Raw genomic sequence first — 72,089 nt, forward strand, 5'->3', positions numbered from 1 at the left:
TACACTTAGGAGGTTATTTATCATATTATTCTATTCATTAACACTTAGAAACTATTCCAAAACACTCTATAATTTTCTCAAGAGCTTTTGGGGTAAGAAGGCTAGGGAAAATCTTGAAGATTGCTTTGGGGCATGTTTTGGTGGTTTCTTTCCATTAATTCTTTGGTATAAGGCATGATTCTCTTCCCTCATTGTAATATCAACTAAAGACATGGCTTATATGATTGATTTCATGATTTTACTATTTCATGATTATGGTTTTCAACTATTATTTGGGGGTTTTGATACTAAATGCTTGGTTATGGTTTCCTATGGTTTTAATTATGCTTTTATATATATTAACGGTGGATTTGGACAATTGGATTGCATGGTAATGGTTTACTGATCTTTGTAATTGGTTTTAGTTATACTATGCCCCCAATGTGTTTGATAAAATGCTTATAAAGATATGTTCATTGAATTGACTTCTTTTAATGGAACTCTTGCATGTTTTAACTTAGTAAAGGAATTATGCTTGTTTAAATAGTTTGAAAAGGCTAAAGGCTAAATGGTTATGCTTATATATAGAAGGGCACTTGAAAGTCCCCTTAACATAAATGGTTTGGTTATGAATATTACTTATAAGTAAAGGGTGGTATGACGAAACCATTAATGTTGGCCTTAGTTAATAAAACTAATAAATAGATTGGTTGGTCATTTGCAAACGGTTTTAATTAGGCATTAATGGCAGGATGTGTAGCAAAGCCATAGAAGGTGGCGGTCCCGGGGGGACCAAAACTGGAGACTCATAGTTGCTGATATGATGATTGGTCTTAGTGGATTGTGTGCATGATGTCATAATATTGGGGGATGTACTAGTCATCCCATAGGATACTTTCCTAGTCGTACGGCTACATGCACTGGGGACCTTTCAGTAGGGGGAGCTAAACCCATATAGCCCATGGGTGGTTTTGGACGGCCAATCTACACAACCCAGGTAAAGGTTTTAAATACATACCAAACCCAGATCCCATTTCTCGATACTTATATATGAATGGTTATATGCATTATGACTGATTTTACTTGGTTTTGTAACTTGTATTATTTTATCCTTATCCTGAGATTCATGCTAGAAGTCACTCACTAACCCGTCTACTAGCGGTTGTATACCCACGCTATGTAGGAACCGATCATTCAACTCTTCCTACATAGTGATTGACTCGGAGATAATATTTGGACTGAAGTGGTAAGCTTCCATCTGTTCAGAAGGAATAATTTTATGTTATAGATATTGTTAGATGTTTTGATTTTATTTTAGATATTGGTTTTGGCCATAGTTAGGGGCATGTCTCGACCAGATTTATTAACTCTTTTGGATAGAGGCTTTGTGGTACTTTTGGAGGTTAGAATGGGTGGGATCAGTATTGTTGTCGGCCTTGGCATTGGAATAGGCTGGTGGGCTAACACCACATCACAGGATTTCTCATTGTTCCATCACATTACATTCTAGGATTGATTATTATATTATGTTTTGGCATTCTTTTTTGTTAAGGCCTAGTTTATGGTTTATGGTTTGGCTGGTATAGTTGATCGGTGGGTATGGTGTGGGTGGACTCGATTGGGTCGGTCATGGTTGTGACCCCATCCTAGAGTTTCCATGAGAGCATTTATGCTATCTTGAAATATATGCTCAAAATTCAGCCCATCTAAGGCTGATTTAGGTGGTCGAGTTGGGTAATAGGGGCGGTCCCCGATCTTGGTTGGACTTAGGATGCCCATTACGATAAGGCTCGGGGTTGGGTCGTGTCAAGTTGGTATCAGAGCCTAGGTTCATAGTCAATTGGGAAGTCCATAAAGTCATGTCAAGTAGAGTCTCTTTTAGGGGTGTCAAGCATACCACGCTCATAAGAGAGTAGGTTGCAAGACATTTAGGAATGTTTCACTTTTTTGGTATTCTATCTTTAAGCTTGAGTTCTCAATATTGGAATCTTCTGTAATCCTTGTTTGCTCATTTTTCAGATCATGCCTCCTAGATCTGGAACATAAGGAAACTCCTCTGTCCCATCTGGGGATAATACTAAAGGTGTGCGTCCTACATTTGGAGTACATCTTCGATCTTATGGTATTATTCCTGATGGTGCTAAAGTTTCTCCTATTCCGGCTAGTTCTCCTTAGGTCCCTCAGGGCAACATGATGAATGCAAAATTTCATCAATCTATTTATGTTATTGCCCAACTGGTTACTGCTCAGGCTGAACGGGGTATGGCTGGTGCTTTATCGGCTGAGCCCATAAGGGTTGGTCAATTTATGAAGATGGGTCCTCCTACTTACCAGAGTAAAGGTAGAGGAGGATCCACGGGGCTTCTTAGATTAGATGGAAAAAATCTTTCAGGTAATGCAGGCTACTAATGTAGAGGGGGTTAACCTTGAAACTTATTTGCTCAAGGATGTTGCTTATCAGTGGTATGAGGAGTATGATAGGGATAGATGTGATATGGAAGAAAAAAGATTGTGGGAGGCCTTTTTTAATGCCTTCTTGGATCGGTTCTTTTCTCAAGAGTCGAAGAAAGCTAAGATGGAGGAGTTTGTGAACCTCAGGCAGGAGATGATGTCAGTAAAGAAATATGCTTTAAATTTCCATCAGATATCAAGGTATTCTCCTGACTTGGTGGCTGATATGAGGTCAAGAATAAGAAAGTTTACTTCATATGCAGCAGGTCGAGAAAGAGAAGGGGAGGTAGGCAGAATTTAGTGATAGGCAACGAAAAAGAAGTAGGTTTTTTTATCAGGGAGGTGCTCAATCTCAAAGTGGTAGAGATGGTGGCAAGTGGCAGAAAAATAAGTGGGGGAGTTCTAGCTCCTTTTCTGCTAGTGCTCCTTACCAGTCGGGAGATAAACGTCATCAAGGTGGTGATAATTCTCGAGCACAGGTTGCTCAATCTCAGGCGAGCAGAGGTCAGTCAGTTTCTTCGTGTCCCTTTTTGATATTATGGTCGTCCCCATTGGGGTTGTTATGAATGAGGGAGGGACAAATGCTTCAAGTGTGTCTAGGTAGGCCATCGGCTCAAGAATTGCCGGATTAATAAGGTTAATACGGGGGAAAAGCTTTGTCTTCTGCTCCTACACCTAGTGGTATGGTATCTTCTTCTTTTACTGCTCCTGGTTCTAGTATTGGTTGTAATAGATTATATGTTTTGGCATTTTGATGGGAATCCGAGGCATCACCTGATGCCATTACTGGTACATTATAGCTTTTCTCTCATGACGTATATTATTTTTTTGATCTGAGGTCCACTCTTTCTTATGTAACTCCATATGTGGATGTATCTTTTGGTTTTGATCCAGAATTTATTTTGGATCCTTTTTCTATTTCTATCCTAATAGGTGACTCGATTATTGCTAAGAGAGTCTATAGGGGTGTGGTATCCGTTGGTGGCACGCAGACCTTGCTGGATCTGTTTGAGTTAGATAGGGTAGATTTTGATGTCATTCTGGGTATGAACTGGTTACACTCTTGTTATGCATCCTTAGATTATTGGACCCATAGGTTTATCTTTAGGTTTCCTAGTGAACCAGTTATAGAATGGAAAGCTGTTTCTTTATCTCCTAGGGGGAGGTTTATTTCTTATCTTAGAGCTCAGAGGTTAATCTCCAAGGGTTATCTTTATCACTTGGTTTGGGTTTAAGATCTAGCTTAGAAGGTCCTTCTTTATCTTCGATCCTTGTGGTTAATGAGTTTTTAAAGGTCTTTTCAGATGATCTTCCTGGTGGTCCTCCGAATAGCGAAATAGAGTTTGGTATTGATTTTTTTCTGGACACTCGTCCAACTATCTTGATAAAAATCAAGAGTGACATTGGTAGGCAAAAGGTAGTGGTGTTTGAGATCAGTGTTGATGGTACTTTACAGTACCAAGGAAGATTGTATATTCCTGATGTCGATGGGTTGAGGCAAAGGGTTTTGGCTGAGGTACATGAGTCATGATATGTTATTCATCCCGCATCGACTAAGATGTATCATGATCTCAAGAAGTTTTATTCATGGATTGCAATGAAGAGAAATATGGCAGATTTTATGGCCAAGTGTATGGTGTGTCAATAGGTTAAGGTTGATAATATGAGGCCAGAAGGGTTGTATCAAGAAATTGATTTGCCCAAATAAAAGTGGGAAATGATTAATATGGACTTCATCATCGGTCTTCCTCAATCTCAAAATTAGTATAATTTGATTTGGGTCATCGTGGATAGGATGACTAAGTCTGCTCACTTCTTGCCAGTGTGGACTACCTTTTAGGCAGAGGATTATGCGAAGCTATATCATCATTAGATTGTGAAGCTACATGGAGTGCCTGTTTTAATTATTTCTAATCGTGCAGTGGTTTTTCCAGAAAGGGTTGGAGACTAAGGTTAGTTTGAGTACTATTTTCATCCGCAATCGAATAGGCAAGTGGAGAGAACCATTCATACATTGGAAAATATGCTTTAGGCCTGTGTAATTGACTATGGTGGAAATTGGGTTGATCATCTAACTTTGATGGAGTTTGCTTACAACAATGGCCATCATTTGGTTATTGGTATGGTTGTTTTTTAAGCATTGTATAGTAGGAGGTGTAGATCTCCTATTAGTTGGTTTGAGCTTGGAAAGGCGGACATGTTTGGCCCAGATTTGGTTTATCAAGAGATGGAAAAGGTCAAGGTGATTCGGGATAGGCTTAAAGCTCTCCAAAGTCGCCAAAAGTCCTATGTGGATGTTAGGCATAGTGACTTGGAGTTTGAGGTCGGGGATAGGTTATTCCTCAAGATGTCTCCCATGAAGGGAGTGGTACGGTTTGGTAAAAAGGGGAAACTCAGTTCTTGGTATGTTGGTCCTTATGTGATTTTGCGGAGGGTTGGTAATGTTTCTTATGAGTTGAAGTTTCCATCTAGCTTAAGTTTGGTTCATTCGGTCTTTCATGTTTCTACGTTGAGGAAGTGCATTGGTGATCCTTCTTTGGTTGTTCCTTTGAAAGGATTGGGTATTTCAGATTCTCCGCCATATAAAGAGGTCTCGATTGAAATATTAGATAAGTAAGTTCCTCGGTTGAGGACTAAGGATTTGGTGTTGGCTAAGGTTCTCTGGTGGAACCATAAGGTGGAAGAAGCTACTTGGGAAGCGGAAGAGGATATGAAGTCCAAGTATCCGCATTTATTTTCTTCTCCTGGGATTCATGCAGAAGGTATGTGTCTTCAACACATCGTTATTTTCTAAGTTTGTTAAAGGAAAGAGTAACATCTTTGCCTATTTGTTTTCAAACTTTGTTAAAACATGTTTTTAATGCAAAAGACTCAGTGTGGGGTTACCCCTACCTTGTCCATCATTTGGGGATGAATGTTCCTGGTGGGGGAAACTAACACATACTGGGTTTTGATCCTTAGAAAATTTCTTAGAATTTTTATTCTCCACACCCAATACGACTCATGGGTATGAGTCGTATATTGGGGTACTAGTGGTATGGTCCTATCGTACGCTGACCAATGTTAGTTAGTGGATGGTTTTGGACACTGGAATGGGTACAACTTAGGGGTATGAGTCTAAAGGCTTGGTACGAGTTATACTAAGGACTCATATGGTGGGGCAGTGTTTGATCCTCATGGTATTTCATTCTACCAGTGATACGGATCGTATGTTGTGGTTACGACTTGGTTAGATAATTTGTTTACTGGACAGTTTTTGATCCAAAGGTTGAGGCTTAGATACGAGTGGTGGGTAGCGATCGTATTGGGAGGATACGACTTGTATGGGTCAATTATATTTTTGTGACGGGATTTTTGTGCAACTTAAGTGGTGATATTCTTAACATTTCCCTACTTTCCCTAATTAGGACCCATGACTTCTAATACACTTAGGAGGTTATTTACCCTATTATTATATTCATTAACACTTTGAAACTATCTCAAAACACTCTATAATTCTCCCAAGAGCTTTTGGGGAAAGAAGGCTAGGGTTATATCTTGTGGACTGCTTTGGGGCTTGTCTTGGTGATTTCTTTCCATCAATTCTTTGGTATAACGCATGATTATCTTCCCTCATTGTAATTCCAACTAAAGGCATGGTTTATATGATTGATTTCATGGTTTTACTATTTCATGATTATGGTTTTCAATTATTATTTGGAGGTTTTGATATTAAATGCTTGATTATGATTTCCTATGGTGTTAATTATGCTTTTATATGCATTAATGGTGGATTTGGACGATTGGATTGCATGGTAATGGTTTGATGATCCTTGGAATTGGTTTTGGCTATATTATGCCCCCGATGTGTTTGATAAAATACTTACAAAGATATGTTTATTGCATTGACTTCTTTTAATGGAACTCTTGCATGTTTTAAACTTGGTAAAGAAATTATGCATAGTTTAAATGGTTTGAAAAGGCTAAAGGCTAAATGTTTATGCTTGTAGGGAACATAGAAGTCTCCCAAGTAGTTTAATATGGTATATAGAAGGGCACTTGAAAGTTTCCTTAACCTAAATGTTTGGGTATGCATATTACTTGAAAGTAAGGAGTGGTATGACGGTACCACTAATATTGGCATTGGTTAATAAAAATGGTAAATGGATTGGTTGGTCATTTGGAAATGGTTTTAATTGGACATTAATGGCAGGATGTATAGCAAATACATTGAAGGAGGCAGTCCCGGGGGGACAAAAACTAAAAACTCATATTTGTCGATATGAGTATTAGTCTTAGTGGACCGTGTGCATGATGTCACACTATTGGGGGATGTACTATTCATCCCATGGGATACTTCCCTAGTCATGCAGCTACACGTACTGGGGCCCTTTCAGCAGGGGGAGCTGAACCCATATAGCCCGTTGGTGGATTAGGACGACTAAGCTACACAGCCTAGGTAAAGGTTTTAAATGCATGCTAAACCTGGATCCCCATTCCCAACATTTATATTTGTATGGTTGTATGCATTATGGATGGTTTTATTTGGTTTTATAACTGGCATTATTTAATCCTTATTTGAGATTCGAGCTAGTTGTTACTCGCTAACTTGTCTACTGGTGGTTTTATACCCATACTATACAGGAATCAGCCCTTCGACTCCTCCTATATAGTGATTAACTTGGGGACAGCAATTGGACTGAAGTAGTGAGCTTCCATCCTTTTGGAAGGCATCATTTTATGTTATGGATATTATTAGACGTTTTGACTTTATTTTAGATATTGGTTTTGGCCATAGTTTTGGGTATGTCCCAATCGGATTTATTTACTCTTTTGGAAAGAGGCTTTGTGGTACTTCTGGGGGTTGGAATGGTTGGGATTAGTATTGGTGTCTGTCTTGGCATTGGAATAGGATTGTGGGCTGACACCACATCACAGGATTTCTAACTGTTCAATCATATTATTCTTTTTGGTTAAGGCCTGGTTTATGGCCAATGGTTTGGTCAATATAGTTAGGCGGTTGGTGTGGTGCGAGTTGACTCGATTGGGTCGGTCATGGTTATGACCCTATCCCAGAATTTTCATGACAACATTTATGCTATCTTTTTATATGCTCAAAATTTAGTCCATCTAAGGCTTGATATAGGTGGTTGGGTTGGGTAATAGGGGGTGGTCCCCGGTCCTGGTTGGACTTGGGATACCCATTACGACAAGTCCTTGGGTCAGGTTGGGTCATTTTTTTTCAAGCAACTATTGGCGTATTTGATGCTCGTTTTACTTGTTCTCAGGAAACAAGCTCAAAAGCAAAAATAACTTGGAAAATAAATGTTGGATGGCAACGACGGGTTAACCGACGAACCGTCAGCACTTGCGATGGACTGTCAGGTTGGCCATCACCATTTGGGGCAAAAATAAGAATATCTGAAAGATGGACGACGGTCTTAGCGTCTGACCGTCAGACCCACAATGGATCGCCACTTTAACCGTCACAAGTTAGACAAAATAAGGAAATCTTAGTGACTAGGGATGGAAGGTATGACGGACCATCAGGTCCTCGATGGTCCATTGCACTGACCATCAACCATAGCAGCAAAATAGCATGAAATTTGATATGCACCGACTGGCTGACGAACCATCACAAGTTTGACCGTTAGTCAGGCGAACCATCGGTGATGACGCCGCAGACTGTATTTGAATCCTAAATCTCAACTTTCGTAGAGCCTATAAATACCCAGCTTAGGGTTAAAATAGGCATTTTTTTTTTACTTTTTGCAGAAATTGTAACATAAAAACTATGAGAAACAAATTGAGAGCACGAAATTTACACTATTACCTTCTTCTAAATTAGGATTTGGGAAACATCTTTCAATTTGTATGTTAATTTTGAATCATTTATGAACAATATCTAGTTCATCTTTTCCTTAATTATGTGTGGCTAAAGCTCCCATAATTAGGGTTATGGGAGCCTAGGTGTAATTTAATAATAGAATTATGGGATTGATGAATTAATGAAAATAAATTCAATTACATGACATTCTTTTCCGTTTTATGATTCCTCTTGGTTACAAACTTGATTAGTGTGCCCATAAACATAACTTGATTGAACAAAGAAGTTAATGCTAGGAAAAGAGAACAGTCACAAGATAATTAGTCTTTACCATCTAATTTTATAATTGATGCCTTAGCCGGATCAATCTCTTGGGCAATTGTTTACATAACAAATATATCACTTTAAGTATGAAAGAATTGAACTGAATCCATCTTTGAAGGTTGAAAAACAATTAGATGGGAATAATTATGCAAGTTTCCTTGTAATTATAATTGTTGATGCATGAATTTATAAGAACCACTGTCCTTCGTACTGAAAAACTTTGGTAATCATAACCTGAGTTTCTTAATTCTTATTTGTTTGCACGTTACCATAGAATTTTTGGTCACTAATACACTACAACTATTGAAGTGATACTTTTAACAACAAACCCTTTTTATTATCGGAAGCTTATGACTAAAAGTCCAGTAATAATCATGACTTAGTTAACACCTTACTCCTTATAGGATTCGACCCCAACCTTAGTTAGGTTATATATTTAACAACAATCAATTACACTCTTTTAGGAGAGTTATAATTTGGGTGTATCAAATTTTGGCATCGTTGTTGGGGAATATGATTGTCAATGAAGTTTATGTGCGTTAATGGACTCTTAGTCAAGTTTCCTAATTTTACTTCTATTTATTATTTTTGGTAATTGCAGGCTATTTGTTGTGCATTCCACGAACGCGAAGGTCAGTCGAGCCATTATTATCATGTAATCCAGAACCTCAAAGAACTTTGAGAAGGAACATGGCTTACCAATAAAAGGTTGAAAGGCTAGCCGTTTTGGCTAATGCACAGGTAAACCAATAAAATGCCAACCTACATGGGCATGTGCCTAATGTAGATAATGAGGACCTGGGTGATGATAAATTGGGTAACCCTGTGTACAGGCAATGTGCTAATAATATCGCATAGGTAAATTGGAATCAGCAAGCAAGAGGGGGAGGGTATCAACAGCCTATGGTGTAGTTTGATCTAGATGATGATAATGACACTGATTTGGATGGAGCTGGAACTACATGAGCAATCATTACACAACTTTTAGCTCCTGGGTAAAATTTAACATCACTAGTACAATGATCTAACTACTTAACTTGAAAGGGTTATTTGGTGGATTACCTAGGGGCGATCCTAATGTGCATTTGGTGAACTTCATAAATATTTTCAAGTTATTTGACAATCTTAGAATTGGACAAAATGCCATTCATCTGAGGCTATTTCTATTGTTTGTGTTTGGGAAGGCAACTCTGTGACTGAATGAGCTGTCACCAGATTTAATAACAAACTGGAGTCAACTAAAAGGAGCTTTCCTAGAAAGGTTTTTTTCATCTTCCAGAATGTTACAGTTGAGGTATGAGATCAGAAATTTTAGGTAACTGCCTAATGAGGCTCTTCATGAAACATGGATGACGTTTAAAATAACTGATGCAGTGTCTGAATCATAAGTTGACTGATGAATAGTTGATGGAGACATTTTATAGGGATTTAAACTCAAACATAAAGACAACTATGGACAATGCTACAAGAGGAGCTTTCGTGGATTGCACATTTGCTAAAGCTACAGATATGTTGGAACAGCAGATAAAGACAAGTAAATCTTGGCATACCAGGGATATTGAGGTAGCAAGCAATACTTATTCGATTTGAATATCAGCGGAACAACGCGAAAGAGAAGAAGAACGTGATCAAGATATGTCTCATATGAAGACCCAGATGGATTTGCTTAAAAAAACATTTGCTTTTAGGGAAGGTGGAAAAGTCTAAGGTTTTGGGGTCACATAGCAGGGGAACTGATTCTAATTTATAGGAGGAGGCAAATTATCTAAATAACCAGAAGGTTTCTGGGCCAGTGGCCTATGAAACCATGGTCAGAAATATCTGCATCTTGTTCTGTTCGAGCAACCAAATCACAAGAGTCGAACTTTTCTGTAGATGAGAAATTTACATTGTCAATTTTGGACACAATCATGAGAAAGCAATTGAAATAGTGGCACACCGAGGGTCGCAAAAACTATTGTAATTTACATGGGGTAAAACCAAATACTCTCTCCGCCCCAATTTATATTCCGTCAAACTTCTTTATTTTAACTGTGAATTCGGGCATAAAGACTTCATATACAATGTTGCTCATGTCCGATCAGATTAGTTAAAGTAATACAATAACATGAAGAAAGATCTAAAAGCAAGTGTAATCAAATTAAGTGAGCTGGTTAAGCTTGATTCACATCACGACTTCAATAATCTCTTAAACGAAATATAATACTAATTAGGGGTGTCAATGAACCCAAATTGGGTTGATCTTCTCAACCCGCTCAAAACTTAATTGGTTGGGTTCAAGATAATTTGCTATTGGGTAGATCTCAACCCGTTAAATCCCAACTCATTTTCAAATTGGGTTCAAATGAACCCAATCAATCTCTATTTCAACTCGTTTAATAAAAAAATTATTTTCTTAATGAAAGTAAGGAAAAAAGTGACAATATGTCCTCCCATTCTCAAAATCACCCACCCACCTTGCCCTAACCCCACCACAAGCCAACTTACCCCACCCCCTTAAATACATTATTTTTATTTCTTAAAAAAAAAAATTATAAATTTGCTATCTTATCCCCACCCACCTCATCCCCATTTCCCCCTTCCTACCCCAAACCCCACTCCCATCCTAAAAAATTAAAAATCTTTTAACTTTTAAAAGTAAATAAATAATTTTTTTTTTAACAAACAAATTAATCTTACCCCAACCTCATCTCTCCCTATTCTCCACACCCCCCCCCCCCCCCCCCCCCCCCCCCCCCCCCCCCAACCCACACACCCCTACACCCCGCCTGCTCCCAAATTTTTTTTAAGAAAAAAATAATTATTTTAAAATAAAAATTAAACTCAACCCCCATCTTAAAACCCACCCCTCTTACCCCCGACCACTTACCCCACACCCCTCCCTAAAAATAAATTTTTCTTTAAAAAAAAAAAATTAAAAAATATTCTTACCCCACTCCCTATCCCTACCCATCCACCCAACTTTTCAAACTCATTCAACTTTATTTTCTTTACAAGGGATAAATATTAATATGTAACATTTTTTATATTAAGCGGGTTAAATTGGGCGGTCAAAACCCAACTCGATTTCTACCCATTTCAACCCAAAGTGAATTTGGACAGATCATGACACAACCTAATACCCAGTTTCGCCCATTTAACACCTTCAATCTCAATCCAACCCACCCATTTGACACCCCTAATACTAATCCATATTTGCGTCAACAAAAGATATCAAAGTCCAGAGTGTAGCTAACATAAATCTGTTCCTCGTCTAGATTACAAAACCAAAATTTGCCTAGAGAAGTCATTTGTTAGTCTTTAACTACAATTTAGGGAATCCGAGGGCATTTATTAATACATTACAAAAGGCAAAGTGCATAAACGAAATTGTGCCTTGTAGACATCACTCTAGGATTGAGGATGAATTTCAGGTGACTTGCCCAAATTTGCAATCAGTGAGGAGAATACTAATAATCAGATGAAGAAACAAAACAAATTACCAATCAATTGTACAAATACACGTCATTAATACCATATGCAAACATCAACAACTTAATGCAATTTGCTGCGTACACAATATAAATTTACCACTTATTTCGCTTAACCCCCACTCGCTAATTCCAATCGTTTGGAGAGAAGCTATGGCATTGAATACTGTCTTGCAAAAAATGGCACAACGGATGTGTTTTGGCCTATGTTATAGTCACACAAAAGCTAAAAGGATAAAAATTACAATTCTACGCTACAAAAGTAATTTAAAGACAAATTACATGCAGCAAATAAGTAGTAATATCATTGTGAGTTTCAATGGAACCTCAGCTATGCCACAATCAGTTGAAAAATTACATCGAGACCAACTTCAAACAGAAAGAACAGACCTAAATGTAGAGGAATGCCTTAGTAAAATCACAACTTAAGTTGATGGTTTAAAGGGAAAAACTATGATGGTACAACCAGACTGCAACACAGCCGCTTTTTAAGTCAATTTGTGAATGGTTTTCATATCAATGACTTCCTTGAGAGTTCCCTTCTCAAGATGATCCCACCACTTGAACAAGAAGTTGTCAACAATAAGTCTGAACCAAGGGGATAGCTTCAACCCCTCCTCACCAGCATCTGCTTTCCTTAAAAGTTCTTTCAGTTGTTCTCTGTTCACATACTTAACCTCGGCAACTTCATCCGGATTCGGTTTCATATTAACTTCACGGATCGTGAATAGAAGATAATCAACTGCAACAGTAGACTAGGATCAACTTCCAGTTATAACTCTGTCTACACAATTACAAATGTCAAATGCACAAGCAAAGAGTTGACGTTAAAACACCCTCAATGCTGTGAGTGAGATCAAAAGCAAGTGGCAAGTGTTTGTTAGCATCGAAATTGAGGCACCTACTAAACCAGTAAACAGGATAGAATGGTAAAGATAAAAATAAGAATTGAGTTATTACGTTCATGCTCTCCCCACTTCCCATCAGATGGAGCTTTATAAAGTATACGACCCAATGGGGTGAACTGGTCAACTGGGACATCTTCAGCCGGAATGCCCAATTCATCAAGAAGCTTCCTTTGTGCAGCATTTATTACTCCTGGCAGTTGATGATACAGGGTGAGTTGAAGAAGAAAACATGGTTAAAATTAACATTTCAGTGTAGCAGAAAATATACCAAGAGCATTCTCCTCAATAAGCTCAGACTCTCGGTAGAGTGGATGGCTGCAACAAGTGTTGGTCCATACCAAAGGAAAGGTCACCTTTGTTGCTGATCGTTGCTGTACATAGAATAAAACAACATATAGAGGTCGTTTGGATGGGCTGAAAAGCTGGTCAAACCAGTTTAAAAGCTTTTTTTTGACTTGGTGTTTGGCAAACAACAAAAAATGCTTAAAAATAAGTGTTTTTAAGCTAAAATAAGTCAAAAGCTATAAGTTGGTCTACCCCCAATTTATTACTTTTGGCTTAAAAATTATTTAAGTTTGACCAAGTAATTTGTTAAGATTAGTGCCTCAAAAGCTGGAGATTAGTTGTACTAGCTGTTGTAATTCAAAATACAACTTTAAAGTTGGATTAAGTTTAGGTAAATAAGGTTACAATCATGCAGAATCTGATTTTATAACAGCTGTTGATCTTTAGGCTATAATTGTTAGAGATACTGATAGCTTATTTTACTCCTTTTATTCAGCATTTTCAGTTATGATATTATGTATAAATATGGCAGTGATCAATGAAAAATAACTAAGATTTCTGCTCTTTTTCTTCTTAGTTCAAGTTCTGTTTTATTTTTTATACAGGTTAAGTTCTGTTTTTTTCTTCCCTACAGATTGGTATCAAGAGCTTTGCCATCGTGAGGGACCTATGTGAAGAAGAGAGTGAATAAGAACACAAGTTCTTTCTACATAACCTTTCTTTAAACTGTTATCTTAAATAGTTTATAGAAAATGAATTCTGAAACAAGCTTTCTAACTCCACCTGTCATCAATGGTGAGAATTATCAAGCTTGAGCAATTAGAATGACGGTTCATCTTGAAGCACTGGCTCCTCTTGGAGCTAATCCAAGAGTGAATCAAATGAACCACAAGGAGATAAAGACAAGGAAAGCCAAAGCATGCCATTTCTCTGCAGCATCTCCTACAATCCTTACCAGAATAATGCAAATGAAGTTCGCTGCAGAAATTTGGGAATATCTCGAAAAGGAATATCAAGAAAATGAAAGAGTGCAGAATATGCAAGTGATGAATCTGATTCGGGAATTTGAAAGGAAGAGAATGAAAGAATTAGAAACTAAAAAAGATTATGCAGATCAGCTACTCCACTTAGCCAACAAGGTAAGATTGTTTGGTAAGGATTTTACTGATGAAAGAACTGTTCAAAAAATTCTTGTCACACTTCCTGAGAAATATGAAGCCACAATCTCTTCTTTAGAGAATTCTAAGGATTTGTGTCAAGCATTACCTTGGCAGAATTTGTTAAAGCTTTGCAGGCATTGGACCAAAGGAGAATAATGAGGAAAGAAGGTTCTGTTGAAGGTGCTTTTCAAGCTACATCACAACATCACAGAACGAGTCATACAAAGGAAAGAAAAAGAACCAGAGGCAAATGCAAGGCAAAAGTTACAACAATCAGGGAGGAAGTAATCCACCCTACCCTCATTGAAAAACGACAAACCACTCCCAGCAGAAATGTTGGTGGAGACCAAATGTCAAGTGCAACAAATGTGGTCAACTGGGCCATGTGAAGAGGGTATGCAAGTCACAAACGCAACAAGAAGAAGCCAAGGCTGCTGTAAATCAATATGAAGAAGAGCAATTGTTTGTAGCAACTTGTTTTGCTAGCAAAAGCACTTCTGAAAATTGGTTGATTGATAGCGGACGTACAAATCATATGACCAGCGATCAAGAGCTCTTTAAAGATCTAGATAGATCTATTATTTCCAAAGTCAAAATTCGAAATGGAGAATATCTTGATGCAAAAGGCAAGGGAACAGTTGCAAAACTTTTAACTGATGTTTTCTTTGTTCCTGATCTTGATCAAAACCTTTTTAAGCGTTGGACAGCTACTTGAAAATGGTTTCAAAGTGTTGTTTGAAGAAAAAACATGTGTCATCAAGGATTCTGATAATAAGGAGATGTCCAAGGTCAAGATAAGAGGAAGGAGCTTTTCCTTGAATCTATTGGACGAGGAACAAGCAACAGTTGTCCGATTGAAAAATGATTCAAAGTTATGGCACAAAAGACTCGGACATTATATACTCTTCATGAAAGAAAATCAACTCGCAAAAGGTCTCCCGAGCCTTGAGAAATATTTGTCTGCTTGTGAAGCTTGTCAGTATGGGACGCAAACAAGGCTTCCTTTTCAGAATTCATCATAGAGGGCAAAGAATAAGCTACAATTTATTCATACGGATGTAGGCGAACCTCAGAAAATACCATCTTTAAATGGTAGTAAGTACTAAATTGCCTTTATTGATGATTGTTCCAGCTATTATTGGATTTATTTTTTGAATTTGAAATCTGAGATCGTTGATGTATTCTGGAAATTTAAGGCTTTTGTGGAAAATCAGAGTGGTTGCAGAATTAGGTGATAAGAACAGATAATGGAACCGAATATACTTCAAAAAAGTTTAACAACTTTTGTAATGAAGCAGGAATCGAGCATCAGCTAACGGCACCCTATACTCCTCAACAAAACAGAGCAGTGGAAAGGAAAAATAGGATGCTAATGGAGATGACAAGGTGTTTGCTCCATGAGAAAGGGCTGCCAAAGAAATTTTGGGCTGAAGCTGCCAATACCGCAGTATTTCCGCTAAACAAACAGCCAACTAAGGCTTTGCAAAAAAAGACACCATTTGAAGCCTGGTTTGGTTACAAACCTTTGCTAACAAATCTGAAAATATTTGGTTGTCTTTGTTTTTCTTATGTACCTCAGGTGAAAAGAGATAAACTGGATAAGAAGGCTGAACCTGGAATCTTTGTAGGATACAGTAATCTATCAAAAGCTAATAGGATTTATCAGCCTCAAAATGACAAACTGATTGTTTGCAAGGACGTCAAGTTCGTCGAGAATGACACCTGGAGCTGGCAAGATGATGAAAAGCAAAAGAATCTAGAATTTCTAGATGATGATGTTGATGATGTACCTGATAGAGGCACAAGAACACTTTTTGATATTTATCAAAGGTGTAATGTTGCAGTTCTAGAACCGGCAGGATTTATAGAGGTTGCGAAAGATGATGAATGGAGATATGCAATGCAGGAGGAGCTCAAAATGATAGAAAAGAACAACACGTGGGAGCTGGTTGACAGACCATCACACAAGAAGGCTATTGGAGTCAAGTGGGTTTATAGAACTAAGCTCAATCCTGATGGTTCTATAAACAAGTACAAGGCTAGGCTAGTTGCAAAAGGGTATGTGCAAATGTTTGGAGTAGATTTTTTTGAAACTTTTGCTCCAGTCTCCCGTTTGGATACGATAAGAATGTTGTTAGCGTTAGCAGCTCTAAAAGGATGGAATCCACCAGCTTGATGTGACATTAGCTTTTCTAAATGGCTACCTTGAAGAAGAAATCTTTGTAGAACAACCTGAAGGTTTTTCTATCAAAGGCAAAGAAGACAAAATGTACTCGCTAAAGAAGGCATTATATGGTTTGAAACAAGCTCCTAGAGCTCGGTATAGCAGAATTGATGCTCATCTTCTTAGCTTAGGCTTTCAAAAAAGCCTCAGAGAGTGTACGCTCTATATTAGAAAAGAAGACTCTGATTTAACCATTGTCTCTTTGTATGTAGATGACTTGCTAGTTACAGGTAGCAATTTGGACTTGATCATTCTGTTCAAGACTGAAATGATGAAAGTTTTTGAGATGATAGACCTTGGTGAAATGTTCTATTTCCTTGGAATGGAAGTTCAGCAAAAGAGAAACGAGATCTTCATATGCCAGCAGAAATATGCCAAAGAAATTCTCAAAAAGTTCAAAATGGAAGATTGCAAGTCTACTGCAACTCCTATGAATCAAAATGAGAAGTTTTGCAAAGAAGATGGAGCCGAAAAGGTTGATGAAGGACTTTATATGAGTCTGATAGGTTGCCAATGTACTTGACTGCAACAAGGCCGGATATTGTTTATGGTGTGAGTTTTACCTTCAAGATATATGCATTGTGCTAGCGAAATCCATTCTCAAGCAGCTAAACGTGTAATTAGATATATCAAAGGTACTATTAATTTTGGCATAATGTTTAAAGAGACATCAGATTTTTAGTTTCGTGGATTTTCTAACAGTGATTGGGCTGGTTGCTCAGATGATATGAGAAGCACCACAGGTTACTGTTTTAGTTTAACATTCTCTTGGTGTTCAAAGAAGCAAGATGTTGTGGCTCAATCTACAACCGAAGCAGAATACATTGCAGCTGCTTTAGCTGTGAATCAAGCCCTTTGGATTCGGAAGTTGCTGGCAGATTTGTACATGGAACAAAAGACGAGTACTGAAATCCTTGTGGATAATGAAGCTGCAATTTCAATTACAAATAATCCTGTCTCTCATGGAAAAAACATTTCAAGATCAAGTTTTATTTCTTAAGGGGGTGCAAAAGAATGGAGACATAAACATGGTGCACTGCAGAACAGATTTCCAAAATGCCAATATTTTAACTAAGTCTGTACCCAGAGCAAGATTCAAGTTTCTAAGAGAAAGACTTGGTGGTACTGCTCTTGAGTCAAGGAGGAGTGTCAAGATTAGTGTCTCAAAAGCTGGAGATTAGTTGTACTAGCTCTTGTAATTAAAAATACAGCTTTAAAGTTGGATTAAGTTTAGGTAAATAACGCTGCAATCATGCAGAATCTGATTTTATAACAGTTGCTAATCTTTAGGCTATAATTTTTAGAGATAATGATAGCTTATTTTACTTTTTTTATTTAGCATTTTCAGTTATGATATTAAGTATAAATGTGGCAGTTATCAATGAAAAATAACTAAGCTTTCTGCTTTTTCTCTTCTTAGTTCATGTTCTGTTTTATTTCTTATATAGATCAAGTTCTGTTTTTTTCTTTCCTACATAATTTACTTTACTATCCCTTGCATGTTCTTGTAACTCCTAAAATATTCCATAACGTTGGCGTGATTCGGTTTGAGCAACGGATCCTGACGTGATACATCTTCATATGAGCTAATCCATAATGAGTATTAGATTGAAGCTCTCTTAAAGAAGACCGCCCTAACTTATTCTTGCGTTTCTTGCTTTCTTCCGTGGCTGCTTCTTCTCCTCCATAACAAGCACTTCTCTGCCACAGTTTATATTTTTTTCTCTTTGGAATGTTATGATTGATTAGTTCATTTCGTCATTCAAATTTTATTATTCAAAGATTATATTAATTAGAAAAAAAGTGTTGCAGATTATTTGAAAAGGTGGGTGGGGGGGTGGGGGGGGGGGGCTCAGGGGTGGAGGCAGAGCATGTTGCTCTTCCATCACGATGGATGTCACTTTGATTTAAATTTCCCCATGACAAAAAGACTGCCAAGGGAATTCTTTTCATCTTTGTTGTAATTAGTAACTTTACATTGCCGTGGAAACCAGTTTTTTTGCTATTTTCCAGTTTCATACAATGTTTTTAATAAACAATCTGAAATTATTAAAAATCATTTTATCTAATTAATTTGGAATATAAAATGAATTAAGATATAAATTAACTTTGTATTTTAATCAATTTGAATTAAAATTTCTGCAATGATCAATTTTATAAACTCACAGTTTTAAGGGTATTTATGCCATTTTAACTGAGAAATTGCTTATCAGCATTTTTTACCAAACACATCGGCTACTTATTTTCAGTTTCAGCCCTTCCATCCAAACACGTACGCAAATCTATAGAATAAGCGCCAGCACATCAAAAGTGCTTTTCATGCTTCTTGCTTAAAACCTACTTTGTTTTAAGCTAATCCAAACAGGCTCATAAAGTGTGTTAATCTTCATAGAGTTAAAAATAGTATCCAGCCTAAGAGGCTAAGATACATCTAAAATAAAACAGTTCAACAGATTATTATCTATCTAGTCAATTAATTTGATAGGCCACATAAATACTAAGATGGAATCATACTGGACAACTCCCACCGTTTAACTCTACAGAAAAAAAACCATTTGACAAGTTACATTTACCAGGCAATCACAAACAAATTGTCAAATCTAAAGGCAAAATTCATTGGGATTACTTTTGCGAGCCACATCTATATATGGATGGATACAGTATCTCATAATACTAAGCAATACCCACCCCTTTAGTCTAAGCATTCTGCTTCTAATAGCCATTTGATATTTAACTCATCAACTTCAAAAATTGAAAGAAAAAGAATCAAAAGGAGGACTTCACACCTATTACACTGCTTTGGACTTTATCAGTGCCACATACCTGAAGAAGCAATTCATATTTCGAGTTAAATAGAAATACGCTGAAAGCTCTATGCAGCAAATTTTCAGCTTCAATCTTTTCCATTAAATGACCTGCAATAATGGATTATTAGTTTAATATGAGACAATCATTTGGTGACAAGCGGAGAATAATATTCTTGTCAAATGCATCTAGCCAACAAAAAGTATTAGCAAACAGATAAAAAAGAAAAGGCAGTCTCAGTTTATCAGATACATCAAGAGATCATATACAAAAAGAGAGAAATTAGAAGATTGTGGTTCAGCTCCACCATAAAAGACATAAAAGTTTACATCACATGAAAACATGCCAAATATCAATTGTCTGATTCAGTTAAGGTACAATATCATCAGTATGTTTTATAACCAACAATATCATCATATATAAGGGCTTCATACAAGATTCTTATCCAATAGAAGAGTTACTGCTAGTTACTGTTTAGCTTACAGATTTTCGGAAAGATAAAACTACATTGTTACCGGACATCTTTCATTCTCTTGAATACAACAACAACATGAAATAGTGAAGGAACAAGAAACAATAGGTATTAACACACCAAATAACAACATAAACAAGACACTCACCAAGTACTACGACAAGCAACAACACTCTCTGAAACAAGACTAGCACTATAACTACTAGCACAGATAACAAAACAAAGACGTATTACCTACTAGTAAAGATGCATTCCTTCCTACTAATTTCCTACCCTAATACGCATCCTCCACACCTTCTTATCTAGGGTCATGTCCTCGGTATGCTGAAGTTGCTACATGTCCCGCATTCACGCAAAATTTGGGGAAGGGACACACCCCAAAGTAATGATGGCAGCCTATCCTAATACAAGCATTGGTAGCAGATTTCATAACTCAAAGCTACAGGTCACGCAAGTCATTATTAAATTAAACCATATAAACATTGTATACTTGTGTCTCATGGTACCCGAGAAGTGAACTAAATACAAAGACGTACTTTACGGGCATAATTCTAACATGCAAATGGATAGTCACCAAGAGAGTCACCAACAGTCAATTAATGGATGTATGATGCTATTACAGAGTCACAGGATATTAATAATTGTTAGAATATGAGTAGGAACAAGAATAGTTTATAGAATTCTACTTGGAAAATGATTGTAATGTAGTGTCCTTGGAAAAATATTGGAATGTAGTATCTATAAATAGGGTGTCAATGTAATGAGTTACAACAATTCAATAATATTCTTCACATAATTATCACATGGTATCAGAGACTCTACGATCTTGGTAGAGAATCAAAGAGCTTCCGATGCCGGCGGGCGGCTATAACCCATATATGCCGCCCGTCCGACCAATGATCATGTTAGCAAAAGTTAGGCCACCACACTTTTTTTTCCTACTTTCTCATATCTTATTTGTGTAGTTTCGTGCGTCTTTTCGGTGACTCCTCTGATCTGATTTGCGTATGGTCATGTCATCTTTCCGACCCTACCCATATAATTTCTCTTTCTTAGTAGGGTCCTGCCTTCATTGCAACCCTACCCATGTAATTTCTCTTTTTAAGTAGGGTCGTGCCGTCATTCTGACCCTACCCATACATTTTCAGTTTTCTAATAGGGAGGAGATTGTGACCACTATTCAACTGTCAAATCTAATAATGCGGCGCGTGAGCATGTTTAGACCAATTTTTCGGTGACTTTCCTATTCAAGATTTACTCATCTCTTTTATACCAATTTTTGACAATTTTCCAGCGATAAATTGACTTTCCGGTGACATCTACTACTTTTCTGATCACTTTTTCAGTTTGTTCCTTTTCATGTGTGATCGCCCAGATGTCCCAAGCAGTCCTTACCAGTTTTCTTGCAGTATCTTCACCAAGTCCCTCACCGATTCTAGTATTACTTACATTTATAACAAGCTCGGTACATACGACTTGTATGCACCAACTTGAGAGGGAGTGTTAGAATATGAGTAGGAACAAGAACAGTTTGTAGAATTCTTTTTGAAAAATAATTGTAATGTAGTGTCCTACTTGGAAAAGGATTGGAATGTAGTATCTATAAATAGGGTGTTAATGTAATGAGTTATAACAATTCAATAATATTCTTCACGTACTTCTCACAATAATGAGAGTCAGAAGTCTAATCAAAGCTTAGAGAAGAGAGAAAAGTACACCTTTAAGATGAAAAGGAAAATTTCAGTTGCATAAGCTAATTATTTTAGTACCTCCATCTCAAGGCAACAAGGTGTGATGTTTAGGTGAAAATAGTTGCTTTCACACCTTGAGGGTGTTTGGATAAGCTTACACTGGTCAAACTACCTTTTAAGCATACTTGTGGCTTATTTTGGTGTTTGGTAAACATTGAATGTACATTTAAAACCAAAACAAGCCAAAAGTCAAATCTTCAACTTAAAAGCTCTTTTGAGTTTGGCAGAGTATTTTACTTCATTATTCCTTACACTTTCAGAGTGGAGTTGGGGCTTTTGGTTTAGCATTTAGTATTTTGGGGATTATAAGAAGATGTAAGGGAAAACAAAGTAAAATTTGGTCAAACCCAAGATCTTTTAAGCTGAAATGCCATAAGTTGGGTAGCTTTTGGCTTGTTTTGCCTTAAAAGCACTTTTTTTGTTTACACCAAAATAAGCCAAGAAGTGCAAAAAAACTGGTTTAATCAACTCTTAATTTGCTCACACATCATTTTTCCCCTTTCATTTCCAAGTCACCAAGGGTTCTATGAAACTAAATCGAATTTGCGTACTCCTCCATTATGTCTTTTCTAGATACTGAAATACATATAGCAAAAAGCACTTCCGAAGTTTCCATTTCCTCCAGCACACACATGAACAAAACCAGAACTTTGTGGAACATGCTTGAAATTAAGAAAGATAAATACCTAAACTCACTGTTTTTGTTAATTCCAGATCAACAAAAAACTGAATCCACTACACCAACTTCTCCAAGGCCAAATAATCCCTCCAGCATTAAAGAACAAAATAATTTTAAATGACACTAGTTAGAATCCTATTAATATTTGTTAGAATCCTACGAATATTCTATAGCATAAGTAAAAATATAGAAGGCAGCTTGGTTTGCTCCTATTATAATTAGGTATTAAATTAGATATTGATTTGTATTGATTAGGTAGCTTCCTTTCCTTTTAGGACATGTAAACTTAGCTATTTAAACTCCAATAGCTTTAGGGGATAATCAAGCTGAGTTCTCTCTTATTTCTCTTCCATTTCACATGATATCAAGGCCAGCAACACGGGAAGGAAGAGAAATTTTAAACTCTTTTTTTTTTCCAACTATTTTTCTTGGTTGTCTAGATCTCTATTTTTAGAGGTGTTGTGAAATCAAACCAACACCACCACGAGACTCGGACCACCGGTGCAAGCAAAATCCTCCAACACCACTAGCCATCTCACGCACCAATCGGAGCTGTCAAATTCCAATAGACAGATCAGATTTTTTTTTAAGATTCCTATAGACAGAACTGTCCAGTCCATTTTTTCCTAGATTCCAGCCAATTGTTTGCTTCAAGATTCCGATGATTGCAGATTTTTTTTCCAGAATCAGATTTCAGCCAACTTTTTGATTTCGGATTACTGTGATTGCAGTTATTTTTTCAGATTCGGATTCCAGTCAACTTTTTGCTTCCAGATTCCTGCATATGCAGATTTTTCCAGAATCGGTTAACATCTACCATCTACATTATGTCCCTCAGTTCATATATTTTCAATAAACCTGTGGTTTTCAGCCACCCAAACCACACCATCACCACTGAAACCTTGATAGGTAGTGTGAACTACTTATCTTGGTCTTCCTCTGTTCAGCTACGGTACAAGGGACAAGGGGTTCAGGATCGCTTGGATAAACATGCTATGGATATTGATGAAAAAGATGAGGGCGAATGGGACAAGATTGATGCTCAATTGTGTAGTCCATTATGGAAATCTATTGATTCGGAGTTGATGTCGTTGTTCCAACCATTCCAAACTTGCTTCTTGGTTTGGTAAAAGGCTCGTGGGCTATACACAAATGACATCTCTCTTTTTTTATAATGTTATTTCTCGTTTGACTAATCTTAAAAACCAATTCTTGGACAAGTTCAGGCGGTTGTGGAAGAGTTCACTGAGATGATGCCCGCTACTACCAAGTGTTGAAAAACAATTGGAGCAACACGCAAAGATGTTTTTAGTTGTTACACTTGTTGGACTTCCATCTGATCTTGACTCGGTGCGAGATCAATTTTTTGGCGAGCCCCATTGTTCCTGCTATGGATGGCTATTCACTCGATTGTTGTGATTGATTGCACCACATATGTCGTCTAGTCACCCCGTGACATCCGCAGAGTCTTCTGTTCTAGCATCTCAAAATGGAAATCAACATGGAAGCTGCTCGGGGAAACCTCGACCAAGGTGTAGCTATTGTAACAAAATGGGTCATACCTGTGATGTCTGCTACTCTCTCCATGATAGACCAAAGAATGCTCATGTTGCTCAGATTGAACCTATCAGTAATCCAACCAATCAACTTTGACTTTTTTCAGTATCAAGCGAGTAAGCAGACATTTCCATCAATAACTTCCGTTGCTCAGACTGGCAATTCTGTTGCTTGTATCTCACAGTCCACCACACTTAGCCCTTGGATCATGGACTCGGGCTCTTCTGACCACATTACTGGTAACAAATCTTTATTAACTAATATTACTTACTCTCGATCCTTCCCGCTGTTAAGTTAGCTAATAATTCTCAGATTAGGACAATCGGAGTTGGTCAATCCAATCCCTTACTTCCATCGACTCTAAATAATGTTCTTTTTGTCCCTAGTCCTTTTAGCCTTATGTCAATCAGTCCTTTGGCTAAGTCTTTGGTTATGTCTTTGAATTGTTTCGGCTCACTCTTTAGTGACTTCTTTGTTATGCAGGACCTCAGTATAGGAAGGATGATTGGCGAAGGGAGTAAGTTTGAAGGCTTTATAACCTTAATTGCCACAAGTCCACTACAGTTTGTTCGGTCTCCAACTCTCCAAATTCAAGCGACATACGATTGGGACATCCTAGTTTATCCTAACTTCATAAGATGGTACCTAACTTGTCTAAGTTAGATTGTGAGTCGTGTCAATTAGGGAAGCACACCCGAGCTACTTTTCCACACAGTCCTAATAATCGACCGGTCTCTTTTTCATTTAGTTCATTCTGATATTTAAGGTCCTTGCAGAGTTAGTTTTACATTGGGTTTTAAGTATTTTGTTACTTTTATTGATGACTACTCATGGTGTACTTGGATTTTCTTAATGAAAGATCGTTCTAAATTATTTTTCATATTTCAAACTTTTTCTGCTGAAATACAAAATCAGCTTGGTGTTTCTATTCGCACTTTTTGTAGTGATGATGCACGTGAATATTATTGTCATCATTTCAACAATTTATGTCTTCCCATGGCATTCTTTATCACACATGTTGTCCTCTTTTTTTAAGAGGGTAACTTGTATTTCTATATCCAAAAAAACAAAACCTCAGCACCATAAGCAGGTGCTAAGAAGAAAGGTTTCAACCACAAAATAGGATAATGGGGGATCCTATGTACAACTATAACTTACAGATTGTCAAAGAATCTACAAAAGCTACTATCTCCCCTATTACATCCTGTTTACACCAAAAATAAAAAGGATTGAGGCAATTCATCTTAATTTCGTAGATGGGACCGCTTTTGTTCTCAAAATGTTAAGGTTCTTCTCTGTCCATACTGTCCATGTCCACCAAATACATGATGGAATGCTCTGCCACCGATCTTCCTTTGCCCTCTTCTTCCAATACTCTTCCAATTCTTCAGAAGTTCCAGAGTTGTTCTTGGCATTACCAATCACCCCCAACATATCAAAGAGCATTTGCCACAAATTTGCAGTTATCTCACAATGCAGGAAGAGATGCTCATTGTTTTCAACTTCCTGCCCACACAACAGACATTTTGAGCAAATCTGAAGGCCTCTCTTTTGTAGTCATGTTGCCTTGTTCAACTTTTAACAATCCATAAAAGCATGCCACCTAGTGATGGTGCTACCAGGGATCAGTTCATTATTCATTTGGAACCACTGTAAACAAGCTCTTCAACTACCAAAACACAAAGCATGCTATTTTGGTAGGAATTTTAATTTACAGGTGAATTTCCATGGCCATACCTCTGACACACAATTTCTCCTGTTCATTTTGCAATAGACTGATTTAACTGAGAAGGCACCTTTACTGAAAAGGCTCCATGCTGGTTTGTCCGGAACATCAACAATGCCTTCAAAAGAGTTCAAACAATGCAACAATTTAATAGCTCTATCCACTTTCCAATCATTCAAAGCCCTTCTGATGTTCAACTCCCATCCATTCTCCTTCTAAATTTGTTTTACAAATTTGTCTTACAGTTGCTTGTTTTAAAAACTCAAAATATATAAATCTGGGGGTTTCAAGTTGTTCTGATCAATCCAGCAATCATCCTAAAAGGAAGCTTTAAACCCACCACCCACCTTAATTCTAATATTGGTCCGAAAATTAGACCACATATTTCTTATGGTCTTCCACAAACTGCATCCATATGTACCTTTCACTTCTTCACTACCCCTTAGGAATAGGAAAGCAAGCCATCATATAATTGGGAAGGACATCCAAAACAGAGTTTATCAATGTCAACCTGCCGCCAAGGGACAAATATTGTTTTTTCCAACTAGCCAACCTTCTATGACATCTCTCCAACACTTCGCTCCAAATATATTAAGCTTTGTTCTTTGGACCATGAGGCATTCCAAGATACTTTGTGGGCAGAGTTCCCACTTGGCATCCTAGATTTGCAGCAAGTAGACCCACTTCATCAGAATGATTAACTTAAAAAATAAAGTTTTTGCTCCAATTCACATGTAATCCAGATAAAGCCTCAAAGATAGCCAGGATGGCCCTAAGATGTCTAATTTGGTTCACTTCTGCCTCGCTTTTAAGGAGTCATCGGCGTACAACAAGTGAGTGATCTCCATGTTGCTTCTATTACTATGTACCCCAAAACCTTTTATCCAGCCGTTAGCATTAGCCTTTCTAATCATATGATTTAGCCCTTTCATTGCTAAGACAAACACGAATAGTGACATTGGATCACCCTGTCTTGAGCACATTTGATAATGGGAAAAAACTTCAGGAGTGCCATTAATTAAAAAGGGAGAACTTGACACGAGATGCAGAAATCAATTCATTTGATCCACTAATCACCAAACCCCCATATCTTTCAGTATTTTCAGAAGAAAATCCCAATTGACATGGTCATATGCCTTTTCTATGTCAAGTTTACACAAAATTTCAGGAGTCTTCTGTTTCATTTTTTAGTCCACTAATTCATTAGCCAGAAATGCAGCATCTAATATTTGTCTCTCCTTCAAGAATGCCATTTGATGTTCATCTACCAACTTATCCATAATAGTCTTCAATCTTTCTGTGATCAACTTAGAGATAATTTTATAAACACCCCAATTAAGCTTATTGGCATCTTTCAATTTTTCTGCACCATGCTTCTTAGAGATTAATGTTATAAATGTAGCATTAAAAGATTTCTCAAAAACTTATTCCAATGAAAATTATTGATGGAGCTCACCAAGTCTTCTTTCAAAACTTCCCACCAAGACTTGTAAAAAGCCATTGTGAAACCATTTGGGTAGGGGGCCTTATTTAGGCACATGGAGAAAGAACCTGGTAAACATCAGTTTTTGTGAAAGGTGTTTGCAGCCAATCTTATTCTTCATTTGTGATCTTCGGACAGTCCGTGTATTCGAATGTAGGTCTCCATGCTTCAGACTCTAAGTGAAGACGTTTGTGAAAATCTTCCATAGCTATTTTGATATCTTCTGGTTCTACAATTTCTTCTCCCCATACCACCAGCCTATTAATAATATTATATCTCTTATGAGTTGTTGCCATCTTGTGAAAAAAACTAGTATTTTTATCCCCTTCTTGAAGCCAAAGAACTCTAGATTTTTGCCTCCAACTTGCCTTCTCATTCTTGGCTAAATCCTACAGTTCTATTACAACTGTGGCCTTTATCATCATCTCCTCCTCAGTCAATTCTTTGGACTCAAGCACATGAGCTAATTTCGTCAACTCATTTAGCAGATTACTCTTACTATTAACATTCTCGCTAAACTTTTGTCTGCTCCAGACTTTGAGCTTTTTCTTCAGTAACTGAAGTTTAACACTGAGCCTATAGTCAGGGCAACCTTCAACTACAAATTCATTCCTCCAGCTTTCTATCAGATACATGAAACCTTCTACTTCCAACTACCAATTTTCAAATTTAAAATATGACCTCTTATGATCCCAATTGCCATACTCCAAGATGATTGGTGCGTGATCAAATAATACTCTAGGAAAATTCTTTGTCTTATATCTTTAAAGGTTTCACCCCATTCCACTAAGTACAGGAATCTATCCAATCTAGCTACACTTTGATTATTAATACCCCTAAACCATGTAAATCTCCCCCCTTTTAGTGGTGGATCATGTAATTCCATCTCCTCTATCCATTCAAAAAACTCGAACATAATATTAGTGATTCTATTGCACCCCCTTCTCTCAATCATGTATCTGATTGTGTTAAAATCCCCGCAACTGACCCATGGACCATCACAAAAGTTTCTCATAGCAGCAATTTCTTCCCAGCACTCATTCTTATCAATTTTGATATGAGGAGCATACACACCGGTGAGACACAACTGAAAGATTTCTGAACTGCTACAAATCTGTAAGTTAGCGAGTATTGACCTTTCTCAAGAAAAATCCCCTTCCACAATCTACTATCCCACAATATAAAAATTCCCCCACAGCTCCTTTCAGCTTCTAAAAAGCCACACTTCATCCACCTGCACGACCACAATTGTTTAGCAAAAACTTCCACACCTTTTTCTAGCTTTGTTTCTTGAAAGCAATAGACGCCTGCTTTCCACTTTTGCATTAAGACTCTTACTAGTCATTCTTTTAAAACTCAGGTTACGCCCTCTCACATTAAAGGATAGAAGTTTGATTTTTATTGATAAGTCAAACTGAGAGGTCTTCGCGTACTTCTAACTCCTTCCACCTTTTTATTTAGATCTGATTCAAGGTTCTTCAACTCATTTTTGCCCATTCCCCTACTCTTTGGTGTTTTGATCTAGTTACCTTCTCTTTGTTTCTCCAAAGACATGTTTCTTCCATCTAGCTCTATAAGTAACGCTAGAGCTTCCTTCTCACATCCTTCAAATAAAGCACCATACATATTACCTAGCTCTAGGATATTGTTATTAACCCAATTTGATGCCTTCACTTTTGCTTCATGGAACTCCTGTGATAGTAGGACAACTGGTTCCGCATCGTGTATCTCTAAAAGTTGTAAACCATGACCCTTTCCCCGACAATCATCTAAGCTTGTTCCTCCTACATCGTTGGTCTCATTATCTATCTTTTCTACCGCAATTGGAGCTTTTGCATTATGATCAGAAACTGAGTGTCTTCTGCTGTTTGCTTGTGCAATTATCTGTTATTTGAGTCATGTTCAATGTTGTGTATGCCTTCACGATCCTTTATTGAGGACTCCCATTGAAGGCTTCCAAAAACTTAGGGGCCAAATTTTTGATTTCCTGGAGCTCTTTAAAGGAAATATTCTGATCCTTGGAGTTTCGAATTTTCTGCTCGCTCTATAATGTTTCGGTTCAAGCCACCTCTAGGTTTTAAAACTGGTTGACTTGTCCTTTTACATGAAGGGGCTACATGGTCCAAGTTGTTAAAGACTATCCCCCTGCCCTTCATATTATACCTCGATACACTTTGTATAAGAGGATTTTCTGTTTCCTCGTCTATTTCTTTCTCTTCAACTTAGAAACTCACTAGAGCTTCAGTGCAAACTTGGATAGTGTACCGGATTCCTCCATTTTCTATGGTCACCTCCTTCGAAATATTGCTTCCATTTCCTCAGATTTTGATTCTTGCCCATTTAAGGTGGTTCCGAAGCTACGTTTCCTCCTCTGTTTCTACCCAGACGCCACAGAAATATCCAATAGCTCTGAAAGCTTTTTGCGACCATAGATGTAGAGGCAAGACCACCAATCTAGCCCAAATTGAGTTAAGTCTTTATTTTCCTTCTACCGCACCAACGGTTGGACTCCACCATTGGAAATTGATCCGAGCACGCTTCCACAACCATTCACCGTTCATTACTTGTTCCGCCATGGCTTTACAAGCGAATTCAAAAAGGAACAAGTTATTACCCATGTCATAGATGTTCAGACCAAAATTTTGCTTCCAAATTGTAGAAGCCCATTTCCCGATTTCTGAACGAGTTGGTGGCTCGGCAACCTTAAAATTCCCTACCAAACTCCTGTTTAAGACGCCGTTCTAGTTGTTGAAAGTGTCATTAATAGATAGTGCATTCCTCTCATTCTTTATTGTGCAATCTGCAATTTTTCCACGAGCCGACCCGAGGCATTGTCGTAATGGGCATCCCAAGTCCAACCAAGACGAGGGACCACCCCTGATACCCAACCCAACCATCCAAACGCATACCCGGAGTTGGATGAATTCCAAACATATAACAAGATAGCGTATTTGCACAAATCTAGACTCTGGGATAGATCTATAACTGTGACCGACCCAAATGAGTCCAACCATCCGAAACCCAGCCAATAACCATACCAAAACCGAAACAATAACCAATTATGAATCCATAACATAACATAAGAGGATGGAACAATCATAAATCAGTCCAACATTGGAACTAACAATGCCATTAGTTGGAACTAACAATGAGGGGGGAATACATGCCTTAGATTACGAAGACGATGGAGAGAAATCACTCGTACAAGTCCCAAATTGATCCTCTAGATGAATCCCTAGCCTTCCGTTACCCAAGAGCCTTAGAAAGAATTAAAGAGAGTTTCTAAGTGTTTTAGATTAGAATAATAGGGTAAATGATGTCCCAATAGTGATACAATCGTGGGTCCTTAAGAGGTTAAGTGGGGAAATGTCCAAGTTGCCCCCAACTTAAACTGCTTACAATTCCTGTCCGATGGTACGACTACCCATACCAGTCGTACCCTCCAATACGAGTAGTACCCATTATTCGTACCCTAGGCTTCCCCCTGACCCAACACTATCCACCATAAGACTTACCCAACCCAAGTCGTACCCAACCATACGATCAGTACTCCTAAACTGTATCCCTGACAAAATAGAATCAAAGGAAATTTGAACATTGTCTACCATACTAGTCAATGGTACGACTCATACCCTATCTTAAGGCTCATGGTGAGCCACTCGTACTTAGATTCAAGTTAAGTTACTAAGTCTCAGATTAAGTGAAGGAAAAACCAAACCATACGACTCGTACCCACCAAGTCGTACCCATTCCAGAAACCAATCCAACCCACCAACCATAACTGGTTAGCATACGACCAAGAGATTTAATTTTTTGAGTTAAATATTTCCAAGAAACTGTCTTTTTTCTTCCACCTTTTCACTATTTTCCCCTTGAATAAAGAAGTTTCTTTCAGTTTTTGATCCATAGCATTATCTTATTAGTAAACTGAGTTCTTATGATATGGTTTCTACTTCTTTCAGTCCATTCGTACCATTCCCCTGTTGTTCCTGAAAGTCTTGAGATGTCATACGATTTAAAGCCCACAGCAAAATAGATTGTTCCGTCCATCAGACCCTCAAAGATAACCAAAAGAGGAAAGATAAACTAAAGAGATAAGTGTGGTAAAGAAAGGGAGAGAAAAAAAGGAGGTCAGAATTCACCGAAAGTCTAAGTTGTCAAAGAAAAAAATTTTAAAATCTGTCTGAGGTGTCACGCGCCGTTACCTATGAGCGGTGTCGGTGCCTGGGAAGTTCTAGTGGCACGTGTGAACTCGTGGTACTTGTTCGAGATGGGTTTTCTAGGACAGGGTCGCTAGAGGCTGGTGGTGGCTATGGAGGAATAATTATTGAAAGACAAAGAAGAGAAGAGGGAAACCAGTGATCAAAAGAGGTGTTGGTGGGGTTCTGAGTCGAAGTCTGATCTAAAATCACATTGGGATTCGTTCCAGCGAGCAAATCTTTTCATAATATGGGAAAATTGGTTTATCCCAAACACTTCCACACATCTTGTCCTTATACTGCACAACAAAATAGGCTAGCGGGGAGAAAGAACAGGCATATTGTTAGGCAGCACGCACCCTTCTCATACAAGCAAATGTTCCATTGCGTTTTTGGGGAGATGCAACGCTCACCTCTTGTTATCCGATTAAACGTATGCCTTCCTCTGCTATTCAAAATCAGGCTCCACACTCTATTTTGTTTCTCAAGTCAACTCTGTTTTCTTTTCGACCACGCGTCTTTGGAAACACATGCTTTGACCATATCCCCACTCCAAGAAATGACAAACTGGCTCCTCGTGCTTTTAAATGTGTTTTTCTCGGTTATTCGAAGGTACAAAACGGATATCAATGCTTCTCATCTTACCTCCAGCGATACCTTATGTTCGCTGATGTTACTTCCTTTGAAGGTCAACCCAACTTTACACCCTCTCCTGCTGGAGAGTTATGCATTTCTGACGTTTAACCAATTCCATCTTTTGGGAATCATGTCATAGTCTATCCTTCCACATCACGTTCTACAGCTCTATCTTCCACTGTTGCACCTCCACCGCTTTTCACTCATCATCGTCGTTCACATCCAGATTATCACGCCCATCATCAAAATCTGTATGTTAAGGACTTGTCTACACTGTCTTTCCATCGCCACTTGAAAAGGTAATCGCTCTATTTGCAACCCTCATCCAATCTAAGCTATCATCGTTTGTCACCGATCCATTCTGCTTTTGTATCATCAATATCATCTGTGTCTATTCCTACGACTACACAATAAGCTCTTTCTCATCCCTGCTGGCAACAAGCTATGATTGTAGAGATGTTTGTCTTGCACTCTAGTGGTACTTGGGATCTTGTTCCTCTACCTCCAAGCAAGTCTACAGTTGGTTGTCTTTGGATATATACAGTGAAGGTTGGCCCCAATGGATAGATTGATCGCCTAAACGCTCGGCTAGTGGCCAAGGGTTATACATAAATTTTTCATCTTGACTATGGTCATACATTCTCTCCCGTGGCTAAGATTGTTTCAATTCATCTCTTTTTATCCATGATTGTTGTTCGCCACTGGCAGGCGATCGTGTTTTTCACAGGATTTTTCATTACTCATGTTAGTTGTCACCAAAAACCTTCCCCAATTGACAGAACATTCCGCATGGCTTCTCTAGCAATTGGATATTAGAAATGTCTTTCTTCATGGAGACCTTGACTTCTTAGGCATCGAGGTTGCCTAATCCGAATCAGAAATTGCCATTTCACAGAGAAAGTATGCACTTGATATTCTCGATGAGACAGGGACGACAGATTGTAGGCCTATTGTTTCTCCAATGGATTAAAATGTTAAGCTCCTACCAGGTTAAGGGGAGCCTCTTAGCGATCCTGGAAGACATAGAAGGCTAGTAGGAAAGTTGAATTATCTAACAGTGACTCGACCTGATATTACCTTCAAGGTTAGTGTTGTAAGTCAGGTCTTGAATTCTCCTTGTCACTGGAATGCAATTATTTGCATTCTTCGATACATAAAATCTGCTCCGGGGAAAGGAATACTTTACGAAGACCGAGAACATGAGAAAATTATTGAATATTCAGATGTCGATTGGCAGTGTCACCCTCCGACAGACGTTCCACTTCCGAATATAGTGTTCTAGTTGGGGGAAATTTGGCATCTTGAAAAAGTAAGAAACAAAATGTGGTGGCTAGATCTAGTGCCAAAGCAGAAATCGAGCTATGGTGGTGGCAACATGTGAACTCATATGGATCAAGCAACAACTGAAGGAGTTGAAATTTGGAGATACTAAAGAAATGAAACTTGTGTGCGATAATGGAGCTGCACTTCACATTGCATTGAATCCGATACTTCACGGGAGGATCAAACACATGGACATTGATTTTCATTTTGTCAAAGAAAAGTTATTCTTAGGAGACATCGTCACAAGGTTCGTGCGGTAAGTGATCAGCTTGCAGACTTATTCATCAAGTCCCTAGCCGACCTTAGAATGAGTTATTTATGTAACAAGCTAGGTACATATAACTTGTATGCATCAGCTTGAGTGGGGGTGTTGAAACCCTATTAAAATTGTTAGAATCCTATGAATATTCTAGAGCACATGTAAATATAGAAGTAGGATGATTTACTCCTATTATAATTAGGTATTAAATTAGATATTGATTTGTATTGATTAGGTATTTATTTGTATTGATTTCCTTTCCTTTTAGGGCATGTAAACTTAGCTATGTAAGCCCCAATAGCTTGAGGGAATAATCAAGTTGAGTTCTCTCTTATTTCTTTCATTTCACAACACTTAATTTTTTGTTGTCAACTAATCAATATCATCTTAACCAATACATTATGCGCTTTATTATAACTGACTGAATTAACTAACTTATTCAATTGTTAACGTGCACCGAAACAGGTTATAGTTGCGTAGAAAACAAGTTAAACAGCATTAACTATGATATTTTCATTTAATTTTTATAAGTAAACCACCAAGATGCAGAAGCGTTATTAATAAAAATCTGTTCAACGGGACATAACATGCATATCTAGCTCTACCCTTTTTCTTGAAGGACAATAATGAATGGACTTTGGAGAATAAGCAAACATATTATAATTCTATAGGTGACTAATTAGTAACTCCAACAGCCCGTAAGGTTCTTGGTGGATAGTACTCCAGAACAACAATATCTAACCTAAGGGCGTAAGGTTTTAAATAGCTTTTGAAAGGGTGTAATCATTTTTTTAACACATAAAAAAACATGAATATAGGTAGATATGGTAACAACTATAAAACATTTTAGCATGTCGTACCCCATTAGCACTTACTTTCCTCAAGGTAATCAAAAGACTCTTTTCGACCTGGCTAATTTGGAGAACAGTCTACTGAACTACGGAGATGCTTTTAAAGCAGATGCATTACTTACTTCACAAAACAGCTTGAAATAGCTAACCCCCAGTGGAACAGCATGAAGGATTTTGTCATCTTGTAGGGAGATGGGAGCCACTGCTCTAGGTGGGGTAAAGCAAGAACAACAAATATATTCTTCCTTCTTTTTTTCTTTCGGATGGCAGTGGCGGAAAGGAAAAAAAATGTGACTTAGGAAGATAGATCTTACAAAACTATAACAGGAGTAATTCAAAATTAATAATTATATTGAATCGGAGCAAGCTCATCGTAATTACAATGAGAGTGATGTGCTCACTTGAGATCACAATATTCGAAGTTCTAAACTATAACAGGAGTAATTCTAAATTGAATTACATTGAATCGAAACAAGCTCATCGTAATTACAATCAGAGTGGTGTGCTCACTTGAGATCACAATATTAGAAGTTGTATCGGCAAAAAGCAAAGTTTCCAACGTGGTCACCACTCACCAGAGCAAGTGACTATCTAATTTATAATCAGATAGCAAGAAAATTACAAAGAGAAGACGGCCAAAAATTTACTTGATGCTTCTCAATTAACAAGTGCATCACCAGTATCGATCCAAGTAATATTCACTAAGACAATTAATGGAGAAAAACATTGTCCACAAAGAAAAATCAAGAGAAGGTCTCCGAATATACCAACAGACTACCAAATAATATGTATTTCCACAATTAGTTATTTACCTTGAGGACTAGGATCAATTCCTACTAAATACACTTTTTGTGATCAAAAAAATGTATTTCCAGAATAAGCAATTTGAAACACACATTGTAGTATTTGCTATTTATTATTGGAAAGGAGAATAAAGTTGGTTGACCGTAAAGGTGCTATCACCTAGAGAAGAACAAGAATAACAACCTCACACTAGGTAACAAAGAGTAGTATTAGCTATTTATTTTGGGAAGGAGGATGAAGCTAGTTAATCATAAAGGTGCTATCACCTACATGATTAGTACTAGGTAATAAAGAACTGAAAGATAATATATATATATATATTCTCTAATACAATTCTAGAATCTTCACCATCTGACGCCCTTCATATATTGAGTTAAGATAATATTCCATTAATCAAACCACAGAAACATCAAAGCCTCAAAATGAACCATAGCCAGGCAAATACACTAGGAGTGAGTTGGTATGAAGGAAAGTATTTTCCATGGAAAATGTTTTCTTGAAAAACAAGTTGGTTTCTTACTTATTTTCTAGTGTTTGTTAAATAAGGGGAAAAAATATCTCAAGAGCATTTATATGAAATCAATATATATATATATATATATATATATATACGGGGTGGCGAGGGTGGGATAGTCAAGGGATATAGGTTGGAGGCATCAGGTAGGTGGTAGGATACAATAAACATAGAACGTCAATTATAGAATTTGTTTTTCTCTACTTCCATTAAGAAAGCCAAAAATCTCAAGAGCATTTATATGGAATCAATATATATATGTATATATTTATAGAGTGAGAGAGAGAGAGAAATGGGAGGAGGTGGGGGTGGGGTATGGGGCCTCGGGGTAGCGGGGGTGGGATAGTCAAGGGATATAGGTTGGAGGCGTCAGGTGGGCGGTAGTATACAATAAACATAGAACGTCAATTATAGAATCTGATTTTCTCTACTTCCATTAAGAAAGCCATTTTCATTTTAAGGAATGTGTTTTCCTTGAGAAATGTTACCAAAAATTTTGTCCAACCATACATGAGAAAATAAGAAAACATTTTCCAATAATCTTTTCCTCCATACCATACACACGCTAGAAGATATGCAGAAAGAGGCAGCACACTTACAATTATACTTGGTATCATGACCAACAACACAGTCATTCTCATCCACCAAAATACATCTGAAAGAGACAAAACGTGAGAAAGATGTTAAACTGGGGAAAGGGACTGGATAATTGTTGCAACACTACATAAATCCAGAGACAGATGAAGGATAAATTCTAAAAAACTTCTCGAAAGATGTGATAATAGAAGTTCTTTTTTTTCTTGATAAGGTAACTCGTGGTAATAAAAGCTCTAGAAAGCATGTAATTTAGAAACTATCTCAACATTATCTACAACTAGAATTGCATATCCCAAAGTAACACAGGGTCGCTTGGTACTAGGGATAATAGATAACTAATTTCCGTCAACTAATTGTAACGTTATTTTTACCCCATACTGAGAATAGAATAACAATTCTAAGATAACTAATCTCAAATTGAAATTCATTTACAACATTCACACCTATCTAGAAAATATAAAACTTACCTTAACTTTCAGTTAAAAAGAGGAATTTAGAAATGATAGTGATAAAACAAGTAGTATATCCAAAACTACAAATAAGAGAAAGAGAGAACAGACTCGTCTTCAAACATGAGACGGCGTTGGACAGCATCCATATTAGCATCAGCAACAGGATCAGCAGCCATGTTTGTAGTGGAATAACAACAACGGAGAGAGGAGGGAGTTTTAGGTAAAGAGGATGATTTGGTTAGCCGTAGTGAAAACAAGGATACTCCTGAAGGAGATGGAAGAGAAGTTATAGGGGAGGCGATGAGCCTCCGCAGGATTTGAAAACAAGGTGAAACAGTAGTCACCGACATCTCCTTGTTCCCATCAATTTCTTTCGCATTCCTCTTTCCTCTTCTTCTGCGCGACCCCTTATATTTTAGGCCTTTTTTTTTTTTTTGGATTTTCTTCTTCTCAAGAAAATACCAACTCTAACTTAAAAAGTTTTTTTAATCTTGTTTTTATTCGTAATTTGATACAACAACAATAAAATATCAAATATAGTCTCACAATTTGTGGTTTGTGGAGTATATGTTAGTAATTAACTAATGAGGATATATTAACAAATATGTAGAAATGATAAGGATATTTTTAGTTTAAGAAAAATAACTTTATACTTCTGCTTCTGTTTTTTTTAAATAGCAAAAAATTAGACCCCGTTTATTCATAAAATTATAATTTTTTAAAGTTAAAGTTGAAGTTGTAGTTGTGTTTACTCATAAATATAAATTAAAGTTGTTTTTTAAATTTTATGACAGAAATAGGAGCGAAAAAAAAGTGAAAACAAATTTTACTTGTTTTCACTTTTTCAAATACAATTTCAAATTGTATTTGGAATTCTCATGGCCAAATCCATACTGTTTTCACTTTTCAGTGAAATAATTTTAAAAAAAAAAAAGTAAAGAAAAAACATGGCCAAACGGCTAGTTAGCTTCTTCAAATTGTAGAAAAAATGTTCCTACTTCTATTTCAAAACAGTTTTACTTGATGATCAAACACCTCAATTCTTCAAAAAAAAATAAAAAATCTTTCCCTCAAAATTTGGGCGGGTCAAAATTATTTGAGGATGAACCCGAAAATGAATGAACTTTTTGTTCATTTAAGTTAATTATAAGGTGACAATTAATAGACAATGCGTCATTAGTAAAATTGTTATTTGAGATTAAATAGAAAGTCGTTAGGAATAAAGCTATATGTAGATCCTAAAGATAGACGACAGAGCATTCGAGAGACTAACACTTTGTTTGGATGGTGTTTTGTTATGGTTTCATAATAAATGGTACTGTATGATATGGTATTATATTGTATAGCATAATACAATACAATGTTTGGATGGACTGTATTATTCACTATTGTTTAATAACAGTTTTATTGTTTGATTTGACGGTATGATACTATATCATACCTGGTAAGTTTACTAAGATGCCCTTAATTTATAAATGTTAATTTCTTCTTGTTAATTTATCACAAATTATGTCATGTAAATATACATAGTTAAATTCGTGTAAACTCTAATAAAATCAATAAAAAAGTAGATTAACTAAATGTAGTCGGATTCATTTTTTATAGTAACAAATTTCATTTACTTTTGATGTGTTGTAATATGACAACCAACGACAAGTATAAAGTTTGAATACATATTGTATGTTATAGGTACGTTCGTATGAAACCCCCAAAAAGAGTTTCTAGGAAAATAAATTATTTCTTATTTTCCTGTGTTCATCACACAAATAAAAAAACATTTCTAAAAGTATTTGTATATATTTAACACAAAATAATGAGAATGAATAGGATTAGGAGGGGGAATTATGAATTTTTTTTAAGAAAAATATTTTTGGAGTGGGGTAAAGGAGGGGGGGTCGAGGTAAGGGGTGGGTTAAGCAAAAAAAATAAGAAAAATTTTAAAAATCAAATTTTTTTAAAAAATGTGGGGTAGGTTGGAAAGAAGAGGGACCCACTGATAGGAGGTGGGGTGGAGTAAAAAAATCTTTTTGAAAATTTAAAAATAAAAAAAAAAAATTGGTGTTGGTAGGTGGTGGAGTAGGGGTAGGGGTAAGGGTGGGTAAGGTTAGGGTAGGAAAAAGTTGTGAGCTTTTTGAAAAAAAAAAAAAATAGGGTGGGGATTTGGTAGGGTGTGGTTCGGGATAGGGATGGGATAGTAAAAAATTTTAAATCTTTCTAAAACAGAAATTTAGAAAATAATATTTTTTTGAGGAGTAGGGGGGCTGTGGGGTGGGGATAGGAGTAAGAGGTGGAGTTAAATAATATAAGGTAAAGGGTAAAATAGGATTATATAATATTAAATAATGACATAATTGAAAAAAAATAAGCAAACCATAGAATATCACTGAATCGGTGGTTACATAAAGTGGAGGTTTTCATGGTTATCAAACCATTAAATTAAACCATATCATACTATATAATTTTTAAAAACAATCAAAATAAAATGATTCTCTTAGTAACTGTTTCATGCCATAGCATGTAAAGTCACCATACAAACGGTGTGTAAGAGGTGGATTCATGGGTATGTTTAGGTTCTTCCTGATTTCTATAATATGTATATATATTTTCTACTCAAAGAAGAAACATGAAACAGGTTACATTGGGTAACTATCTTTCTAGAAGTTCTTTTATTTTTTAAACTTTAGCATTTCTTTCTCTTTTTATTATCTTACTATGATAGCTTGGGCAAGTTAGTAAAAATAATCATATTTATTATTGGTCTGTGTTTTTATTGATCTCTTTTTATTATTACGGCGACGTAAAAAAGTGCCGGACTGTGTCGCTTTAAAAAGCGTCGAGAAAAGTGACGTTGGTCGTCGCTTTTTTAGTTTAATTTTAGTTTTTATTTATTTTTTACTAAAAGCGACGGCCAACGTTGCAATATACGTCGCTTTTTTTTCACTAATTTTTGTGCCAAGTAATTAAAAAATAATTTATAATTAAAAGCGAAGGACAACGTCATAATTTATTAAAAAGTAATAATTATTATTTTTTAAAAAGAGACGTAGTCCGTTGAGTTTTAAATTTGACTTTTATTTTTATTTATTTTTATTGAAAACGACGGACAACGTCGCTATAATTTTATTTTTATAAAATATCAATTCTAGAAAAGCGACGTTGTCCGTCGCAATTTGTAATTATTTTTAATTTTTCTTTATTTTTTATAAAAAGCGACAGATAGCTTCGCTTTTGTTAAAACTAAATAAAAATTAATTTTTTTAAAAGCGACGTAGTCCGTCGATTTTTAAATTTGATTTTTATTTTTTATTTATTTTTATTAAAAGCGACAGACAACGTCTCTATAATTTTTATTTTTTAAAATATTAATTCTAGAAAAGCGACGTTGTCCTTCGCAATTTATAATTATTTTTAATTTTTTTTATTTTTACAAAAAGCGATGGATAACGTTGTTTTTGTTAAAATAAAATAAAAATTAATTATTTAAAAAGCGACGAATATCATCGATATTTGATATTTTTAATTTAATAATAAATAAATAATGTTTATAAATTTAAAAAATAAATTGAATATATTAATTTTTAAAAAGCGACGGCCAACGTCGAAATTTGCCATCGAAAATTAAGTCAAATTTTTTAGTCCCCGCGTATTAGGGAAACAACATAACCATTTCTTTTCTTTCCTCCCTCTCATCCTTTCTTTCTCTCTCTTACGTCGCTTCTCTCTCTCACTCTCTTCCTTCTTTTCTCTGATCAATGCCCATTCAACGCAGCCATTATTATAATGTCGCAGTTGAAGCTCTCATCGACCAGGTACCTCAAATTCCTAGTTGGACTATTAATACTGTTGATGAAGTAAAGGAGTTTGTTTGTAATTGGTGTTAATTTTTTGTAATTGAAGTGAAAGTTTACATACAGTTCAAGGTAAATTTGATGATTGTTCTTATGGGGTTTTAGCTATGTAAGTAGAATTGGGGTGGGGGTAGGGGGGTTAAAAGGGAATCTGGGGTAGGTTTAAAGGGGAATCTAGTAAATATATGAAGGATGGAAAGAGTCTTTCTACTTCTTCGGAGGTAGTGGTACGGACTGCGTACACTTTACCCTCCCCATACCCTACTATCTACTATCTGAAATATACTAGGTATCTTGTTGTAAATGAAGGATGTAATTTATGTATTTTTTAGTGATCAAGATATTGATGAGTCGGAGCACTAAACATTTTGGAATTGGCAAGTAGAAAAAGAATCAAGATACAAAGATAACTGAAATTTTAGCTGGTAATGGTGTAATTTAGTAAAAGTTTACATACAAATTCAAGTTAAGCTTGATAGGGTTTTAGCTATGTATGTAGACACGGGGGTGGGTAAAAGGAAAATTTGTTTAATTCTGTAAAGGATGAAATGATAATTTGATGGGCCACTTGATAATGAAATTTGTTAAATTCTATGGAGGATGGAATAATAATTTGACGGGTCGTTTCATATACTTACTACTGCTAGTAATAGAGTAGCAAATGGTTTTTGTTCATTCCACTTAGCAAGATTTATATATGTCAGAATCTTGTTAATCTTTATGGAAGATAAAGAGGAAATTCCACAAGATTAAGGTTTATGTGAAGTAGAAATTATGTTACTCCGTTAGACTTCTTGTTCTATCTACTGATTGAAGGGGTTGGCTGGGGGGTGAGGTTGGAGGGGGAATTTGGTAAATCTGTTGAAAGGGGGAAGGTGGAATAATAATTTGATGGACCGTTTGACATACTTGATATTATCAGTGATCGAGTAGAAAATAGTTTTTGTTCAATCCATCCAGCAAGATTGATGCATATTATAATCTTGTAAGTCTTTATGACAGTTAAAAAGGAAATGCCATAAGATCGAGATATAGCTAAACTAGAAATTATGTTACTAATTACTCTGTTAGTCACTCGTTCTTTCTACTGGTTGAAGATGGTGAATTTAAAAGAGAAATTTAGTAAAGTTGTTTAATTTTGTGAAGGATGGAATAATAATTTGATGGACCATTTGAAATACTTGCTATTGTCTTAGTGATAGAGTAGAAAGAGTTTTTTGTTCATTCCACTTAGCAAGATTTGTATATGAGATAATCTTGTAAATATTATGGAAGTTAAAGGGAAATGCCACAAGATTAAGTAACTAGAAATTATGTTATTTTTACTCTATTAGTCTTCTTGTTCTGTCTACAAGATTAAGCAACAGGAAGGCATCAAATTCGTAGTTGTTTTAAAAGATACAGTATGTTCTTTGTTTTCTGTTTAGGATTCTGCATAAATCCCCCTTGCTAAACTACGTACTCAATCTGAATAACCAATCAACTGGTAAACTTATCAAATTTAGCCCGTCACTTTCTATGTGTTCAATGTCACTGTCATATAGTATATAGTATATATTTATGAAATGAAATTGAACATGCACATATGATGGCAAGTGACATTAGTTAGTAGTACTTGTTGTTCTATAATTGTAAAGCATACGCCATAAATAGTAAGTAATACATTAGCTTCCAAAACTGGGAGATTTGGTTTCAAATTTCATTACCATCTACATCCAAGTATTTATTTATTTTTTCTGTTGAATTCTCATTATTTACCATTGGAATATTCAACACAAAATTGCTTATTTTCAGATTTTCCTCACTGCCATCAAGTTAGTTTTGGATTATCACCTGTCTCGCTGGTATGCATTGGCATTTTTAGGTGGGTTCTACTCTTGTTTGTAGTTTATGATAATGCTAGCTCTGAAACTTGATAGGGATGTTCAAAAGCATTGTGCTTGTCATAATGAGATGCATGAATAAACACTACATGAAATCTATTTATTAGATGGATCTATGTTACTCAGACTTTTCAAAATGGTCAACACATGTGTGTCGGATTCGCCAAAGGTAGTGTATTTTTGGAGAATCCGATATGGGTGTGGCCTTAAAAGTGAAGAGTCCGTGCAACTTAGAGATAGATGACTTAATGTCTTCCTCAGCCTTTTGCAATTTCATTCTTACCTTTATTTGAATGTCATTTATTTGATATTTTTAACTAATGCGGTTGTTGTATTGGTGTTTCCCTTGCAGCTATACACATTATAGCTCAACAGCCTCCACATGAAGGACTAGGTACTTTTGCTACTCCTGTTTTTTGGTTTACCGTACTTAGAAAAGCTTCTTGTGAGGGTACATTTGTTTCTTATAGTTTTCTATGCATGACGTACATAGAGATTGTTGTAAAAATAAAATTAAAGGCTTACTGAGTGTAAATGTAAATACCAGGTTCTTTTAATCAGTTGACACCATTGCAGTTGGAGAGCTTGATTACTGAAGGGAATACATCACGATTTTGGCTGGTTGGTTCTCTGCAGTTTCTTTATCTGTATTTTCTACTTAGTGTTGTGGGTCTTGTGCTCCCCTGAAGATTAAATAACATACATGTTTTTATCTATGGTGATTGTGGTGAAATGTGAACTAGTGACTTGAAATGTGAAGTTAATGACTTAAGACTTGAAAATGCTTAAGTGTTATTGTTGCTTGAAATGTGAAGTTAATGACTTGAAAAAGCTTAAGGGTAGTTAGTTGAAATTGTGACTTTATGACTTAAAAATGATTAAGTGTAGCTATTTGAAATATGAAGTTAATGAGTTGAAAATAGTGTAGTTACTTGAAATTGTGAGTTTGTGACTTGAAAATGCTTAAGTGTAGCTACTTGAAATGTGAAGTTAATGACTTGAAAATGCTCAAGTGTAGTTACATGAAATTGTGACCTTGTGGTTTGAAAATGCATAAGTTTAGTTACTTGAAATTGTGTCTTTGTGACTTAAAAATGGTTAATTGTAGCTACTTGAAATATGAAGTTAAAGAGTTGAAAATGCTTAAGTGTAGTTACTTAAAATTGTGACCTTGTGACTTGAAAATGGTTAAGTGTAGCTACTTGAAATGTGAAGTTAATGACTTGAAAATGCTCAAGTGTAGTTACTACAAATTGTGAACTTGTGACTTGAAAATGCTTTAGTGTTGCTACTTGAAATGCGAAATTAATGAGTTGAAAATGTTTAAGTGTAGTTACTTCAAATTGTGAACTTGTGACTAGAAAATGCTTAAGTGTTGCTACTTGAAATGCGAAGATAATGAGTTGAAAATGCTTAAGTGTAGTCACTTGAAATTGTGAATTGTGACTTGAAAATGCTTAAGTGTAGCTACTTGAAATGTGACGTTAATGACTTGAACATGCTCAATTCTAGTTACTACAAATTGTGAACTTGTGACTTGAAAATGGTTAAGTGTAGCTACTTGAAATGTGAAGTTAATGACTTGAAAATTCTCAAGTGTAGTTACTACAAATTGTGAACTTGTGACTTGAAAATGCCTAAGTGTTGCTACTTCAAATGTGAAGTTAATGACTTGAAAAAGCTTAAGTCTAGCTACTTGAAAATGATTTAAGTGTATTCACTTGATATCTGAACTAATGACTTGATTTTTATATGTTTTAATGTAAAGTTGCATATTATTGAATATCTATATTTTTGTAGATGGATCATCGTTTGTGGATGTATGATATGGATTATGGAAATATTGGTGGTTTAAAACCCCCAATATCTTAATGGCGTTAAAGATTTTATCGATCATACGATGTCACTAGATCTATTTCAAAAAATGGAGTGGTTAGGCATCCTTATAGTTCATGTAGGTGCTTGAAGTTTTTTCAACCAGATATAGTTATGACTTATCTCTATCGTAATGGATTTAAGCCAAGATACTTTGTGTGGGTCAATCACGGAGAAAGAGATGGTTTGAATAGTATATTTTATAATTCGTTGCTTATGGATAAATATGACATGCTTGTACATGGTCGACATGCTAGGATTCAACATGCTAGAGTTTAACATAGTGTTCAACACGATAGAGTACAACACGAGGATAGGATTCATGAAATGGTCAATGATACTTTTGGTATTGGGGATGGGATGGAACCCGAACAGAATTTAGAAGAAGATCCTAATGAAGAAGCAGAAGGTTTCTATCAACATTTAGAAAAGGCTAGTCACCCACTATGTGAAGGGAGTTCGCATTCTACTTTATCTGTTGCAGTTAGATTACTGAGTATCAAATTTGATTGGAATGTTGCTCAGACTGCTATGGACTCTATGGTTGGTCTTTTGGGTGAACTAGTAAATCCAGAGTTGAACATATCTCAGAATTTTTATCAAGCAAAGAAATTGGTTTCCAAGTTAGAATTGTCATATAATAGAATCCATTGTTGTATAAATGGTTGTTTGTTGTTCTATAAGAATGATGCTGAATTAGAAAATTATAAGTTTTGTGGACATGCTCGTTATAAGCAGACTCCCAGTGGAAAGATGGTTTCTATTAAGGCAATGCGCTATTTACCTCTTATACCCAGGATAAACAGGTTGTATGCTTCAATAAGTTCTGCCTCACACATGAAATAGCACCATGAAAATAGAAGGCCACCAGGTGTGTTGTCTCATTCATCAGATGGAGAAGCTTGGAAGCACTTCGATAGAACTTATCCTGATTTTGCTAGTGAGCCAAGAAATGTTAGATTGGGGTTGTGTGCAGATGGTTTCACACCATTCTCTAATTCTGGCACACCTTATTCTTGTTGGCCTGTATTTATTACTCCATATAATCTTCTACCTGAAATGTGCATGACAAGTCCCTATATATTTCTAAGTTGTATTATTCTAGGTCCCCACAATCCAAAAAGTTTGATCGATATGTATCTCCAGCCATTGATAGATGAATTACTACAATTATGGCATGAAGGTGTAGTGACATGATATATCAACTAAGCAGAATTTTGTCATGCGTGCCAATTTCATGTGAACTATTAGCGATTTTCCTGCATATGGGATGTTGTCTGATTGGATGACTGCTGAAAATTTAGCTTGCCCATATTGCATGGAAAATAGCAAAGCATTCACTTTAAAGTATGGTCGAAAAAATTCTTGGTTTGATTGTCACCGCCAGTTCTTTCCAATGGACCACGAGTTTAGAAGGATAAAAAATGCGATCAGAAAGAATAAGATTGAGAATGATCCGCCACCTCTATTACCGTCAGAGCATCAGATTTGGGGGAGAGTTTGTAATTTGCCTAAAGTTACAGATGGTCCACCCTCTAGACTTCCTGGATAGGGTGTTAAACATAATTGGACCAAACAAAGCATATTTTGAGAGTTGCCATATTGGGGGGACAATAAACTAAGAAATAATCTTGATCCGATGCACATTGAAAAAAAATATTTTGATAATTTATTCAACACAGTCATGGATGTTAAGGGCAAGACAAAAGATAATTCAAAAGCTAGAATGGATTTAAAGGAGTATTGTAAGAGAAAAGAATTGTGGTTGAAGGAAAAAAATGGTAATTGTTTAAGCCCAAGGCTAGTTTTTCATTCACATTAGATGAGAAACGGAAAATATGTGAGTGGGTTAAGAATTTGAGGATGCCTGAGAGGTATGCTTCGAATTTAGGAAAACGAGCGGATATGGAAGAAGGAAAGTTGATTGGTATGAAAATCCATGATTGTCACATTTTTATGGAGACCTTGATTCCGATCGCAATTAGCCACCTTCCTTAGAGGATATGGAAACCAATCACAGAGATAAGTTTGTTCTTCAAAGATTTTTGTTCGAAAAAGTTGTTGGAGAGTAGCTTGGACAGAATGAAGCAGAATATTCCTGTCATCACTACTAAGTTGGAGAAGATCTTTCCATGTGGCTTTCTTGATGTGATGGAGCATCTTCCAATTCACCTCGTAGAAGAGGCACGTATTGGAGGCCCAGTTCAAATGAGGTGGATGTATCCAGGAGAGAGGTAAATTTTTTTAATTTAATGACATCATTTTCTTAAAAGAATTACTTTTATCTACCTAAGATAAAATAATGCAGGAAAATTGGCGAGTGCAAACAAACGATTAAGCAAAGGGAAAAGATAGAAGGATCGATTTGTGAAGCTTATCTTGCAAAAGAAACTGCTTATTTTTGTTCCTACTACTTTGGGGATGAAGTACCATGCAAGAGAAATAGGTCCAATCGTAATGATGAAGGTAATGGTGTTCCTATGTTTCCACCTATATCGATTTTTAAAAATTTAGGCAGAAGATCTAAAAGTTATTGTATGCGAGCCCTCACTGGGATGAAAAAAAAATCTATTGTAACACATGTTTTGCTTAATTGTCCAGAGATTCAACCATATCTTGAGTAAGTGTAAATGATGTTATCGAAGATACTTCAGTCATAAAAAAATCTTATTGACGCAGACTTGACAGTTTATTCATTGGCAAATGGGGTAATGATGCCATGTATACGAGGTTTTCCGATTGGCTGGAAGAATACGTAAGTATGATAGATCATATGTGCATTTACTAAAATTATATATAGGTCATTTAATAAAATTTGTAATTTGATTTAACGATATGTAGGTTTTGGATGAACATAGTACTGTCGAACGTTTGCCATTGGTGAGAGATATTATTTTTGGTCCTGCAACTCAAATTCGGACAATGATAAATATTGTGTGAATGGTTTCAAGTTTCAAACCGAGAAAGTTTCTAAGTATAAGAAAACTAATAACAGTGGCGTGTGTGTTGAAGGTAATGTTGATGGTAATGGTCAAATCGTTGAATATTTTAGTGTCATACAAGAGATATTAGAAGTCAGGTACCCTGGTTGGCCAAAAAAGAAGATAATTCTATTTCTGTGCAAGTGATTTGATCCATCACATAGAGGTACCAGGGTGAATCAACAGCATAATATAATTGAAGTTAGGCCTTCAAGGCAATATAATCGTTCTGATCCCTTTATTATTGCACAAAATACCAGACAGGTATATTATGCTACATATTCATTGCGCAGAGATAAAGTAAATTGGTGGGTGGTTATAAAGACTAAGCCTGTGGGGAGAATTGAGATTGAGAATGTGTCAGATGTGGCATACCAGAACGAAGTCACAGTTGTTGATCAGATTGTGGATGATGAGTTGGAAAATAATCTAGAACATCTTCAACGCATATTAGAAGAAGTTTTTGATGATGAGATCATTGACATCGCAAATACAAACGAAAGAAATAGATGAGGGAAATGAATCATTCTGGGGGGACGAATGGGACCATGAAAATGAAACAACGGATAAGGAAGAATGGGAGAATGATGGAAATAAAACAAGCGATGAGGAAGATTGAGAGAATCTAGATTAGCTAGTTTGTTTTTTTATTACCACTAGTTAGTGTATTGTATTTTGTTGGTTATATTTATTGAGATTACTTATTTGTACTAGTTATCTTTTTAGCCTAAACTCTGTTTACTGGTGTACATGCTTCTTTCTCTGTTTGTTACTTGAATATCTGAGGAAGTTCCTTCTTTCTCTATTTGTTACTTGAATATCTGAGGAAGTTTCACTTACTGGTGTACATGTTTCTTTCTCTGTTTCTCTGTTTATTGCTTTCTCTGCTTTCATGCGTCTGTTAGTTACAATTTTGATTAATGTTCTCTATAGTTTTTAGTACCAGATTGTTGTTGTATACTAGCTGTTGGTTATAGAGTTATTTATTGCAGGTAAATAAAAGCAAAAAATGGGTATACAGGTGATAATCATTCTTTAAATACCAGATTTTTGCTTTTATTTTTTTCTGAACCTTACAATAGTAGCTTTTAATCCATTTGCTGAATTAGAACTACCTGTTTAAAGAAATAAAATATGTTCTAATCATTTGCTGGATTATATCCATAGAAAAACAGTGTGCTTGTGTGGTATTTGGATAATTTTGTTGGCTGCATTTGCATTAAACTATAAGGATGCAGGGATGTATCATTATTGCCCAACCATCATCAGTTGTTATGATAATACACAACCAAATCTAAAATAATTTCGTTATTTCAATATGTGGGAAGAAAAGAAGGGCTGCCAATAAAATGTTTCAGCGAGTGGGTAAACGACAAAGGTTGAATAAAGATTACAGTCACAAACTATAGTCCAATCTGATCCAAACTATATCTATGTCTTCTCTGGGTATGCACCTCTTAGTATTCAAATAATTTGTGATTTTCTATGAATCTGGCTGCTTTAATGATTTTGACAAGATTCCTTGTGATTCACTGGAATAAGATACTTCTATTCTATGTAATTCTAGAGTTGGGCTTCATTACATTGAGAAGCAGTCATAGAATTAAGTCCTTGCAAGAAAAGTTCATTAATTTCTCTTTTTTCTGTTAGAAATCTTACCACTGTTTCATTAATTAATTTCCTTCCTCCACTGTCCACCATCATGTGGGTGGCTAACTCCACTATCTCAGCAAATATTATTTGGAACATAGTGCGAAAAATCTTAATCTCAGTCCACTATTTATGACATCTGTATAATTTTATATTTAAGCGCCCTATTGAAGAAATATTGAAGTTGCTGCCAGGTTTACATTCAGATACTAAGAGGGTAAACTTTTAGATTTCTGTTTATATTTTGTTCTTCACATGGATTATTCCTTTATTTGATCATCTTATTAAGGGACACAACTCTTAATCTGTTGTTTTGGCTTGTTTCTCTGCAGGGTGGATTTTCCAGAAGTCCATTACTGGACTCATTAGACGAATCTTTGCTTTGCTCGGACAAGTACGTATCGAAAGTGTATCCACTAACTGACCTGTAACATTCCCTGGCCTATAAAATACTGTCTAACAGAAATTAAATGTATTTTTTAGGTACATGTCATTATTACTTAAATCAGAAAGGCCACTAAATGGAGAAAAGTAAGTTTGGTTATTGAACTTAAAGTGATATTGATAAGACTATAGTATGAATGATTTTTCTAATTGGATCAGATTGAACCAAGTCCCCACCTTATCACTCTTCTAAAACAAAAAAGTTATATAAATTAGCAAAAAAAATGAAGCAACTTTGGGAGTTTGAGAGTTCACGATGTCCAATATTACTACTTGTTCAAGTACAAGTTGTTGTACATGTAATTACCTTTTAATTACTTGGATGTAAGTTTCTGAAAAGTTATATTTATAGGATGCTAGCATTACTGGTAGAATACAAATTGATTTTTTTATGTTTTAATGTAAACTTGCATGCAGATGACATCCAGTAGTAGCGGTGATCGGCCTCATCCTGATAAAAATTCGAATTCAATTGCTAAAAATAAATCTAGGACTCCTATAAAGCCTGATGATATTCCTGGTCGACTTTCTTCACAGCCACAGATGCACACCTCTTCATCAGGGAGGTCTTATATCTCATTTGGCACTGGTAATCCTGTAGATTATCATGGTCCTAGAAAGCAGTGACAGGTGTGCACTTCTTACGCTCTATATACTTTTAGGCCTCCTACAGATATAGGAACTTTGGGATTATCATCTGGTACTACATCCCCTCGCGGTTCATCCCCCCACCTCTCAGGATTGCGGCTGAGAGATAACTCTGACTCTGATGTCCAAACATCTACTCCCCCAGTTAACGATTCTTGGGTACTCCCAGGGGTAGCATCCTCATCTAGATCTGCACCTCCACCTCCACCTCCACCTCCACTTGTAGCAGATAAAACTGATGCACATTTGATTGGTCTTATTCCTGGAGATAAGGACATGCTTGGTAGAGTCTTCATCGAGCCTGATGGATCTACGTAAGTTTATTTTTTAATTCATAAGTTTATTTTTCATTAATAAAATATTCATGCATACATATTTATTTTGTTACGTCAGTACTGTCACGTGACATGACGTATAACTTTGTAGTAAATGTTGTCTAGGGATTTTTTTGATGTACTAGATCGATTTTGTAGACAGTTAAATTAGAGGAGGATTTGTTCACTAGACAAAAACAACAACAATAATATAAGTGCTAAGTGCTTTACATAATTATTTTGTTCTTTTACAGGTGGCATCCCGCATCAAAAGAAGTTAATAAGGCAGTGAGAGAGAGCGTTATGAGGCTTTTTTCACAACCTTGGTACAGTTGGTCGGAGATTCCAGAAGACCATAGACAAGCTATGTTTGAAGAGTTCAAGGTATACTAGATTTAATCATTATTTGGTTAACTTTAATAGTAATGTATATTTCTATATGCTTGTGTGTGTGTGTATATATATATATCATATAACACTACTCACTTGATTTTCAGACAATGTGTACTTGGTTGAAAAAACATAATAGAGTTATATCCACTATTTTTGAGAGGAATGCTGGTGCAAAGCTACGCAATTGGCTTGAACGTGTTAGATGTACAGGCAATGTTGCACAATGGCTTCTCAAAACCGTATATGATGACTTGTGTATTTATTGTGAATCTTTTGAATATAAGGCAATCTCTGAGCAAAATAGTAAAGCTAGAGCCAGTCTAAAAGGTGGCTCATTGCACACCGGAGGTGCAAAGAGTGTTGGGGTCATAGTTCTAGAAATGGTATGTAGTAACCTTAGGTTTTACTTTATGTTTTTATATAAAGTTCATTAAATAATACTTGATTGTGCTTATTTACTTTTTTGTTTGTAGGAAAAGGACTTGGGTCGTGAACCGACTCGACTTGAGGTCTTCAGATGAACACATCTGCTGAAAAAAATGAATGAGTTAGAACCGGATGTGTGGGTTAAGCCCAGGGCTAAAAATGCCAATGTAAGACTTCTTTTTATATTTTACTCTGTTATACCTTTATATTTAATTCGCTATATCATTCTCCTGTTGGCTACCTTTTGTTATCGACTAGCAAGTAACCCGTATAGTTCTTAAGGTTCCAAGGATTTGGTTTTTGGTCACATGGGTATTTATTCAGTGGTGATTCAATATGCACTTTTATTCCTCTTTAAGGTGCCGAGAGATAGTCCCTTAAAGCCATAACCTTGATCGATCAAGAACTGTTGTCTTCTGGTTGAGTAGTACATTTCCTGCATTTCAACATAGCTTGTAAGTTCATACTATTAAAATTGTTGTATCCAAATGACGTATAAGAAGATATCAGATATCAATAAAAACTAGCAAATAGAAAAAGATTCTGTACCTGTTGACACAATAGAGTAAAAGAACGCTATACTCCTCTTTACCTCTTGCCATCCTATCTTGATGTTGCCCCTGTAAACACAACAATGAGCTAAACACAGTTGGATTTGGAAATATGTAATGAAATCTACGGCTTCCATTAGTTCGCGTGTTGGGTAAGAAGTTGCAATATCTATATATCAGTTCTCATACTTAACATGGTTTTCTTATAGGATATATATTTCCATAAGAGGTCAGATATTGATTACGCGTATTCTAATGGTTCTGCTTATTTGAATATTCTCATACTAATGGGTGATAAAGTCATAGATGTATTTATATCTTTAAACTTTCTCTTTTTTTTTTTTCCTTTTTTGATTACTGAGAAATTCCCAAGGACTTGTAGCAAAAGGTTTGAAACCTGATAGATAATGGATCCACTCTTCTACCCTTTACTTATGGCAGGTATTTATCTATGGCATGGTCGAACCTGTGACGTACTTTAAGCTTTCTTAGAACTCGTTAGTTAGATAGAAGATACTCAGGGACCACATAGTTTCAAAGTCCATATCCAGAACCCCATTGAAGAAAAAAGATTTTTTTCTTTTGTGCCAATTTATCAATTCATAAAAAAGTTCAAGAATTTCATGGGCTTTTCAGCAGTCATACCTCTCTCTGACAAATTGGTCATATGAGATATCTCCAGGTTTAGGGGGTTCATGATATGAGAATAATCACAGATATGGACTTAGGAGAGTGCGTGTTGGACCCGAGCCTTGGCATGTGCAATTGAAGTGTAAAAGAGGCCCAAAATGCACCTAAATCAGCCCATAAATTACACTAGATAGGTGCCCACTCTTTGAAGGGCCTTTTGGTCATTTTAACTTATATTTTGTAATAGCTATAAAAGAAACATTGTAGGGTTTTAGACTTAGTTGATGAATGAAATTATAAGTCTTACAAGACAAAGAAACACAAGTTCTCTTTCCTTGAGGCACCCAAAACCAAAATTAGGGCTTAGATAAGTGTAGAATCACTTGTGTTTGTATTTGCTTGGAAACATTGATGCTTGGGAGGTGGATTCCGATCTTGTGTCTTTGTAAGAGATAGGTTTATTGTTGTGTGTAGTGTTAAGGGTCCAATAGTTACCATTATTGAGTTCTTAATATTATACCTTCATGTGGTCTATCTATCTATCTTTTTTCTTTTGTAATCTTGTATCTGTTTTGTATCTTGTATTGTGAAGCCATTTTTGTTATTGTTGTTGTTCTTCTTCTCATTGTTGTTTCATCTTGTGTTGTTAACTTAGTTTGTTATTTGCTGCAAAGGGTGCCAAACGCCTAGTTATATTGTCCTTCTTGTATTTCATTCTTGAATCCGAGAGTGGTCTTCAAAAGGTCCTCGATTCTTTGAATTAGTGGACTATTTTTGGAGTATGTTTGGACTGTTTTGAGCCAATTTTGTGTGTTCCTTGGTTTTCTTGTATCATTTAGTATCAAAACATGGCTTGATCTTGTTCCTACAAGATCAATCTTGGGCTTGCTTGTTAGAAAATTAAAAAAAAATATTGAAAAGCTGAAAAATTCAGAAAAATTACAATCTGTCCATTGTTGTTGTCTTGGCCGAAATTGTGTTCTTGTGGTGTTCTTGGCCGAGATTTGTTCTTGAGTTTAGGTCTAGGAGTATTTTACTTGTCTTGTGTGTTTGTAGTGTTACTTTTGTTCCTCACTATTTTTGTTCCTCACTAACACTTCGAGTCGATCCAAACTTGAGCTTGAATTGTTAATATTGTTGTTGTGAACAAAGTGTGGCCGAATGGATGTTCTTGTTGTTCTAGACTTGACCGAGTTGAAGGCCTTGTATTGTGATGGTGTTGTAGATCTTGAAAGGTTGTTGTATTCTTGTTGTTCATCACACCCTTCACCTTTTGTAAAATCGAAAACACAACATAAAGGGGACTTAGTCGGTTGTTGTTGCTATCCTTGTGGTCTTAGCCGTGAGATTGTTGACCTTGTTTTGGTGGACTTGTTGTTATTGGGAGATTGTTGTTGGTTGTTCTTGTTGTGGTTGTTGTGTTCTTGAAGTTCTTCATCATACTCATCACCTTGTTAGTATTAAAGTGAACTTAGATCTTAAAAAGGTGAAAAACAAGGTGTAGTACTTATTAAGTCTTGAAAGACCTCCAACTACTAAAAGACTTTACATTATATCTCCTCCAATTTTCCATAAAACAAGGGTCCATGTCTTAAGAAAAAGTACAAGTCTAGTCAAAGACTTCTGAGTCTTGAAATTTGAATTCCAAAGACTAGTTTGTATTTCCCTTCATTGAACTATTTTCACCAAAGTAAAAAATTATAGAATTGATCAAGACTTCCAAATTTGGAAAATAAAATTGTTGAGAACCGAGGACAATCATGGACTGCCGCATCACCAATTACTATTCACTAACAAATTTTAAGCTCAAATTTTGATCTTTTAGTTTCATTTTGTGTATTTAGTTTCGTTTGTTGACTCCCATACTAACGTACAAGCTAGTAACCAATTACTAGATTGTGAGTTAGTTTGAAATCGTATTTTTTTATGTGTGTTTACGTTCCTTTGTGTGTTTCATTCTTTTGAGTCATTGTACACACTGATTCACTTCTCAACAACTCTCGGAGTACAAGCAAGCTTACAACACTTGTGGGATTGAGTGTGAGGGATCCGAGAGACAAGAAATAAAATAGAGAGTGAGGATGTTTTTGTACAACTAATATGTTTTCTATTTTGTAGGTAACTCCTTTGCCATAATGGACACCATTTTGGCCGACCTTGATGCTATTGCCCGATAAATAGCTAAGACGAATGTGGGTCTTGACAAATTGGGCTCGGATATATCTACTATACTTGAGAGGTTGGATAGAGTGGAGAGTCGAAAGAACTCTCATGTTTCTACTCCCAAAGCTTTACCTCAAACGATCAACCCTCCAAGACCACCACTAAATGACATAGACATAAGCCAAGCCAACAAATGTCCTCAAACCCGAGACCTAAATGAGTAACTTCCCCTTCAATTCTATCAAGTCCAATAAGAGGGACTTAGAAGCCAATTTCCTCCCAGCCAAGCTCCACAACCGAAGCCCCCCTTACCAAATCATTCCTCTTAATCGAAACTCCACTACACCAAATTGATATATCCATGTAGAGGAGTATGGTAGAAATGAACATGAAGGATATGGAGACTACTATAATACTTGTATGATGGTAGGAGACTTATTTCGGATGAGATTGAAGACAAGGCTCAAGATGGAGAGGAAGCCGAGGTTCAAAATGAAGATAATGGCCGAGACTTGTTGTTATTGAGCCCTCGGATTCTTCATGATTTTGTGGACTGTTTTGACTTATTTTTGTGACTTGTTTGGGGATTGTTTTGAGTAGGTTTCCTTTGAAGTGGCCAATTGAACGAGGTGAAGTCGTGAATTTATGGACAAATTCCTCTCAAGATGGAGAGGATGATACGGGAATAATCATGGATATGGACTTAGGAGAGTGCGTGTTGGACCCGAGCCTTGGCATGTGCAATTGAAGTGTAAAAGAGGCCCAAAATGAACCCAAATCAACCCATAAATTACACTAGATGGGTGCCCACTCTTTGAAGGGCCTTTTGGTCATTTTAACTTATATTTTGTAATAGCTATAAAAGGAACATTGTAGGGTTTTAGACTTAGTTGATGAATGAAATCGTAAGCCTTACAAGACAAAGAAACATAAGTCCTCTTTTCTTGAGGCACCCAAAATCGAAATTAGGGCTTAGACAAGTGTAGAATCACTTGTGTTTGCATTTGCTTGGAAACATTGATGCTTGGGAGGTGGATTCCGATCTTGTGTCTTTGTAAGAGATAGGTTTATTGTTGTATGTAGTGTTAAGGGTCCAAGAGTTACCATTATTAAGTTCTTAATATTATACCTTTATATGGTCTATCTATCTATCTTTTTTCTTTTGTAATCTTGTATTCGTTTTGCCTCTTGTATTGTGAAACCGTGTTTATTGTTGTTGTTGTTGTTCTCATTGTTGTTTCATCTTGTATTGTTAACTTAGTTTGTTATTGGCTGCAAAGGGTGTCAAACACCTAGTTATATTATCCTTCTTGTATTTCATTCTTAAATCCAAGAGTGGTCTTCAAAAGGGTCCTCGATTCTTTAAATTAGTGGACTATTTTTGGAGTGTGTTTGGACTGTTTTGAGCCAATTCCGTGTGTTCCTTGGTTTTCTTGTATCAGTTCATCATTAGCCCTATTTGTAAGACCCAAATGAACAGGACATTACTAAGTTGATTGGTATAGAAAATGATGTTGCTAATTTAAAGCACATAACATTATCCGGAGGAGACATGTAAGATTTACAAATATCTGTCTAGGTACATTTGGACTGAGTGATATTGAAGCAACCTTGTATATTTCTTCAACTGTCTACATATCAAATGCAAAAAATGAAATGTTCTGTCTTAGGTATATAAGAGTCCAATACCAGAAAAATTGTGTTAGGTGCATATAGGCAAAAACCTAGAAAACTTACTTTTTGAAACTATAATATGTCTGTTGCTGGTGGGACGCGGCATGTATCCCGTGGAATTAGTCAAGGTGCGCGTAAGCTGGCCCGAACACCACGGTTATAAAAAAACTATAATATGCCTAGTTGGTTGACCTGCTTAATCCCAGTAGGTACATCACGGTAATCAATATTAAAGAGTTATGACTTCCTAGAAATGCTGGCAACATACACTAAATATTTGAAGTTATTTCCAGTTTCATGTTTAAAAACCACGGAAAGTTTGTTTTTTCTTTTTTCCTCTTGCACAGAAATGCTTATAGAATAGTCTGTTAGCTAAGTACATGTTCCTACATATCTCAGGGGGAATTTCAACTTAAAAATAGCTAGGAAAAAGACTAAACATCTTCTCGTTATATATATGGCGTTACAGAACACAACCACCTTGTTATTTGTATAAGGGATTTACCTGGACCATCACTTGCTAGAGATATTTTATCAGTTATTAGAATACTTTTACTTGATACTATTCTACCAAAGGTTCCTACTAGCGGATCTGCAGGGAGCTTATATGCATTGTATTTATGCTGTTGTCCAATTCCACAATCATCTTTTAGATTTATGCTTTAGTGTTTGTTTTGACTCTTAATAATGTTACTGGGAAGAACATAAAACACAACATTCTTTCATATCCTTGTCTTTTTTAAAATTCAGTAAAATTTACTAATGTGTTTTTTTTAATATACAGAATGAATTTATATGCTACTTGTCTGAATTTGGTTCAACCGAGCCTACACAGGAGGAATCAAATAAAATTTGGATCGAAAAAGTGGTGGGAGGAAAAAAAGGGGAAAAGCTATGGGTTTGGTTCTCAAAATGAGTTACGACGTCTTCGTGCTGGATGGGTTGGTATTGGTTCCTCGCGCCAGGTTGAGGCGATTGACGGTGTTCAGCTTGTTGCTTTGTCGCAGCAGATTACAGATCTTTCACGGGCCTTCGCACAGTCCGTTGCTCAAAATGAAGTCATGAGCAAAACTGTCGAGGAACTCAAGAAGCAAGTTGTTAGCATGAGTCACCATCGTCACCGTTCTCCATCTCCCGATTCAAGTAGCAAAGAAGAAACAGAAAGTGATGAGTTTGTTGACCCTACTCCTTAGTGTTAGTTGGATTTGCTTCTAGACTTTTTTTAGACATTAATGTTTGAACTTAACTTTTAACTTTGAATTAAAAAGCTTAAAGACTTAAGTGTTTTGAATGTTTTTGAATTACCTGTTAAGTGTTTTTGAATATTGAATTAGTGTTTTGGATGTTGTTGAAGCGTTGATGATTTGAATTACTTAAATGTTTTGATGATGTAGTACTTTGTATGATTAGTAATGTCTGTTGCATAACGTATATATTAAACTGTATTTATTTGGGAGGTGGGATGTAGAAAATACAAATATTTGTATTCCAAAAAAATACAAAAAAGCGAAGGACAGGGTATCTTTTGGCCGTCGCTTTTTTTAAATATATTTCTAGAAATACGACGCTTTGCATCGCTTTTTAAATCGGTAATTTTTTTTAAAGATTAACGACGATGACCGTCGCTTTTTATTTATTATGGAGAACAAAAAAGTGACGACCAACGTCGCTTTTAAGAAAAATATATTTTATTTTTCTCAAATTACGACGGACAATGTCAATTTTTCTGGAAAAAAAACTTTTTTTTTAATAAATCGACGATGTCTGTCGTTTTTTATTCATCATGTATTCTTCACTGAAGAACAAAAATCGACGCACAACGTCGGTTTTCAAAAAAATAAGTAAAATTTTTTTCTCCCTAAAAGCGACGTTGTCTGTCGAAAAAATAACAACGCAGACCGTCGTTTTCAAAAACCAATGCCCCTTTTTGAGACGGAAAAAAAAGCGACGGATTTTCGTTGCTTTTGTCCAAAAAAACGATGTTGGTCGTCGCTTTTTTGCATTTTTTTAGTAGTGACTCCACCAAGTTGGTTAAAAATATTTTCTGAGCCGAGGATCTATCGAAAATAGTCTCTTTACTTTATTCAAGGTAGTGGTGTACACTTTACCCTCCTCAAACCTCACTTTATGAAAATACACTTGGTATGTTGTTGTTGTAGTTGTCAAAGATAACATCAGCAAGTTTGCCAAAAAGAAGGTTTAACACCTTCGTAAATTGGTGTTATTCTTTGTGATTCCCATTGCATTACTCAGGTGAAAAATAGATCCGGTAGCACGATTCTCAGAATTTTGAAGGCTCATGGACTTGCTTCTTTGATTCTCGAGGGTCTCTACCACCTTATTAAAAAAATAGTTGCAAGTCGAAATCATTTTGATAGAAACTGAAAAGGCAAGGATTCCAAGTTTATTGTTGATTCTTGTTGAGGGTAGGATTCACTAACTTGGTTACTGCAATAAGAAAAAGAAAAAACTTGTTGGGGACATTCGGAGTGCAACTTTCTTTGTCAAGTCATATCTTAGAAATTCGAAGTGTAACATTTTTTATGTATGCCCTACATAATGAAATCACACAAAATTAATTTATAAATTCAAGATAAAACATGAGTGGGGTCGATTGAGAGCATACACTGACATTCAAGAAAAGTTCTACTAGCACATCTAATATATAATAATTAATCAAACTAAAGAATAACCTAACAAAAATTTATCAAAGTCATATTTGTTTGTGATACATATAAACAAAAATTATTGAAAAACAGTTATATTTGCCCACACAAAAGTTGAAACAAATAAGTATTCTACCATATGTCCACATCACATCAAAACAGAAAATTTACAATTCGTTTACACTAAAGAGAGAGATTGGCATAGTTAAAAATAATTGGCAAATTTATATAATTAGAAAAAAAAATTAAGTATTTTAATTGGGTCATTTATTTAACGCAAATAAGAAAAAGAGAAAATACTCTATTACCACCTTGAACTATACGTGAAAAGGTTGAGACACACCCGAACTTTAGAAGGGTCCTATTACCCCCCTCCGGACTAATTAAAACCGTATTTTTTATAACCTTAGCGCCTATGTGGCACAACACATTAAAGGGTTCACGTAGGCACACGTTTGTGCCACATAGGCACTAAGGTTGTCAAAAATACGATCTTAATTAGTACAGGGGTAATAGAACTCTCCTAAAGTTCAGGTGTGTCTCAACTTTTTCGCATATAGTTCAAGATAGCAATATAGCATTTTTCTTATGCGTGATTACTAATAAAAGCGTAGATTGCAGGAGTGTAATTCGTATGTGATTCAAATGACAACTTTCTGTAATCAAGTTTAATTGATTTCAACCTTTTAAAAATTTTCTTTTCCATATATATTGGGAGTATAATACATTTTTACAATATATTTTCAACTTATCCATATAATTAAGGATTGCTTACTTTTTTTTTTCTTATCTTATATTTTAAGAGCCGATATTATAAAAATAATTAAATAAAAATTAAGGAAAGAGGTGAAAAGACGATTTTGTCTAAAGCACAAATTTTTAATGAAGGACAAAAAAACCAAACAATATTTTTAAGGCCCTTCACACTTTTAATATAACTAGTTTAGTCGCACGTGCCTCGCACGTGTAACTTTTGATTAATTATTTAAAACTAGACGATTTTATCTATTACAAAGGTTTTTAATGAAGTTCAAAACATATATTTTATTGTAAGCACATGTATATTTTATTATTAGAAGTTTCAAGTGGTTTATGGATTTAATATATTGTAGATGTAGATTTATAGACTTTTTAAATTTCTTAAAATCAAATTTAGTTGATTTAGAATTTTTAAACTAATGAAAAAAATATTGTTGTCATTAATTCTGATGACTCTAATAAGGAAAGGTTTATCATAAATATATTTAATTAATTTTCAGCTATTAAATATTTAAAAAAAAAAGTAAAAAGACGATTTTGTTTAAAGTAAAGACTTTTAGTGAAGGACAAAAAGTTCAAACGATATTTCTAAGGTCATTCACACTTTTAATATATTATAGATTATAGATATAAATTATAAATATAGATATAAATAGAGATATAGATTATATCGATGCTCTTTTTAATAAATATTTTTTTTAATTTATTGTCTTTTGAATTCCTTATCAGAACTCTTGGATCAATCATTACTAAAAAGTTTTTTTGTGTATAACTTTGAATAAATTTCGACTGATAACAAATTTTTGAATAACTCAAATTATTAGATATATTTATTTCTATTCATTCTAATTTGACATATTCAGTTGTCTTCAACAAATAATTCCATCATGAAAATTGAAAACAAATTATTTTGACATGTCTTACCCAGAGAAGGAAGAATTGAGATACTAGAGAGTGATGTGATGGTTATTGTGTGTCCTCTGGCTAATGTTGGGGGTTAAAATTCTACTATCTTTTTTCTTCTTTTTTTTTCCTTTCTTCTTCTAGAATTGGATCTACCTAGGGAGTGGGGGGCATGTGTTGGTGTCTCTAGTATTTTATTAACTGGACATAAAGAGTCTGTGTTTGCATATTTTATTTTTTGATTTTAATTTATATGATATAAATAAATTTTGAAGAGTCAAGTAATTTTTTTTGCACGATCTTTAAATATTTTAAGTTTTTAATGATATACAATACTTTTTATATAATTTTAAGATAATATATGTTACTTTCATTGTTTGAATTTATGTGTCACTATGATTTGTAGATGTTTGTATGGTCTTTAAATATTTTAAGTTGTTAATTATTGCAATTATAATATTTTTACATAATTTCCAGATAGTATGTGTTACTCATATCCCAATTATGTGATTGTGATAGTATATGGAGAATCAAATTTTTTATATGTTGATCATATTTTAAGTTGTTAACTATTGTGATTTATGATTTTTCTACGTTGTTTTAAAATAATATATGTTACCTTCTCTATCCCAAGTTATGTGACTGATATAATTTTGAGAGTGAAAAAACTTTTTAATGTCCTTCAAATATCTTAAACCATTAATTATTGTAATATATATTAACTTTTATGTAACTTTTAAATACATAACAGATAAAAATAAGATAAATAAATTAAAATGAAGAAAAATAATAATATATATAAAAAAGTGGGTTTGGTCTGCAATCTGGGGGGACAACTTCTAGCTGCTTCTCAAGCCACTTCTATGATTATCTGTCTATAATATTTTAAATTGTTAATTATTGTAATTTATTATATTTTTTTACGTTATTTTAAATAATAAATTTTACTTCCTCTGTCCTATGTTATGTGGCTGATAAAATTTTAAGAGTGACCAATTTTTTTATGTTCTTAAAATATCTTAATCCGTTAATTATTGTAATTTATAATAACTTTTATTACTTTTTAAATACATAATAGATAAAAAAAATAAGACAAATAAATTTTAAATAATAATAATAATAATATATAAAAAAGGGGCTTGATCGGCAAGCTGAAAGGACAACCTCTAGTAAAGTAATTTAAGTACTATTTATTATTCTTTCATTATTTGCTTGTTTTAATTGTATTTTAAATTATACTATTTTTTTTCATTATTTGCTTGTTTTATTCCTTTAATAAATTTTTTAAATCTAACCCATTGAAATTTCTACTTTTCTTTTGTTATGGTAAAACTTTGTACAATTAAATAACATGTGTGTTGATTTTCACCGACATCACAACGTTAAAATATAACAAAAAATTAAATAGAAGCATATCTTCAGATATGATTGTTCAAGTGTAATAAAAAATGTTTTCGTCTTGTCCGAACTTCTTGTGTAACAAGAAAATGATAAGGAAGACCCTAAGCTAGTCTTTGATCATAGATTCTTAAATATTTTTAAAAAATTAGATTAGGTTGAAGTTTGGTTTGAAGCTTCAATATGTGTATGGCTATGATTTTGGGAAAACATATTTCACTCTTTTCTAAAAAAAAATAAAAAAAAAAATATGAAACATGATTTATACCATAAGGTCTAAAAACTATTAAAAATACTCATAAGTTTGACACAAATGATCATTTTTATAATGAACGATATAATGCATTATTCAAAAATCATAACATAATATATTTTAATAAAACTACTAGTTATACAATGATTAGCTATTATAATTTGTCATATTAATGGAATATCAGTTGAGAAGATTTATTAATGGAAGAAATAAATAATAACAACAGTAGTAACTAGTCATTCTTTACGTAATTTTTTCATATCCTCTCTCTCTCTCTATATATATATAAGAGACTCTTAATACATCCTATGTGGCATGTCTTAGAAGCCTCAAATACTATATTTTTTTTGTATTTTTTTATTTTTAAAAGGTTAAAAATTCACCTTAACATTATACGGAACATTAAAGATAGTCATATTAAATAACTTTCATCATCAATGCTATTAAACTTTTCTCATTTATGTGCTATGTAAAAAAAAAAAAAAAAAATCACTCCTTAAACTCTCTTAATTGTTGACACCTAATTTTTGTCCTCCACATTTCAAATTAGTTTTGAATTTCTCAATTTGAAATAGTTTTAAAATATTTATTTTTAATTACTTTGAAATAAATTTTAAACCTACCTTTTGAATTTAGGTGAAATTAATATATTTAGTGTTTAATTATACATGATTATATAATTATCAGTTAAATAAAATGTTTTAAAATTTATTCAGAGTGAAAAGTTTGATTAAATTGCAAATATTCTACTTTTCTCAAGATTGATTGAAAATAAGAAATTGATGACATAATTAGTTTCTTAATTTCTATTTATTATTATTAAAAAGGAAATAAAATAAAATTGTTTTTCATTAAATAGTTATTTTAAAATTATTAAATTTTAAAAATTCATTAAATTAATTAAAGGATAATTTCGTCTCGGCTTTATCCGAATTTACTCATTTAAGACTATTTCATTAACATAAAATAACCTCTCCTATCTTCTTGGGCCAACCTTTCCAGCCAGCCCAATATTAACAGCAAAACCAGCTGACCCGCCCCAAACACCAGCCCATTACATAACTCCAGCACCGTTCAGCCCAATTTTCCCACCGACCCGGCCCACATTCCTATTACCCCTTTTACCCGACCCAAACAGCAACATCAACAATCAGCAAAACACACAACAATATCATCCACAACAGCCGACACAACAACGAACAACATCGACGACAACACCATATCAGCACCCGACAACATTATCAACAACTACAGCAATCCGTCTGAGCAACAACAATAACAGCCACAATTTCAACGCAACAACAGTAAAGCAAGTCAACAATATCAGCTATTAATCCAGATTTTCCTCAAAACCATTCGATTTCGTATGAATGTGGACGGTCACGATTGCTTCATGCTTGAATTTCAAATATTTCATCCTCAATTTCTTATTCGTTTCCCCCCCCCCCCCCCCCCCCCCTCCCAAAACATTATTCCGAAAATCCCTTATAAATACCCGTTGAGAGATAGAAATGGGGGAGGAGACAATTCTTGGGGGAAAATGTAAGGGTTTTGGAGGTGCGCACCTCTAACCCTACGTAACCAAGATATTTTCGGAAAACTCCCAAAGAATTCATCAAAATCGTTTGAATCTCGACGGTGAATTGAAACTGCGGTGGAAGTCGTTCCGACCAGAGTTCTTAGTCCTAGTCGCTGATCCAAAGAAGGTAAGAGTCTCGTTTTCTTTCTTTATATCATGATCTCATAGTAACGATGAAAATTGTTTGGTCGTGTATGTATGATGGTTGTTTGATTTTTGGTGAAAACTCCTGAATTTGAGAAGGTATAAACTCTGTTGTAGATGTGTGAAGTTGAAAATCTTTAAGCCTTGATGGTCTTCTATGATTACTCCCATGCTCGAAATTTTTAAATGAACAAAGATGAGATTTTCTTTTTATTCTCTGTTTTGGGGCAAAATAAAACTATTATGTTTCTTTCGGATTGGGTACTTGGTGTGGGGAAGAAATGTGAAGTCTCCACTTACAGGTTACTGCACTCTTGTAATTTTTCTTGGATTAAAATGAGCTTTGACTAGAGCATAGAGTTACGTTTTAAAGAATCCTTCGAGTCCGAAAGAATATTGTTTACTTGAATTGGTCTCATTAATTTTTGCCTTGATTTGATCTGTATACCTTTCGGAAGATACGAAGCTTATCGAGTCTTTTAGGTTTATAGTGTCAAAGGGCTCGACAAAACTAAGAGGAACTAAACTAGAGACGGGCATTCACGATATGCTTTTATCTTTGGAAGTTCCTAGCTTAGAAAAGTTCCAGATGAACATTGATGTTTCATCTCATATTATGTTTACTGTAACTTTCCCTACTTTCCTAGCCTATGTGTTTATCACCTCAATGACATGAGAGGAAAGAATGTGAAACCAAGTTGATTTTCCTTCCATGACTAAAATGAAGCAGTCTTTTTGTGTGTTTTGGACAGTTTTAGTTGACCTTTTCACTTACTGCTAGCTTTATTTTGGGAACAAGATTGCTATTATGTGAAATTTATTACAAATTTCCACCGCCCTTGTTTGCTTTTCCCCTAGCTTCCTGTATTCTCAAAAATAAGTAGAAGGAATAAATTGACATTTGAGAAGCTGGATTAGCTGTTAAGGCAATTCATCCTGTTAGTTTCCTGTCGATACATTTTGTGAAAGCATTTTTCCTTTGTTTTTGTAAATACTATGAATGACTGCTAATCTTTTTCACGTTTCTTTTCCATGTGAATTCATCCGAGTCCCTCGGACTCCCATACCTCGCATTTCGTTGGGTTAAATCCAACTTTCATCGAGTCAAGACCATACCAAGTCCACAAAATGGATCAATATACCATAGACATCTGCTGGTATACATAGTATACAGCAGATATACACAGATATTTGGCAAGATATGAGAAAAAAGAAGCTGATTATTCAGCTGGAGGATCAAAGGAGGCGTATATGACTGATTCTCAGTCACGTATACGTCAATTATGCAGAGAAAACGTGAAGAAATTGAGCTGTGATATACAGCTGATATACACAACTGAAAGAGGGCAGAAAAAAGGCCATTTAAATAGGCCCAAATCAATGCTGTCCAGATTTGAAAATGGGTTAACTAAGGGCCCAATTTTAATTCTTGTATTATTTTTGGTATAAATAACATAAATACAAACCCTTTTAGTAGTAATTACACTCTCTCCCTTTTTTTAATTACTTTACTTTCTCTCCCTAATAGTATACATAACATAGCTGACATATACATAGCATTCTGTGTATATGTTGAGATTTTTGTAATTTGTTTAGGGAGTTGGGATTTTTTGTAATATTAGAAATATAAGTTGTGTATTTGTGTAATTTTTAGTTATTTTTGTAGCTTGTATTGCTTATTGTATTAACTAAAGGAAAAACTACATAGAGTAGCATAACTAAGACTTACATTATAAAAAATAGCAACACTTTAATGAAATTATACTGTGTAGCAACAATAGCATTATTTTAAAAGTTATCCCATACTTTTTCCACTTTAGAGAAGTTACCTCCCCTTTTCACACTTTTCTCCCTCTCTTTCCTTTATTTTATTTTTACTTTTCCCTTTATTCACCCATTATTAGATTACTTTTTTCCCTTTATTCACTTCGTTATCAAATTGCTTTTTCACCTTTATTGCATGATCTGATGAGGATATTGTTCCTCTTTCTCAGGTAACTAATTAATTAAGTTATTGCATATTTTCAGTTTCTCTTTTTTTTTCTTACTGTAATCTATTAGCAACTCTGACTTTAAGTTTTTATGCTTTAATGGTTGAACATACACCAAAATAGAGCTGTGCAAAAATTGAATCGATAAAAATGCTATTGGGTTATTGGTATTGGGTTATTGGGTTAATGATTTTTTATTGGTTTTATAAAAAAATTTATTGGGTAAACGATTCGGTATCGGTTTTATTTTATTGGTTTATCGGTAATAAGGATACACTAAGTTATTGTTTTATCCTATTTATGTTATATATTTAAATTTCTCTCTTTTTATCTCTCTCTCTCTATATATAGAGATTTATGTATGTAAATAGTTTATATGCACTACTAATTCATAATTCAGTGATTCACGTATATAGTTTATATGCATTACTAATTCATATTTCAGTGATTCACAAAGTATTAACCTATTCAGGGCAACATAGGTACAATATAAAGTTCGGCTATTATCGTAATAAAAAGCTTGAAGCATTTATAGCTTCCAACAATTAGGATTCAATTTTTTTCCTAACATTCAGTTTAAGTTTGAAAATTCTTGTAAACTAAAATGCATTATGTAGGTTTTGACGGTAATTAAGATTTCATTTTTTTATGTTAGTTGATACTATTTCTATTTTATAAGCATTTTCTTATTGGTTAAACCAAAATCGATAAGAAAATATCTTATTAGTTGGTTATTGATTTTACATATTTAAAAATCGAAAATCAATAAACCGAACCAATAGCACGTAAAATTGAATCGAACCGATCGATGCACATCCCTACACCAAAATCACGAACAAATAGAGGTATAACACCTATTAATTTATTGTCTAATTTTTTAGTCTTGGATTAACTCAAGAGGAAGTAGTTAAAGTTGTTTATAATTTTATATAGTCGAAGAAATTTGTGAGTATGAAGGAGCTTAGATCTAAATTTTGTAATGACCTAGTGAAGATGGCTGATATTTAAAAAAAATCATTGAAAAAAACTACTTCTTCAAAAGACAAAAATATAAAAAAATATGAGAAAAAAAGAAAAGCAAAAGAAATTGCAGAGTCAAGCAATGGTGATGACGATGTTGAGAATTCTTCTGCTAATGTAACTGAAGAATACATTGAGGAAGATGTATTTTTGTAAAGCTTTTATCAACTTTGGGCTAATATGTATTTTTCATGAAGCTAATATGTATTTACTGCTCATTTGATATGTATTTAGGGATTTCAGTAAAACTGATATGTGAAGATAATAGGTTAAATATACAATTTGGGTTAATATGTATTTATTTGTATTTTTTGTGAAGCTGCTATGTTTATTCGTATTTTATATGTAAGATAAATTTGCTAAGTTGCATGTATGAAAAATAAATTTATCTTTGAACTACTCCTAAAGAGGCATTTGGCTATATTTTTTTTTTTTTTTAATATTTGATATGTATTTTTTGTGGAATGTACATGATAACATAGGCAGAGCGTCTTTCTTAGGGTCAAGACGTTCCTTCGATTGAGTTCAATCCCAGCATACTTCGTACAAGATATACTTCTCTATTTTTATTGAGGGACTACGGTATGAGAAAACAAGAAGCAAAAGTTTAAAGTGGTGACAAAGCACAATTGAGGCCTAAGTACTTGAAGTCTGATGGTTGATGATTTTATTACATCTTGTAGTGACAAGATTTAACTATATGTCGATATAAATTTTAGAAAGTTATTTTATGGTTTGAAGTGTATCAAAGTTACTAATTTTGAAGTGAATGAAAGCTATTCACTTTAGTCTTTTATGTTGAATATGTTTTTGATAAGTTTATAGTATGTGTTTTCTTCTAGTGTTCAGTATGATTTATACAGTGTTCAGATTTAACTTCAAAATACATATGCACTGTGCAGATTTGCCATATATACATATGCAGTATTCAGAGTTAACTTCAAAATACATATTTAGTTAACAACATATGTATTTTACTCTTTGTTATTTTATGTTTTGAAGTTAATCAAAATTTCTAATTTTGAAGTGAATGAAAGTTGTTCATTTTAGTTTTTTGTATTGACTATGCTTTTTATAAGTGTATAATATATGTTTTATTCTAGTATTCAGTATGATTTGGTCTACTGTTCAGATTAAAATTCAATATACATATGCACTGTGCAGATTTTCAATATATGCATATGCAGTTTTCACATTAAACTTCAAAATACATATGCAGTTAACAACATATATATTTTACTCTTTGTTTTTTTGATTTCAAATACATATGCTGCTTTATATATCTATTTTACTATATTATCATATAATCTCGAATACATAATTTGCTTCGTATATGTATTTTACTGCTTTTTATGTTGAATATGTTTTCAATAAGTTTATAGTATGTGTTTTATTTCAATATTCAGTATGATTTGATTCACTATTCAGATTAAACTTCAAAATACATATGCACTGTGCAGATTTGCAATATATACATATTCAGTTTTCAAATAAAACTACAAAATACATATGTTGTTAACAACATATGTATTTTACTCTTTGTTCATTTGGTTTCAAATACATATGCTGCTTTATATATCTATTTACGATATTATCACATAATACCGAATTCATAATCTTCTTCGTATATGTATTTTACTACGTGTTAATAGATTATACAGCTAAATGTATTTAGCTAAATTCATAAATACATTTAGCCAACTACATTTAGCAAATACATTTAGCTAAAATACATATTCCCGAAATATATGTATTTTCACGGCAAGAACATATGTATTTTTCTTTCAAATTTGAATACGTTTCCTGCTCGCATTGATGTGACATGCCAAAAGATTGTGTAGATCATTGTATGATGTTGTCGTTCTCAACAATATTGCATCAGTAATGTATTCTTCATAACTTTTTTCATACGTCCACCTTTCAGAGTGATTCACTAGAACTGGGATGCTTGCCATTATAACTTATTTCACCAAAAATACAAAAAATACATATCTGTAAGCTGGCAATAGTTACAATATACAATTACCCAAAAATAATTCAAACAAAATTATACAGTTATAAACATAAACAGTATATACTTACACAACCAAAACACACCAGCCAAAAATACAATTACAAAATATTTGTTAAACTTAAAATATAAACACAATCAAATTTTTCAGCCAGAATGCAATTACACATTATTTATTCATCGTTAGTCCTAAAATCAAAGCAACAAGCTCCATAATCGAACACATTCCAAATATCTATAAACAAAGTTCCAGAAATACAAATATACTCTCAAATTTCGAGAATCAAAACTCCAATAAATTTGAATTTGATTAGCTTGAAAACTGATTTTAATCACTATTTTGTTCAATCAGTTCACTTTACTGTTGCATTACTTTTTACTCGAAATTCATTTACAAATTATTCAGAAACAAATTAATGACATAAAAATTTTGAACGATGCATCACTAATGGATCAAAAAAAATTGAACGAAATAACTTTAACGATTCGAAAAAAGTTTAATAACGATTTTGAATTTGCAGAAGTCTATATGAGAAAAAATACTATGATAAAATACCTTCAACAATACTGATTGTTGAATTTGTAATCGATGGTTGAATTCGAACAAATTGTCCAAAAAAGTTACAGTTAAATTTGATTCAATAAAATTAATGATTCGATTTGAAGAAACTGATCGTTGAATTCAAATAAACTGAACATAAGAAGATACACTTGTATTTGATTCAACAACAGTAATGGATGAAATTCAATCTGATTGTTCAATTCAAAAAAATTGAAAAGAAAATCTTCAATAGATTTTGATTTTGATTTTTTTGGCATGAACACGTTATTGTGGAAATGAATTTTGAATTTTGATTGTTGTTAACAAGTAACGGAAATCACGTGATTTAAGAGGTTTAAATGGAAAAGAAATCTGCATATTTAATTCAAAGATAATTATACCATATTTACCTCAACAAATTTCAGTTAAATATGGACAGTAAATTGATTTGTATTTGTATTTTTATAGCAACAGTTTGTTAAAATACAAAATACAAATTGCTACTTTAAGTAATTATGAAAGTGTTGTTATACATCTCATAATTATGGTTTTAAGTATGCTATTTGAATTTTTTCCTTAACTAAACTAGTATACGTACCCGTGCGATGCACGAATAATAATAATGTATTATTTGTAGTAGTTTCACATTAAAATATCTCTCTCAAGCAACTCTCTCTCTCTCTCTCTCTCTCTCTATATATATATATATATATATATAGACACACACACACACACACACACACACACACACTCCCACCCACCCACAATTTTCCACCCCCACCTCCACCTCCATCTCCACACCTTCCACCCATTACCTCCAATTTCATCTCCACACCATAACCTCCACCCTCAATTTTTTTAAAAAAATAAAAAATTATACCCTCGAAGTCAGAAAAAAAAGAGTGAAATATGGAAAAGAACCTCTCCTACTTCCACCTCACCCATCACTCTCCCATCCCTAATCAAATCTATATGAGTATAAATAATTATGTAATTGCAAAAGATTAATGTTTTATATTTTTCTTTATTATATTGTTTACAACTTAGAATTTCAAATTGTCAATAATAATATTAATTTTTATTCCATTGTTTTCATTTTTTTATTTAAAATTAATAAATAGTAATATGTATACTATATAATTACTTCATTATATCAAAATTAAAAAATAAATAAGCTTTATTATGCTAAAATAGATAAAATATAGATTAAAAGAAGATTCTAGAATAATCTAATCTGTTACAAATGGTTATAATTTGAAATTCAAGTTAAATACTTTTGCATCTATCAAACTATAATTTTATCTCATATTCTATTTTATTTTTATTTTTACTCAGATTAAAAGAAATTATTAACCAATCCTAGGAATCAGAAGGATTTCCACAATGCATGTAATATTCTTGAATATTAATTTTACTTGAAAACGTAAAATCATAAATTTATTATACGAAAAATAATTTTAATGTGTAATTGTGCACATAATATTTAATTATATTATAAGCTACAATATTAAAATTTATGGTGATTTTAACATTTTATTTTTTCAATCAAAGCATTATCAACATGAGAACCTATCATTCTAAACATTTGAGTTGGTTCTTGTGTTTTAGTTGTCACGTTTTTTTTTTTTACTTTATCGATTAAATATTTTAATAAATATGTAACGTTATCTATACGATTACTTTTTTTCTTACGATCAAAACATTCTCATCTCAAATTCTAATAAAATAAGTAAGCTATCACAACTTGAATTTTATCTATTTTATAAATTTGATTAAATCTAATTTGCATGTTTAGATGAAACAAATTCATCAACGATATATCTTTTTTAGAAATAATTAGAGAATAATTATATGACATTGACTTAAATTGTGTACATATATTATACAATTTAATGAATATTTGAAAATAATAAATCCAAACCTAATAGATTGAATTGTTGGTGTGGAATTTCAAACTTGAACCCATAATATTTAAGTTACGAATTTACTATCAAATCTGGAACATCATATTAAATAGTTAATTCATGACAAAAAAATTAAAACACATAAATTAATATGAGCATTTATTTTTTAAAAATAAATTATATAAAAGTAATAACAAAAGTTAGCATTTTAAAAGTGTAACTTAATTTCTCAACTAAAGGTGGTTTTATTTTTCATTTACGTAAATGAATTTATTTTTATCAGAAATCAAACTAATAGAAAATGTACTTACTTGTATTCAAATTTGGATATATTGAGAATAAATTAATATGTAGTAGCTCCATCAGCCATCTGCATATTAAAAATAAAAATGTTAAATTTCTAAAAAATTAAAAATATGAAGAATGCAATAAATAAATTTATGAATAAAACTAACGATCAATAACAAAAAAGAAGAAGAAGGAAGCTTAATATTATATGCCATTGTAGGAGTATATATAGAGATGTGAAGAAGTTAGAAATAACTCAACATTCATTTGAATTCAAATTTCATAAAAAGATCAGTATATTAATTAGGATATTAATTTGGATAAATATAAATACAAAAATAAAGGAAAAAGGGAGCAAAATCTGTTAGTTGCTATTTAATAAGAAGGAGAATATGCTGTAAAAAAAGTAACCTAGTAGGCATAAAACAATTTATTTT

General features: G+C 34.5%; 2 protein-coding genes across 2 annotated transcripts; one reads left to right on the plus strand and one right to left on the minus strand.

The window, feature by feature from the left end:
• Positions 1-12,313: 12,313 nt before the first annotated feature.
• LOC107850585 (isopentenyl-diphosphate Delta-isomerase I) lies at positions 12,314-37,279 on the minus strand. Its single transcript, XM_016695215.2, has 6 exons — positions 36,824-37,279; positions 36,266-36,321; positions 19,431-19,522; positions 13,207-13,309; positions 12,991-13,128; positions 12,314-12,772 (listed from the first exon to the last, which is right to left on the minus strand). Exons 1-6 carry the CDS (start codon positions 37,063-37,065, stop codon positions 12,519-12,521), a joined length of 885 nt encoding a protein of 294 aa, XP_016550701.1. The 5' UTR covers positions 37,066-37,279; the 3' UTR covers positions 12,314-12,518.
• Positions 37,280-50,689: 13,410 nt separating this feature from the next.
• LOC124889237 lies at positions 50,690-57,423 on the plus strand. Its single transcript, XM_047400401.1, has 2 exons — positions 50,690-50,742; positions 56,980-57,423. Exon 2 carries the CDS (start codon positions 56,981-56,983, stop codon positions 57,386-57,388), a length of 408 nt encoding a protein of 135 aa, XP_047256357.1. The 5' UTR covers positions 50,690-50,742; position 56,980; the 3' UTR covers positions 57,389-57,423.
• The last annotated feature ends 14,666 nt before the right edge of the window (positions 57,424-72,089 follow it).

This window comes from Capsicum annuum, chromosome 12, assembly GCF_002878395.1.
Source record: "Capsicum annuum cultivar UCD-10X-F1 chromosome 12, UCD10Xv1.1, whole genome shotgun sequence".
Taxonomy (NCBI): Eukaryota; Viridiplantae; Streptophyta; class Magnoliopsida; order Solanales; family Solanaceae; genus Capsicum; species Capsicum annuum.

Coding starts and splice junctions, on each gene's coding strand:
- LOC124889237 (XM_047400401.1), top strand. CDS start 56,981: ATGAATTTATATGCTACTTGTCTGAATTTGGTTCAACCGAGCCTACAC.
- LOC107850585 (XM_016695215.2), bottom strand. CDS start 37,065: ATGTCGGTGACTACTGTTTCACCTTGTTTTCAAATCCTGCGGAGGCTC. Junction 19,523..36,265: donor TCATGATACCAAGTATAATT/GTAAGTGTGCTG, acceptor CCATTATTGCAG/GTCATTTAATGGAAAAGATT. Junction 12,773..12,990: donor GAAGTGGGGAGAGCATGAAC/GTAATAACTCAA, acceptor CTACTGTTGCAG/TTGATTATCTTCTATTCACG.